General features: G+C 38.0%; 1 protein-coding gene and 1 non-coding gene across 5 annotated transcripts; one reads left to right on the forward strand and one right to left on the reverse strand.

Annotated features, from left to right (window-relative positions):
• The first annotated feature begins 4,380 nt into the window (after positions 1-4,380).
• LOC141613682 (uncharacterized) lies at positions 4,381-24,741 on the forward strand. Of its 4 annotated transcripts, none has more exons than XM_074432437.1 (7): positions 4,381-4,575; positions 5,596-6,634; positions 17,340-18,245; positions 18,663-19,984; positions 20,420-20,857; positions 20,959-22,169; positions 24,214-24,741. In XM_074432437.1, the coding sequence occupies exons 2-7, from the start codon at positions 5,620-5,622 to the stop codon at positions 24,410-24,412; spliced, it is 5,091 nt and encodes a 1,696-aa protein (XP_074288538.1). In that variant the 5' UTR covers positions 4,381-4,575; positions 5,596-5,619; the 3' UTR covers positions 24,413-24,741. The 4 variants fall into 4 exon arrangements, with proteins under 4 accessions (XP_074288538.1, XP_074288532.1, XP_074288535.1 ...); XM_074432431.1 differs by having other exon boundaries at positions 4,392-4,575; positions 5,462-6,634; XM_074432434.1 differs by having other exon boundaries at positions 4,485-4,575; positions 5,599-6,634.
• Positions 24,742-53,322: 28,581 nt separating this feature from the next.
• On the reverse strand, positions 53,323-53,429 carry LOC141620689 (small nucleolar RNA R71). Its single transcript, XR_012532017.1, has one exon. It is a non-coding gene; the product is annotated as a small nucleolar RNA R71 (small nucleolar RNA).
• Between the last annotated feature and the right edge of the window lie 18,660 nt (positions 53,430-72,089).

Below are 72,089 nucleotides of genomic sequence, written 5' to 3' on the forward strand. Positions count from 1 at the left end.
ATTGGATGAATTCTGGATCGTTTTCTCAATTAGGATTGAGGAGTATTTATAGACTTTCACCTTTTGTCACGTAGTGGCCAAGTGGCCAAGTGGCTTAGCAGGTGGAAAGACTGTTCTACCCTCGGCCGAGGGACCCATGGCAGGCCGGCTGGCCTAGTTGACTCCATGCCGAGGGGACTGGATGTGAGTACGCGGATATGCCTCCCAGCTGGCTAGTTGCCTAGCCGAGACCCAAGTGACAGGCCGATAGGCTGTGTCGGTTGGGCTGTCTGATATGTTGACTTGTTGTGGATATCTTTGACCTTGCTCAATATGTTGACTTGGACAGCGGGTGCAGAATATGCCCCATCAGCTGGTAAGAAGATATTGTTACCATTACCTACCTGCCATCTTAACTCTTTTCTAAATAGAGTTTGAAGACTCATAAGTTTACGCCATTTCCAAGAAGAGACTGAATTTGGCTTATGGGCAAAGAGTGAACAATTTCTCAAGTATTTTTTAATTACCACTTTGACTCATATACTTTCCTTATCTATACGAATTTTACATAGAAGTTTCATTTGTAGAGCTTTATTAGCTACTTTAAAAGATTTAATTCCTAGACCGCCAACTGACTTTGGTAAACAAACTTTATGCCAACCAATAGAATTGTATTATTATTTTATCAGACGCGAAAAAAGACAAAAATAAAAACAATAAAGAAAACAGACACACAAATTTATTGAATATTGAGAAGTTTACAAATTTCGAATTTAGATTCAAACTGTTATAATATGTATAACCCGTTAAGGCGATACATAAAGAATTTATATAACAGAGGATGGCCTAGAACAAAACCCTAACCCAATACAGATAACAGATCCCGTTTAGGTTTCGGGGGGGTTGCCCCCAAGCCCCTACCAGGGCGGTTTATTCCTAGATCCTGACTCACGCGCCTGTATAGTCGTTCGAAGTGGTGCACAAATTCAATAATTATGATCCTATATTCCTACCTCTGTAAATTTTCAAAGGCAAATTTAACAAAAATAACCAACGTTTGTTAAGTATTCCGAAAATAACTCAACCTTTTGATTTTAACAAGAATAATTCAACATTTGCTTTTGTGTTACAGAAATGTCTCAACATTTTACTTATATTTCGAAAAATAATAAGGTAATCATATATTAATCAATCCATTAACTTATTGACCATATATTTGCATAAGTAATTATATAAAATTATGGAAAAATTATTTAAGAACAATTTGAAGCATGGAAAAAAAATTGAAAAACTTTATACTACTGTTCAAAATCTCAAAAGGCATAAATGATATGTTTAAAAAATTATTTGTTTCCTCAAATCCTCGGTTTAAAAAATCAAAAGTATTTCTCTCATAACTATTTCCACTAATTTAAAATCTATGTTATTTCTTTTCAAAAAATTATATATTTGTTTTATAATTAATTTTCCATTGACAAACTAAGGAAATTATAATTTTTCCATTTTTTTGATTATGAGTTTTTTTTATATGATATCACAAAATAGACTTTAAAGATTTACGAAACTATTTTACAAATATCATTTATCAATATTTGGTATAAATTTGTTTAGTTGAGATTTCGGGATATTTATGTGACAAAAATACAAAGGTTGGATTATTATTGTTTAAGTTAAAAGGTCGGGATATTTTTGGAAGACTTATCAAAGGTTGGGTTATTTTTGTTAAATTCGCCATTTTCAAATGAATAATATCTTAAGAATTAACAACCATGAATAGAATCGTAAGATCGAGATAATTCAAGCGTCTTTAGTTGGTAAAATCGGAGACTCCTAGGATTGAATCGATTATGAGAACACACCGAATCCCCTATTTACTAAATGAATATATAGGTGAAACTCCCATTTTCCCGCCTAAAAATATTTCCTAAATTGGGCTAAGTATTTGTAGCATATATTATAGGTATGATGAGTTATAAATGGGCATAATTTTTACATGTAAATATTTACAAGATTCACTATATTACATCCTCTACAAATTTATCTTCAGTCTTTTTGTGATATGGAAATTCCCTTTTTTTCTTTAAATAATTTTACGATAAAAATTTATTGACTTTTTTTTTAGGGAAAAAAAATTATTGACATTTTATGATAAGTAATTCGGCTAAAAAATATGTCCATCGGCTCAATTTCAAATCTGTAACGGGGTCTAAACAAACTACATCATTATCTATAACGGGATCTAAACAAACTACCTCATTATAATTTGGACCACAGAAATACACTCGGAGACGATATGGTTACATTCAGTCTATAAAATCTTTTATACACCTATTATTTGGTTTAATTAATCCATTACTAAGTCAAACATATCAATCTAAACACAAAATCACTTTCATTTTGATCAAAATTAAGCTTAATAATTGTCGGGTCATCAATTTAATCGGATCAGTATCGGGTTGGGTCAATATCGGGTCGGGTCTGGGTCGGGTTTGGGTCACTGATAATCGGGTCGTGTCGGGTTACAGGTCGTCATCGGGTCGGGTCGGGTTGGTTTCGGGTCGCAGTATTTTCGGGTTCGGGTCGGGTCGGGTTTGCTCGGGTTCGGGTCGGGTCACTCGGGTCGGGTCAGACTTGCCAGCTCTAATGGTACCCCTTAACTTTTCGACTTTCTACGTGGTAACCCTACACTTTTTAAAACATACATGGTACTCCTAATTGTTGTCATTATGACTAAGTGCACCCTTAAACTTTATTTTCCGTCAATTAAACTTAGTTTTAGGCATTAAATGATGACTTAGACGCGTAACCAAGTTTGTTATTTATTATCCCATGACATATGAACTCTATTAGGCTCCATATCCATCTCGATCCTAATATTTATTGATATATATGGGCTAAAAAATTTCTGACGGAAAATTTATTGATCCCATGTCAAATTATCACGTTCAAAGATGGATATTTGAGCCTAATAGAGTCCTTATGTTATGGGATGATAAATGACAAGCTTGGTTACGCGTCCAAGTAATCACGTAACGCCTAAAATTGAGTTTAATTGACGGAAAATAAAGTTTAGGAATACACTTAGAGCTTGCTTGGGATGAGAGTAATTGACGGAAAATAAAGTTTAGGAATACACTTGAGCTTGCTTGGGATGGGAGTAATTATTAAGGGGGTAATGAGAGCTAAAATATGAAGAAATGAGAGGAGATTGGTGCTTTGTGGTGGTTGTGGAGGGTGCAAAGAGGAGGTGAGGGAGAAACTATTACCTCTATATGGAGGTAATAATTACTTGGAGGGGGAGGTGGGTAACAATTACTTCCCTAATGGAGGGACTATTATACTATATTTCCCTATTTCTATCAATTTCTATATCCAACTCTCATCCATTTCCTCCATTTTTTAGTTCATTTTAGCTATATTATTCCCTTAATAATTACTCCCATTCCAAGCCAGCCGCCCTTAGTCATAATCAATACTATATATTAAATCCAGAAACCAAGGGACTTCAATGTAATTAAAGAAAGTTATACAAATTAATTATACTATATAGTTTTAAATCAATAGCACCGTGTGATGGACCCAATTGAGGGATCTCAATGCAAATATTATATAGTTTGGGTTAAAATTAAATTATATAGAAGCTTGGTAATTTTCCTAAACATGGTCAATTTTCTTAAAATAAAATAATTAATTAAGATGACCAATTTCCTTAAAATAAATTATACTATATTGCATAATTCTTTCGATTTGAATTAATACACATATGTAATATATTTATATAAATATATAATCCCCTTAAAATTGCATGCGTAAGTAGTAAAATTAATTTCGTGAGTAAAGAAAAAAATTGTAGTAACATTGGATATAATTATATGATAGTAATCACTCATTTGAATAGTAAAAGTAACAATATTACCGCGAGATTAGTGAAACTGGTAGAAACAACAACGAGAGTAGCGAAATAATTAATATTAATGCGGCAATAGTGAAAGTAACAATAATTACGGCGGGAGTAGTGAAATTATCAATATTAATGCAGCAGTAGTGACAGTAACAATAATTACGGCGGGAGTAGGGAAAGTAACAATGATTACGGGCAAGTAGTGAAATATTATTACTATTGTTTCATTAATAAGAGTAAAATATTAACAGCGAGAGTAGTGAATTTATCTCAAAATTTATTTCATCATAATTTTAGGATATGTCATAGAAAAATATATTAATGATAAATTTATGGGTTATGCAACTTTAAATAATTTTATTTAATGAAAAAAAAAATTAATGGTAAGTAGAGGTAGCCCGGGCGAAGCCGGGCACCAATACTAGTGACAACAATTAGGGGTACCACGTATGTTTTAAAAAATATAAGGGGTAATAAATACGGTATTTGAGTAACCCTATGTCAATTTATTTTTCATCTTCCAGAACTTACTCCTACAACTTCCATCAAAGGTTTTGCAATGGCTTCTTCAAAAATCTATCCCCAATTTTTGAATTTCAATCTTCAAATCGCTGCAATATTCACGTTGGTTTTGCAATTAATTACTCTCAATCAAAGACGATGACTATGGTGGAGTTAAGCATGATCGCTTTTAGGTAACTCAACTTCTTTTAATTACATATTTCCTTCTTATTTGTATCCATTCTTACCTCCATTATTTACATGCAATTGTTGTCATTATTGAATTGGTAAAGTCAAACAATGCTAATATTGCTCCTCACATCTTCATAATAATGTACTGTCAGTCTGTCATGATAGATCTAGCCTAATTGAAATTAAATTTATAAATGTTGATTATGAAAAAGAATAGTACACCCCCGTCCCAATCGTTTATTTACCTTTTGGTTTTGACACAAAGACCAACTAAAGAAAGAAGGACCCGATTATTTGTTGACAATTGGACTAAATTGACTTCCGAGGATCTAATTGTTCATTAAACGCATACCCAAAATGGAATAGGTAAACAAATGACCTTGACGGAGGGAGTACAAGTAGTAGACAACTGAGCATGATTTTTGCTTCTCCAATATATAAACAAGCGATCGACTCAGAACTAGTTAGTATAAATGCCGTCTTTTTTAATCGTTAGACATTATTGGCACAAATGCAATATATGATTATATATGATTATTTAACTGTTCGTCTCGTTGAATTTTACACAATGCACATGTCTTATGTCTCCAGCTACTACCAAGCACGACAACCAGCTGTTGTGTATCATAAATAAAGTAGACTTAATACTTTAATATTAACAAATGAGTGTTCTGTTCTCCATTTAAATCTCTCAACAATTGTTCAACTTGAAAGAAAGTAAGAAATTAATTGCTTTTGTTTTACTCCTGTGATTCTTGATTTCTTCATTGTTTCTTAGAGGTCGTAAAACACAATCCTTTCTCTTGTTAATTCAAACAAAAAAAAAAAACAAATAGTGTGTGTGTGTTGTGGCCGGGGCGGATCGAACAATGTCTGACCCGATATTAGGTGGTGTCAAAGCTGGGATGGGTTGTTTTGATACATTGGTTGTCAAGAGAATCCAAGAGTATCTCAAGTTCATCGGGAGTTATGATGCTAACATGACTGCTCTGATAAACGAGCTTTACGTTTTATGTGCAAAGAAGCTGGACCTTGATACAAAAGTGATGGAAGAAATGGCTGATCTGCGGAAGATGACAAGAGTGACTGCGAATTGGCGGAATAGTATAATGGAGTTGATCGAGGGGGAAGAAATGAAGAAGCTTATGAAAGAAGAAAGGGTGGCTGAAATTGTGGTGAAAATGATGGAACGACCTCTTTTGAAGAAGTTTTGGGAAGAGGATAGAGAGATCTTTGACATTTTGGTCCGTGTGGTGAAGAAGAAGTGCAATCAAAAGATTGTTGGTGGAGAAGTTGATGCTGAGGAGGATGCTGATTACAAGAAAGTCGCCAAGATAGCTAGCAATGTTTTGAAGGATATTGCTGAAGAGTTTAAGGAGTTCATAAAAAGGGATGACACGACTGTTGCTGTTGCTGTTGCTGTGGTTAAGCTATTGAATGATGATGATCTCGAGAAGCTCAAGAGAGACGGGAACGAGATGGACGAGATGTTGCGTAAAGCAGAGGATATCATTCTAAAGAAGGCTGAGCTTAATGATCATAATGAAGAGGAATTAACACTCCCGAAACATGACAAGGATGTCCAACTAGTTAATGAAAATATCATCAAAGAGAAAGTTGGAGGTTGGCGTAAACGTATGGGAAGCTTGATGAGTTTTCTCGATGACGAGAACTTCAAGAAAGGATTGCCAGAAGGTGCAATGCTAGGGTTGGAGGTCATGGAAGCTTTGAGCAAACGTTCTGGGTTTCAGGAGGTTAAAGAAAATGGCAAGTCACACAGGTACTGTGGCTGTTGTGTCGTTCGACTCAAGGGTTATCGTCATCGTCATGATATGAGTGAATTAGCTGAAATTATGGTGCAGGCTATCAAGCCTATGATTGATGGGTGTCCTCTGGGTTCGGGTCTTTTAACGAGACGTAAAAGACCAGATGAACTCGAAAATATTCCCGGTGACTTCATGGAGGGCTTTGAGTCCAGAGAAGAACTTTTGCGGAAAATATTGATAGATTTAAGAGATGATCAAGTTAACATTGTTGGTGTATATGGCATGGGCGGTTGTGGTAAGTTATATTGTGATTTTTTTTTAAATTATTTTATATGCTTCAAATATGCATTTTCTGCTAATTTTTTTTTTTTTTTTTTTTTTTTTTTTTTTAATATTTATGGGTATGTTAATGGGCTAGGTATATGGTATATCTTAGTCGTAATTTAACGAGTCATTTCAAGTTTGAATCGTCTCGAGCTACAAGTTAAATTTACATTTCATAGCCCTTAAAAAGCCGATCTGTTTCTGTCAGGGTTGGTCATTTTTTGTAAGATCAAGGGGAAACAGAAGATACGCTACAAAGTTGGTCTTATACCCTTATTCCCTTAATAGACCTTGCAATTTCAAATACATTTTGAATTGTTCTTTCGCTAATGAATGTCATACTAGATGGTTTTGGATATCATTAATGACGGGAAGGGAAAGGGAAAGGAGGAGGAAAGAGAGAAGGAAAAGGAAAGGAAGGGGGGAGGGGAGAAGGAATGGTGGATGAATTTTTTTCTCTAAACTAGCTTAATACCCGTGCAAAGATGCACGAGCGTATACAAAATAATACATAAGCTAATATATAAATCAATCTTATAGATTTTATAATTATAATATGATGTTAATTTGAATGGACAAATGCAAAAAAGATACTAATTGTTTAGAAAACTTTCATTTTTTGAATGAAGTTATCCTCCATCACTTTTAATCGCGAAGACTTTCTTACCTGTTTATATGTCATACCATGTTTACACTCATGTCTTATATTTGTAATCTAACATTCAATAGTACCGTGTCTTATTTCATGCTTACAATCGTGTCTCATATCATACCAAAAAAATTCGAGTGCAAGCAAATGATACAAATCAACGAAGTTTTGAAATTGTTTTTATGAAATAAAAGTTGAAAATAAAGGTTAAAGAAGACTAAAATAAAATTTATGAAATCTTATACTATGTAACAGTGATAGTAAAAATTGTTTACGCATAACCACTTTTTATTCATATATATTTTATAATATATTTACGAGTTTGATTGAAAGAGTAACTTTTGTAAAATTACTACGTTACTTGTAATTATTGTTACCGAGCTGGGTAGTTGAACTTATATAATAGCTAAAGTTGTCAAATGTTGCATAATTTTAAGGCAAAATAGTAAAACTATTGTTTAGATTCTATTTAATTTAGAAAAAAATAAATTCGTATCAATTATTTGCAGAATAAATAATAACACAACAATAACAGAACACCATTGTTGAGAAGAATTAGCCTTGGAAAAGGATTTTGGGTTTTCTTGGTTAGATAGATTAGGAAAGAGGATGATGATTGATGGTAAAAAAAATCAAGAACTGTAGTTTGTATTTTGGATTTTCAGGATATATTATTGTAAATGTTTGTGTGTGGGCTTTTTTTTTATTATTATTTTTTTTAATCAAACCCGAAAGAGTTTTACTTCATCAACGATTGATCAAAAGCAATACGGTCCATAGCAATTTGAGGATTGCTACTCTCCCATCGTCGACATCCAATCAGGCTTTTTAGTAGCGGTATCGGTCGCGATCGCAGTCGCGGCAACGGAGTCGCGGAATCATCCCCGACTCGGCCGTCGCGCTCTCGACGCTGTTATCGACGTGATATTTATTTTACAAGCTTTTGTAGATATTTCATCATCTATTGACTATTTCATATAAAGTTAAGATTAATTCTACTTAGGATAATTAATTTGACCAATGCTACACAGTATCTAAGAGCTTTTCATTAAAAAAACTTGGCCGGTACAAGTTATAACTCGTCGGGCCGAGTTGGCCGATACACGTTGTAAATCGGTCGTCTTGGCCGATACTTTCTTGTTTTCAGTTTGCCCGATACATCACGGGATATCTCCTATCGGCGGCCTCCGATATCGATACATCTCGGGCGATACGATACGTATACGTATCGCCGAGATTTAAAACCATGCATCCAACCGACCAAGGAGTAATATGCGCAAGCTCATGGGCAACACTATTAAAGTTTCTACGAGCAAAAGAAAAAACATCATCTTCAAACCAATGTACTACTAGTATCCAAAATTTCATCGTAAATAAGAAAAATACTACTACGTCCTTGCTTACGCTTCTGCAAATCTTTGATAACGTTGAAGCTATTGCCTTCCACCACCACACGCTTAACTCCTCTTTGTTTGGCTTCTCGAACTCCTACTGTCTCCGCTTCAGCAGGCTCTATTATAGCCCCAACACTTGTCCCAACTCCCGCATCCACGTTGATTTTCACCATTCCTTCCCTCGTTCTCACCCATCCTCCATCTCCCTCTTCTTTCGCATCTCCCCTGCCAACAACAGCCCTTTCCCCCCTTCCATCCTTTCCTCCCTCATCTCACTTGATACCGTCGTTTCAGTACCAAAAATAAATACCTAGTACTACTAACAGAAGTCAGCGGTAAGTAGGGTCGATCTCCACGGGGAGGCAGTCACTATCTACTTGTCTATTCTAGTCTGTCCACGGTCACAGTTGGGGGTTTGAAATGTTTGAACTAAGCTAAATGAGATTAAAGTAAGAGAAAGGAATAAGAGGGATTAGCAATAAAGAGAGGAAACTAGGATTGTCGGGTCATCAATGAATATAGTAGATCGGTCGCGTGAATCAGTCTAAGGGGCAACGAATATCTCCTTCCGGTCTCAATTCACCCTAAAACACTATTAACTTAGCTTCCACCCTCACTAAAGCACCCTAATGTTCACTGCAGGTCTCACCCCTTCCAACCTTTCTGACCTAGGTCAGGGCTTACCAAATTAATTAAGCTAAATGCATCGATTCAAGTAGCTAGTTACAGTTCCCTAAATCCTAGCAAGAGATTTAGCTATGCATAAGTATGAATAAAGCAAGAGCAAAAAGCAAAGGAACAATCAACATCGCAAAAGAGAGAGTAAGAAAGAATTACAAAGTAAGATCCGGAAAGAGAAGAACAATCGTCTAACAAAGAGTACAAGAGAAAGAGGAAGAGGAGAAAAAGAGAGAGAGAGCGCTATAACCTAATTACGACTCCCTTATATAGGGGAGTATAAAACTAACAAAATAAATCTATCACGGGCCTAATTAGCCCGTGTAATCTAGTAAATCACTCGATTCAGACCACTCGATCGAGGACTTCTTCAGCAAAACCGCTCGGTCGAGCACTTTAGGCTCTCGATCGAGTAACTCCATAAAAGCACATTTCGATCGAGCATAATAACTACTCGATCAACCTTCAGAGTTTGCCAAACCACTCGAGCTCCAAAACATCTCGATCGAGTGCTTCTTACTGGGATCAGCCTTCAACTCGTCATCTCGTCATGACAGCTTCCTTTGACCTTCCTTCACGCATTCCGAGGTACGATTATTGCTCCAATATCTCCATCTCCTACAATGCATGTTAAACGGGACGAATAATGCACGATTCCGCTACTTTTGGATCCATTTCTGCAATTAAGACAAAACAAACCAAAGTAGCCAATTCGGGACATTTCAAAATACAAAGCGATACAAATGGCATAGAGACTGCGTGCAATAAGAGGCTAAAAAGTCTATATAAATTGCACGTATCATCACTCATAAGGTCTCCCACTCTTTTAATCACCACATCCGGCCACACTTGCTACTCTTCGAACACCCATTTATTACTCACTTCCCATGTCGCCCAACAACTCGTCATAAACACCCCGTGACGAGCCTCACCCCACTCCTCCTTCCACACATTCTCCACCCACTTCCTCACCCGCTCAAACCCACCCACAATCAGGCTCGACTCCGTGCATCTGCCACACAGACATCCTCGCATTACAACGGGGGATTCTAGCAGCAATGTTCCCCCCTTGTAGCAAGAGCATCAAGACAAAATATGCAAAGTAATACATGGAGCTTCCATACCTCATTCCAAAGTCTTTGTTCATCTTCATCGTTCATCTTTTTCATTGGTCTGACCTGTTACATTTTCATTCGCCATGCTCAAAAGACGATAAGCTGATTTTACTGTATAGATGTCGTCCCTCTCCGGTCCCAACACCAAATGTCAACCGGTTTGGTCACGCTTAGTCGTATTTCCACGATTCTCTCATGCTCGAAAGGTAGAAGTAAGGCATGTACCTTTTCCTCGCTCCAACTCATCTCCTCCCCGTTAATAAGTGCGGCCACCCTCATATCCTCCATTTCGTTTCTTCTTGGCGGGATGACCCTCCTAGATTCCCTCCCTCTATCGATGAGTCCAACCAGATCCGAGTGCTCACCCCATCGCCTACTCTTCGTCGAATCCCCAACTGCAAAACATCTCTAGCCTCCCATATTCATGTCTCGGTGTAACTTGGGTTGGTCCCAAGATCCGCTTCTATGAACGGCTTATCCGGGAAATATTTCCCCTTCAAAACCATCGATATAAGGCTCTAGCTCGATACTAGCTCGATACAAGGGACCGCATGTTATTGCAAAAATTAACTGCAAGCTTTAACACACTCATCACTTAAGTAGGGATAAGTAGGGATGGATTGGGGAACGACCTTTATCAGAACCTCCCTACCGGCTTTTGAGAGTAGCATACCCCGCCAACCTTGTAATTTCTTGCTAATTCTATCCCGAATCACCTTAGAAATAACTTCCTTAGAATGACCCACCGTAGTTGGTAATCCGAAATACTTATCTTGCTTCTCAACCACCCGAACTCCAAGGACCTCCGCACCGCAATAGCCTCCCTCGTTCCAATTTTGGTACCCGAACTAAAAGAAGCGATAGTCTTGCCCTGAGGCAACCTCATATTGTTGAAGTATCCCTCTAATATGCACTGCCTCAACAACTTAATGAGAAACACGCTATCACCAGCAAACAAAAGGCGAGTAATGCAAGGAGCTTGCAGAGTTACCCGCACACCATGAATAGAATCCGATTCCATCGACAACCTCCTCGTCATACTCTTGACAACAGGGGAACACAACGAATATACGGAAACAACGGATCGCCTTGCCTAATCCCTCGGTATGGAACAAAGGTGGTCGAAGGACAACCATTAATGGGAACCAAGGGGGTCGAAGGACAACCATTAATGGGAACCGAAAAGGAAACAAACCTGACGCATAACATCTATACTAATATATAAAACAGAACCCTTTAACATGTAACTTTCCCGCTCATCTACTCTAGGCATCTTTTCTCATAGTAAACTGATATTTCCTAAATTTTATCTAATAAAAGGTTCCCTAATAATCGTTTCCTAAATTTGCGATGGCTTATCTCCTTGTGTGGAATCTATTTCTCACCTCTTCCGAGACTGTGGCTTTGCAAAGGCTTTATGGTTTGGTTGTCCTTTAGGACTTAGAATCACGAATGGGGTGGATATTGATGTTAGGGTGTGGGTCATTAACCGGATTACTTACTTCTTAAATGGCCTAGATCCTAACTCCCTCCTTGGCCTATGGGTGCTCTCAATTCTATTCTTGGTGACATTCAATGTATGAATGCGGTTGCGTGCAGTAAAGACGTTAGCCGTCTTCAAGCGCCTTTGTTGGACTTCTCTCCTGAATTTGAATTGGCAAAGAGGATTAGAAACTCCTTGCCCTCTTGGCTTGTTGGTGGACCTGTGTGCGGAAATGTTTGCACTGTCAAGTGTGATGCTGCTTTGAGGGGTGATAGAAGTTCTCAAGTGTGATGCTGCTTCGAGGGCTGATAGAAGTTCTGGCATGGGGTGGTGCTTGTTGGATAGTAATGAGACCTTAAGGAATACTACTCAAGCTCGCTCGTTCGCCTCTTCTGCCGTGCATGCCGAAGGTCATGGTGCTATTATGGCGCTAAAATGGGCCTTGGACGAAGGGTATCTTCATGTTAGATTGTCACAGGTTGTCTTATCTTGGTTATGCAGGTTGCTGGAGCGGAGAAGGCGATTAAGGCGATTGCGTCTATTAATTGTATTATTCAGGATATTAAGTCAATTGTGTCTCGTTTTCATTGTTGCTCTCTTAGCTTTTGTCCTAGGGGAGTGAATAGGATAACTCATAATCTTGCTCAGGAGCTCTTTTGTAAGCTATGCTATTTGTTGTTGTCAACAAAAACATTACCCCAGTGCCTCAATGGCTCCCGCAAATTGCAGGGTAAGGGGGGGTCGGATGTACGCAGCCTTACCCTTGTGTTAGGAACACAAAGAGGCTGTTTCCGAATGACCCAAGATGAAAATTGCGTCGAGAACTGCATCGAAGGACCGCCACTTTACAAAAGAAAGAAGCGCAGCCACTTTAGTGAGCCATTTTGATTTATTCCATTATAATCCATAACCAAAGAATAATGAGTCTTTGGCTCCATTCGAAATAATCCTTTCCTAATGAACACAATTTTTCATAATAAAAATTATCTACTCATTTTTTATAACGTATGCACTATTTCTCCCTCTTCATTGATATTGAACATATGTTTGTTTATAGGGTTTTTTGTCAAACACAACCTTTAAAAAAAAGTTTTTTCCAAACACCACCTTTAAAAAAAAAGTTTGTAAAACACAACCTTTAATAAATTTTTTGTTACCAAACACGACTTTTTGGCCGAAAGACATAACATTTTGCAATAGGGTAACTTTCAATCGACATTTGGGATAGCAAACGATGTCGGTTTAATCTGTTCTTAGACTCGTTGGAAAGGTGGAAATACAACCTTTTCATGGGTTATCAACACGATGGTCAAAGGTAGCCTTATGTGGGATCTATTGCTGTGTAAAGTAAGGCTGGTCGGAGAGATTAGTGGATGGTCGGGGATTTTTAGTAGGTCTTTTAATGAGGTTATGATGCTTTGTTTGGTCTGAAAATTGGTATGTAGGTAGCGGGGAGTGCAAGGCAGGTCTTAGTTGTGTTGTTTGTGGTGGTTGTTGGTTGCAAGTGGTGGTTCGAAGGGAGTTAAATTGGAGTTAAAAAACAATCAAAAGAATGTCAAAGTAGGATTTTGTTTTGTGGGTCAATTCACTCACCTCAAACCACCACTTACAACAAACAACCACCAAAAGCAACACAACTATGACCTACCTTATGCTCCCTTCTATATATATACCAAATTTTAGACCAAATAAAACATCTTAACCCCATTTAAAGACCCACGAAAAACTCTATGACCACTCGCTTTAGAGCTAGCCTCTCCAACCAGCTTTACTTTACACATCCATTGACCCCACATAAGGCCACATTTGACCATCGTATTGATAACCCTTGTAAAGCTTGTATTTCCATCTTTCCAACGAGTCCAAGAACACTTTAAACCGACATCGTTTGCTATCTCAAACGTCGACTGAAAGTTACCTCATTGCAAAATGTTATGTCCTTCGGCCAAAAAGTCGTGTTTGGCAACAAAAAAATTATTAAAGGTTGTGTTTTACAAACTTTTTTTTTGAAGGTGGTGTTTGGAAAGAACTTTTTTTTAAAGGTTGTGTTTGACAAAAAACCCTTGTTTATACAACAATCTTATCTTTATAAATATAGAAACATTTCATGCATTCACATTGATCCATGTCATTTTATGCAGTTTTTTTTTTCTTTTTTGTTTTTTCCCATAAAATAAATCGTGGGCCCCTTTACCAGTTAGTTGAATTAATTTCTTTTTCATTACAGATTTATCGTGTTTATAATCTGATAAGTTAATATGTTTATATAATGATTATTACTTCTTCAATTTTACAATTTACAACTTTAAGAATATTAAGTAAATAATATAAAATATCAATACAATGTTCCCAAAAATTGAACAAATTAAAATTGATAGAGTAAGGGCTAAAGAATTGATAGCTTTAAAAAATTATGGAGTAGTTACAACAATCTTAAATAATTTTTTAAGCATGCAATTACTAGATTTACATATTTTCTTATTCTAAAAAAAATTTACCATTTGGTTCTCATGAAGTATAACTATTACCAAAAAAAATAACATACTATTTTTTTTATGACTAATGAAAAATAATAAAGAATCTCAAAAAATTACTTTAAACGCTAGAAGGAAAAATAATGAATTTCATCAGTACCGCTCAAAACAACAAAATAAAAAAAAAATTATAAATTGGGTAATAGTTAATACACATCAAAAAGTTGTAGACAATTTTAAAAGATTTTTTTTTCGATTTAATAGTATTTTTTTCACCATCGAATGCATCTATACCAAAATGGTAGAACTTCCACCCAGTAATTCTATTCACTATAATCGTATATTACATTAATATTATTTTTAATGTTAATCATTATATCAATGTTCCTAAAAACATACCACTGCAATTTTGCACGGGTTTAAAGGTAATGTAGGAAATTTTATAATACTTGGGAATGATATTAGACCGTTTTAGTTAATTCTATATTTATGTTTCTTGAATTGTATTGTAAACCCTTTTAAATTTTGACAATTGTTTCGATTTTATAGTGATATTTACATTGTTAGCTATTTATTATTTTCCATACATTGCATTTAATATACTCTATATCATGTTTTAACACGGAATTCATGCATTTTTTTTCACGGATTTTAAACATGTGTAAGTTTCAAACCCTTGCACTTTTTGCACGTGTTTTAACCTATTATCATTATAAAAGAAATAGAGTAAAAAATATTCATGTATGCTAATATGTTAATCATTATATCAATGTTCTTAAAAGCATACCCGTGCAATTTTGCACGGGATAAAAACTAGTGATATTATCAATCTGAGCTCCGACAAATCCCATTTTGATCTAGATTCTCTCAAAAAAATCCCACTCCATGCTCCATGCTGTCATAAGCTTTAGCCCTGTCGTGTACTCAAAATTTTCATATAGTGAAAAATTTCAAAAGCTACCAAGATGTTATCCATAATATGTCTAACAGGAGTAAAGCCAACTGGTTCTCTGAAACAATGTCACTCAAAAATAATTTCAATCTGTTGGCGAGAACTTTGGAGACAATTTTATACACCACAATGCATAAGCTACTCCACCTAAAATCTGTCATCTTATCAAGAGTTATCTTCTTTCTTTGGAATTAATACAATATGCGGGTGCAGCACTCCGCAAAATATGTAAAACCGAATTAGTCACCATAGGCCCAATATGCTAAGCTGATAGAATAATGCATTCACAACATCGGGTCCCGGCGCCTTTAGGGGATGCATTTGGTTAATAGCCTCAATAATTTCCTCCTCTCTCTATAATCACACCTCAACAAAGCATTCATCCTCTCCGAAACTCGCCCTTCCACAAAACACTTCACAGAATATCATCAAACTCATGTGGCTACGACGTAAACAACTCCGCAAAATAATCATTGGCCACACCCGCCACCGCTTCATTACCCTCCCTTACTCTATCATCCCTGTCAAGAAGTAGTTTCGAGATATTGTTCTTTTGTTTTCGTTGACTAGCTTTTCGAGGAAAAATTTGTATTCTTATCGCCCTCCTTTAGCCACAAAGCTCTGGAGCGTTGACGAGAGAAGATCTCTTCTTCCTCGAATATGATGAGCAATCTCCTTAATAATATTTTTGCGCTCCTGAATAGCTTTGGCCGTTCTCTCACCTTCATCGAGCCTTTGGAGTCGTTTCCCAATCCCTAACAATTTTCCCGATATTAATGCTTTTTCATTCCATCACTCATCCGCAACAACCAGCTCCCCATCCCCACACTCCCAAATCCGTCGTATGACCCCCTCACAGCCCTCAGCCCTCCTCAGTAACCCACAATTGCTCAAATCTGAATGGCCTCTTCCCTCGCTCGCAATAGCTAGTTCTCCCATCAAGCACGAGTTTCAAAGGAGAATGGTTAGACCACTCTTGTGTCATGTGTTTCACCTTGCATAAGGATATAAATTCATCCAATCCTCCGTTGCCATCACTCTATCAAAACCACATTGCCGCTTCTCGCTTGCCCATTAGCAAAAGTAAAAACACTCCCTTCGAAAAGGACATCTCTCAACCCACAATCATCAACCATCAACCATGTCCCTAAATGCCACTAGGCACCCCCACCCCCTCTAAGTCGAATACAAGATCTCATTAAAATCCGCTAAGCAAACTTAAGCCCGCGAGTCTAATTTTTTTTTTTTAAATTTAAAATCATCATTTAAGTTTTTTTTTTTATTAAATTGTTTAAGAGGTATGGTCTACAATTAAAATTATCACCGATTTTTTATGTCTGTTTTTTTTTTTTTTTTTTTTTTTTTATTTGAGTAATGTTTTTTGTTTACAAAATTTTTAGTTCTTTAATTTCGTAATGTATGTACTCATTATATTCCGTCCAAAAGTGTATGTATTGATTTATTAAATTGAAGCTTAATTGTCAATCACTTTGTATAACATCAATCACATTGTATAAAAATGAAATATATAAAGGATGGTTACATTGTAGAAATTAATTAAAGTGTGTAGAAGTTAAAGTGGAGTCAGTCAGGGTAAAAAATATTTGTTTTTATAAATAGGAGATTTTAGAAAAAAAGTTCAAAAAAATGAGGCTTTAAAATAATAGCTAGAAGAAGTAGCCACCAATAATACCCCGATGTTGTTCCATAATGTTTCCACTTTTGGATATTGTTGTCTAGGTGGAGTTTAAATGTGGGTTTAAGTTCTCATAGATTAAAATCATGGAATTGGTTACTCCCTTGACTTAGTCATATGTTTACTTTTAATTAAAATATTATTTTTAATGACTAGAAAAGTAAACAAACAAATGGGGTGAGAAAATTTAACTATTGTATATCATTCGGAAATAACTTCAGTTACGATGATGCAGGAAAAACAACACTGGCAAAAGAAGTTGCCTACAAAAGAGCTACTGATTTATTCGATACAAGAGTAGTGGTAGAGGTTTCCGAAGTTCCAAATATTAAAGGCATTCAGAATCAAATCGCTGGAGGAATCGGCTTGACATTGGAAGATATGCACACTATAGCTGAACGAGCGCGCATTCTTTATAATCAACTGAAGTCAGAGAAAAAGAAAATACTCATAATCCTTGACAACTTATGGAAGAAACTTAAGTTAGATGAAGTGGGAATTCCTTACAAAACTACTAAAGATTTCTGTTGTAAACTCTTGGTTACAACAAGGGAAAAACGGGTGTGTAGCCTTATGGATGTCCAGGAAGCTAATATATTTGAGATGGGTTTATTGAACGAAAGAGAAGCTTTAAAACTTTTTGAAAATCAAGCTGAAAAGAAAGTAGGTAGTGGAGAATTCAAAGACGTGGCAGATAGATTATTGAGGAAGTGTGGTGGGTTACCTCTAGCAATTACCACGACAGCGAGTGCCTTAAGGGGTAAAAATCTGCGAATGTGGTGTCATTTTGCCGAGACATCCGAAAAGCCTATCTCGAGTCAAATTAGTAGTGAGTATCGTGAGACATACTCAATTCTTGAAACAAGTTACAAGCTTGTTGATATAGAAGAAAAAATGATATTTCTATTTCTTGCTTGTTTATCTCCCCTCGATTTGGCTATAACAGTGGATGACTTGATGAGATATGGTATTGGGTTAGATTTATTTCAACGTGTCGATAGTGTTTCAGAAGCCACCGAGCAAGCAAATACGTGGGCTAACGAACTTATTTCATCGTCATTGTTATTAAAAGGTGATTCTAATGGTGAAGTCAAGATTCATGATCTTGTTCGCGCATCTGCTATCTCATTTATTGACAAAGGTAATGTTACATTGACTAATTACCTTTTTGTACTTAAAAAACGCTGACTAATAAAATAAACTTCCATTTTTATTTACAAAAACGAAAGGTACAAATCATTCCCTTGTTTTTAGGCGTTCTCTTAAGGATCTTCACTTACAAGTTTGGTTAGGGGAGTATGTGATAGATAGGTTATCCCTACTGAAAAAAACGCTGACTAATCCTTCAACTTGGTTTGCACATTTTACTAATTTAGTTATGTTATCCCCAGTAAAATTTCTATTTGGGCGATTCTTGATAAACAACTCTTTAATGTTAGATCTTGTATAACAATTATATAACCCCATGTATTTTTAATTTAATCACTTTAGATCATGTATTATTACGGCTATCATATATTTGATTTGTAATGCACACTCTATTGTTACCCTTTGGCAGGCAAAGAGCGCATGACCTTAGTTGAACGTATCCCTCGATGGATGTGTAAGAAGACGTTTAAGAAGTTCACGGCCATATCATTGATGTCTGGTCATGATTTTTCTCGACTGAGTGGAGTGAAAGCTCCTCTGCTTGAAATTTTGTTATTAAAAGGCGACGTATCCCTAAGAACTCTACCTTCTGATTTCTTCGAAGGAATGAGGAATTTAAAGGTTCTAAGTCTATCAAATGTGAACTTTAATATGGGATTACCAGAATCAATGGGGGAATTGGAGCATCTACAAACATTGCATTTGCACGACTGTATGTTGAAAGACATTAAATTGATTGGTAAGTTGGTGAACCTTCTTGTTTTGAGCTTGCGCGAATCAACTTTGGAAGAATTAGCTGTTGAAATTGGGGAGTTATGCAACCTTCGGATGCTGGATATAGGAAGTTGCAAAGGTATGAAAAGGATCCCGGCTAATATCTTATCCCGTTTATCTAATTTAGAAGGTCTTTACATGCTCAATGGTTTTGACGGTTGGGCATCTACAAATATCGAAGTTAACAATGAAGATGGGTCTTGCCAGGCAAGTGGAAGTGAACTAGACGGGTTGTCTCACCTTAATGTTCTTGAAATGGAGGTTTCTAAAACTGAACAATTGTTGACCGTGAATAATGGTCAGCTGATGGAGCAACTGGGGAAGTTCAAAATACGTGTTCGCAATCCTGACGGAAGTCACGAAGAATTACCTGTGTTCCGTAATGTTATGGAGCTGATTGATATTGTTCCAAGTCCAAACAGTGGGTTAAGAGCGTTGTTAAAAAAAACCGAGTGTTTGGTACTAAGAGATTGTCGTAGGCTCACCAAGAATATTGTCCCTGAGTTGGACGAGGACGGTTTTAAGGACTTAAAGTATTTCAAAGTTGAAAAGTGTAATATGAAATCTCTAATCAGCTCAGATGAACAAAATGAGTCAATGGTCTTTGCAAATCTGGAGATTTTGGAGCTAATAGATATGTACAACTTAGAGATGATATGTGATGGGAAAGTTCCAGCAGGAATATTCTCTAATCTCCGTCGCCTCTATTTATGTGCTTTGCACAAGTTGGAAAGTGGGTTGTCTTTGACTTTCGGTTTGCTTCAGTTGAATGAGGTTTCTGTTAAATCCTGTGGATCATTGAAATTCATTGCTTACAAGGATGCAAAAACAGCAATAAACGAGACAGTAGTTGATATGTTTCCTTGTTTGAAATCACTTCACCTACGTAGGGTTGATAGTCTATCCAGCGTGGTGGGGCAATCAGGAAATGAGGAGTTTGCTCTCTTCAACGCAGAGGTAAGTCAGAGGAATTTAATATGCAAATGATTTTATACCTATAACTTGGTAAAGAGGAGTAAAAAACATATGGTAGCAACTAGCAACTAGCAATGGCATAAACCAAAAAAAATAAATTAATTCTTTTTAAGTGAATTCATTTTACAAAATTTAATTCTTAGAAAGTTGGACTCAAGTTCTTTCAGATCTTTGAAAATAAGTATTTACGACCCTAGCTGTAGTTTTATTGCTACCGTATAGTTAACTGATACTCCGTTCTCCGTTTGTAACAACGAAGAAGATTCCTAAGGATTTTATTACGCTAACTAATGTGATTGCTTAACAATGAAATTACTAGAAAATACCAAAAGTAAATTTCCTTTTAATTGTAGATTCATTGCTTATTAGATCATTATGTAAGATCTAACATGTCACTTTTTAATGTTTGTACCACAGAGCAAATATCCATCTCTTGAGTATATCATATTGTTGGGTGTTGATACAATTCAGACACTCTGGAGTAGAACAAATTACGTTTCCAGCTTTCAAGTTTTGAAGGTTCTACATCTTAATTATTGTTCCGGGTTGCAGAGCTTAGGTTCTCCATCTATGTTTGCTGCACTTATCCAACTTGAAGATCTGCAGATATATAAATGTGTAGATTTGCAAGAAGTCGTAAGCAAAGAGACAGAAGGGGACGGAATTCTTGAAAAAGTCATTAATTTTCCCAAATTGAAATTTCTTGCGTTGACAGATTGTTGGAAAATGGAAAGGTTCTATAGAGGAAGTTATAATCTTAAGTTCCCTAATTTGAAATCACTGCATTTGTTAGACATCTGTCATTTCACCAATTTTGATGGGTCAGAAAACTCAACCACCTTATTCTCTGATAAGGTACTATTCTCATAATTAGTGATATATGAAATATACGGTTGGTCTAGAATATATAACCTCATATCTGGTTAACTAAAAAATTATTTCTTATTAATGTGCAGATTGAATTTCCATGCCTAAAGGAATTGGACGTACAAAAAGTGTCCACGGAAGTTTTGAGTCTATGGAATTGGTCTTCATCATCAGTTGTGCAAGGAGAAAGTGAAAGCGGTAGCATCTCATTAAACCATGTTCCAAACTTGCAAAAATTAAGACTTGGTATGGTCCATGGGTTGGTGTCCATTCCTCACTCCGTGACTCATAAATTGTCCCATTTGGAAGTCAATAAATTTGACAATATCAAATCCCTATTCTCAGTTTCGGCAGTAGGTGGGGAGGCCTTATTTACATATTCACAACTTCCAGGCTTAAAAAAACTTTCTGTTGGTGATGGTGAGTCATTGGAACAATTGTTTGACAGCGAAGAAGATGATGTTATCGTATCGTTCTGTGAATGTCTATTAGAAATAACATTGTATAGTATGCCAAAACTGAAGATTTTACCCCTGCATTTACTCAAAAATATTCGCACCCTCTCTCTTAAATATTTAAGCTGGAAATATGTATTTTCAGCTGATCTATTCATTAAGGGTAAAGAACAACTGCAACTACTCGAAAGTCTGGAGATTGAACACGGTCCAAACATGGATGTAATAATCCATGATGAGGTAGTTGGTGATGAAGAAGAAAGCGTTTATAGTTTTCCTCGCCTTAAGATTCTAAAGTTATTGCATTTGGATATCACCAAGTTTGCCACCAAACCAAACACTGGAATACAATTTCCATCACTTGAAAGTATTGAAATGCGGTTTTGTTCTAATATCGAATCATTTTGGTTAGGATCCTTTATGGCTCCAAAACTAAAAGAAGTGAAGCTAGAGATGTGTAATAATATGCAGTGTTTTCTGCCTGGAAAAAGGAATGAAGTTCGAGAACTGCCATTATTAGAGAGGGTGGAGATTAGTTTTTGTGAAAGGCGGTTGACATTTTCCTCGGAGCCTTTAGTTGCGCCCAAATTGCATCACGTGGTTCTAGAGTATTGCAACGAAATGGAGTGTTTTTTAGGCGGAGATCCAAATAATAATGATATTGTGGAATTGCCGTCCTTGGAGATTGTTTCTATTAGATGCTGCGATGGTATGAAATCCTTCTCATCAGGAGGAATGGTAGCTCCCAAACTATGTGAATTGAAAGTTGACTTCAAGGACTATTCTAAGTGTGCAAATGGGGAGCTGCAATCTATGTTGGCGAACCTGCCCAGCTATTTCGAAAGGTATATCTTATTATTATTATTACTTGTCTAAAAACCAAATTTCAGATATTATTATGTTTCTTTCAAATTAGCCCATGTTTCTCTCTTTTATGTTTAAGACTCAATTATCTCTAGTTACAATAGGTAGAACTCACATTTTTAGTCACATTTGTATCAAGTTGAGTCTTAGGATATATTTCAAAGACGACCCAACTAAAATTCTTTTTACTTTATCCCATGTTTGATGTTAAGGCGGATGCAAAGGTCAATGCAAACAACTTTGGTCTTGGCACTATGTCACGGTCCTGAGCGTATATGGTTGACACGCCTAAAACGTCGCTATTTAAGACGGCCAAATTAACAATTTATATACCACAATACGTACTAATTAATACTAATTCTAAACTAGTAAAGTAGCAAGCAAAAGGATCGAACCCAAGAGAAGGGGGGTTTTGCAATGGTGAGTTTAAAAGAGCAACTAGAACAATTGTGACAAATTAACAAGTATGTAAAAAGGGGGGGGGGGGGGGGTTTGGTTTGGGGTTTCAATTGTAACAAGAGCAAGGCTAAATTCAAACAAGAGTAAGCAACCAGCAATCAAACAAGTGAGTTTTAAGATGAAAATTTATCAAATTTGAGAGAGACTTAATCCGACTCAATTAAGTGAGACACTTTAGTTAATAAAACCACAAGATCAATCCTTTAATTATATTATCACCCTATTGTGAAGATGAATCTTCTAAATCTCCTTAATAATGGCCAAATGACAAGGAAATCACACTTAATCAAATAACCCAACTTTTCAATTCTACCAAGTAGAAATCACATACATTGGTCAAATTAACAAGAAGATAAGAGCACTAGAGATTCAATAGGCGTAATTGGACACAATGAAATCACAATTAATGCCTAATTACAAGTTAATCCTTTACTTGCTAATTAAGCCAAGAAGAAATCACATTCATTAGCATAATAACAAGGTGTTGCAAAGATGAGATTACAAGGAAATCACACTTAATAATCCCAACAACAATAAATTAAGGAACTTGATTAATTAAGCAACAAGGAAATCACACTTAATTACTCAATATAAACAAGATTTCCAAAATTCAAACAATAAACACAAAAGGATTAACAATGATAATGAAAATTAAGGAAAGATTAAGGAGTCTTACAACCAAAGATTACACCTTTGAGCCGGATTAAGAATAGGAGATTAGTTCTCCATAGTAGAGCTAAACCCAAATAAAAAAGATGAATAATTCCCAAATTACAATTTGATTAATTAAAAGTAAGCATAAGATCCCTAAAACCTAATGGTGTTCATCTATTTATAGCCCTAAGATGCGGAAGATTAATGGGCCTTAAGCAAGAAGTAAGACCGTAACAAAATTGCGGAATTACCAGAAAATTCGCATGGTGCGAATTATTGGACTGAAAATTCGCACGTTGCGAGTTGCCTGCTGGACAGCATTTTTTCAAAAGGTCATATCTCTCTCGTTACTTGGCCAAATGAGGCGTGTGACCTGCCGTTGGAAAGCTAAGAACATAAGCTTTCACCTCCACTTGGCCTTGCATCGATATGAGCTCTAGAACTCAAGATATACGGATTTGAAGTCGATCCTTATTCAAACGGAGCTTCAAATCTTCAATTCCTTCATCCTTTCAATTCTTCATGTCTTAGCTAGTCTTCCTTCTTGCTTGTAGATGTTTTGTACCATGTTAGACTTCAAGACATGTCTTTGATTCCGATCGTTGCTCAAAACTCCATTATTATCTCGACACTCGAAAAACGGCAATAGTGACGTAAATCATGTAAAACCGCATCCCAATGTCGCTTTATTGTACTTAAAATATGATAAATAGATAGTAGAAATACGAGCCTATCATTGGTCATGTCATCATCTTGAGTTTAACTACTCATCACATGGATTATAGTCCATAAATTGTTTAAAACTTAATACGAGTACTTCATTAAATTGATTGTTATGACAATTCTTAGAAATTTTGTTTTCAATAAATATGAAGTTAATGTGCATGTTCGTTTGTCTCGTGTCTCAAACAGAGAAGAAGAAGAAGAAGAAGAAGAAGAAGAAGAAGAAGAAGAAGAAGAAGAAGAAGATGAAGAGCTGGAGGAGCTACGCACTGAAGAGCAAGGCAAGGACAAATCCCAAGAAGAACAAAGCATGGAAGGAGATGAAGAACTGGAGGAGCTACGCACTGAAGGTAATGACAAATCCCAAGAAGAACAAAGCATGAAATGACTAAAGGAGATTCATCGTCGAGGGGGTAAAGAAATCCAAGGAAAATAGAAAGAACATTGTGACGACAGTGAATAAATTCAGGAATGGACTCCTAATATTCAAGCAAGAATATACTCTATAATAACTGAAGGAGATTCATAAGTATGACATATTTTTTTTCTGTTCAATTAATTTTACAATATCAAGACAATATTCCTATCAGCATTTTGCTTATGTCAATAGCATAAGGTAAAAGACGATGTTTACAGTTCCAATGGGTAGCACTGATCAGTTTCGACGGGTGGTAGTGGTCAACAATGCTTCAGTTATAACAAACATTTCGCAGAAAATACTGGTACATCTCCTTATAAGAAGCATGAAATCTACTTCTCGTTGGAGAAAAGAGTATTATAGTTTGGGAAAAAATTGTAAAAATTTGTTTCATCTCTATAGAAGTTTGTGTTTGGGAACTGCATTTGATCAAATCAGGAGCGCTTTGAGCAAATCTCACCATCAGAATCCTGCTAGGCGGCTAGAATACGGTGAGAAAGTTTTGTCTGCGTATCCCGATCAAGCCATAAAGTTACCTACACGGGGAAATTTGGTTGGTTTCGGTCTGTTAAGGTGGTTGGGCTATAGTATATCATATGCACCTCGTTGTTTAAATACGAAATGCTCCATAACACCAGGTGACCAAGTATGTGATCCTATCTATGAAGATTTTCCAACATCACGAATAAAAACTAAAATACAAATAAGAGTTTTGCCATTTAATTTGATATGGCTAGAAATCCAAGAATTTCTTTATTATTCCACATTTCTATTAATTAACGACTAAAACGGATATTATACACCCAAAAAAAGAGAGGAAAGAAGAGCACGAAATGCGAAATGCCCTTTTCAAAGTTTGAACACGATATAAGACTTAACATTGTGAATTTGTGATTAAGGTACAGTTCATTATACATTCACACAGTCTTCTTCTAAAACCTTGGTCTTGCTTTACGCTGCAAAAACTCGTTCAAGTTGTCAATCTCAAGCAAAGAATACTTCTTCCAATTATATGTCATATAACTTAGATTGGGAGCCATTAGAGGATTGGATAAGGTGTTGAGACTATTGTATCAGTTGTATCAGTTGAGCTAATGGACTGCATCAGACTCCCATAGGTTCTGGATATCTGCTCCACATCAGCACTGACTAAGCATTGGGAGTTGTTATCATAACCGACTGACATTAGTTTGTTACAAGAGTTTGTTACAGATATTTCCTTACATTGAAGATATTTTACATACTCAAACTTGTATATAAATAGCATACTGTACAGCATTGTAATTTAAGCTTTTGATCAATAAAATCAGAACATTATTTACCTTTGTTGTTCATCAATTTTCTGATCAATTGTTTACATTTCATCACAAAACTACAATTCAATATGGTATCATCGTCACTCGATCCTGGTTAGATGCTTGATTCATCTATTTTCTTGTTATTTCAACATTAAATTCTTGCACATTTGTTGCGTTTTTTGCAGTTTTCTTTCCATTATTCTTCTTTTACTTCGCTTAATTTCGACATTTTCATCAAATTGAGCTTCCGTTGATTTTTCTTTGTCAACAATGGCGACACCTACTCCTTCGTCTATTTACAAAGATCCGCTTCATCTCACTACTGGTGATCAAAGTCTTTTACAGTTACTTCCGCAAGTTTTCACTGGTAAAGGATTTCAGCATTGGTCACGCAACTTGCGCATTGCCTTTGATTTCCAAGAATAAGCTTGGTTTTATCAATGGCACTCTTCCTCAACAACCTACAACAGATGCTCGTCATCATGATTGGATTCGTACCGATTTTACTGTTATGTGCTGGATTTAGTTCTTCTTAGCTGATGAAATCGCTAAGAGTTTCTCCTATGTTACCTCTTGTAAGCAGTTATGGGAGGAGTTGAATGAACGCTTTAATCAGTCAAATGCTCCCTATATTTATCAGCTCCGTCATGATGTCGCTTGGTTTTATCAATGGCACTCTTCCTCAACAACCTGCAATAGATGCTCGTCATCATGATTGGATTCGTACCGATTTTACTGTTATGCGCTGGATTTAGTTCTCCTTAGCTGATGAAATCGCTAAGAGTTTCTCTTATGTTACCTCTAGTAAGCAGTTATGGGAGGAGTTGAATGAACGCTTTAATCAGTCAAATGCTCCCTATATTTATCAGCTCCGTCATGATGTCGCTCAGATTAAGTAGATTGATCTTTCTGTAGCAGAATACTACGCGAAGCATCGCTCAGGGTGGGAGGACATCAGGTCTCTGGATCCCCTGCCTGAATGTGATTGTGGTGCTATATCCACATGTACCTGTAATATTCTCAAGAAGATTGTTCAGAGATAAAACACTCATCACATTTTGGATTTTCTTATGGGATTACATAAGAAGTATGATTCAATTCGCAATCAAATTCTTGCACTTTATCCTCTCCCTAATATTAATCAAGTGTATGCCAAAATTCATCAAGCTAAAGTGCAGATTAGTATTACAACTGCTGCTGATACTGTCATGAACACTGATAGCATTGCTTTGGCTGCTAATTAGACCTATGCTAAGAATGTTTGGCGGCGTGACAATAAGAAGGTCAGGTATGATAAATCTGATGATCAACCTGAAGAACCTGACAAACCAGTCTATTACTGTACACGGTGCAAGAAGCATGGTCACACCTTGGAGTATTGTTGGGTTCATAAGAGAGAGCAGGCAAAGAAAGCTGCTACTCAACAGAAGACTGTTACAACAACTCCTGATATTGGGAAGAAGTTTGCAGGAAATGTTGAGGAAGTGTCAGGGTATGAGCTTGACACTCCATTGGATGATCAAGCATCTCCAGTGATCAATGTTGCTCTTGTTCAAGCAATTGCTAAGGAGGTTTTCAAGTTACAATGTCAAAACACTGCTAGCACCAGTGCCTCTTCTCCTGCTTCAGGTACTCTTCTTGCTGCTAGTGCACATGTTCAGCATACTACCTTAGTTGATACTACTTGGATCATTGATTCTGGTGCTTCTGACCATATGACATACAAATTGGCCAATTCGCATCATGTTCAACACCTAGTTAAACCTTTGTTTGTCACTTTACCTGATGGACATGTTAAAGCCGTTCATTGCATTGGTGATGTACAGCTATCTGACAAACTGATCTTGCATAATGTGCTCTATCTTCTTGATTTTAGGCACAATTTACTTTCACTAGGTAAATTGTTAAATACACCTAGTCTATGTGCTAACTTTTATCCTCATGGATGTTTTATTCAGGATGGTATCACTAAAAAGACCCTTTGCTCCGGCTTGAAGTTAGCTGGCATTTATCATCTTCATAGCATACCTAAGAATCCTAAGAATAAATGTATTCCTTCACTGTCTAGCAATGTTCTTTTTTCTAATCATGTGGCATCTAATGATGTATATCTACTACATGCTAGACTTGGACATAGTGCTTTATCAACTATGAGACATGTAAAGTGTTTGAATACTACACATTTTAATGATAATAGTTTTCATTAATTGTGATACATGTTTGATGGCCAAACATCATAAGAGTCCTTTTCCCCTTAGTACCTCTGTCACCCATGCTCCTTTTGATCTTATTCATGTTGATTTATGGGACGATTATAGGGTTTTGGCATTGAATGGTGCGTCTTATTTTTTTACCATAGTAGATGACTATAGCAGAGTTACTTGGACTATGCTTCTTAAGCATAAAGATTTAGTCTGTCAGACTATGAGCCATTTAATAGCCTATGTCAAGACACAGTTTAATACTACTGTAAAGATCCTCATATCAGATAATGGTACTGAAATCCTTCAACAAGGGTGTGCCAAGCTTTTTGCTGATAATGGGATTATACATCAAACCTCCATCCCTGGGAACCCACAACAGAATGAGCGGGTTGAGAGGAAACATAGGCACCTTTTGGAGGTGGTCAGGGCTCTAAGGCATCAGTCTGGGTTACCTAAGAAGTTCTGGGGAGACATGATCCTAGCAGCTACTCATATCATCAATCTCTTACCTATTTCTGTACTTAAGTGGCATACCCCTCATGAATGTCTCTTTGGTACACCTGCTGATTACACCCATTTGAAAGTAATCGGCTATCTTTGCTATGCTGCTAGACATGATGGGGATAAATTTGAAGATAGAGCTACTAGATGCATCTTTCTTGGTTATCCTATGGGCAAGAAAGGATATAGATTGTATACCTTGGATAGTCATAAGGTGATTTATAGTAGGGATGTTGTTTTCAGAGAAAGAATTTTTCCTTTTCTCCAACCTGACACCCTAGATCAAGGATAAACCCATTTCACTAATCATCAAAATTTATCCCATTTAGAAGATGATCCACCTGCTAATGGCAATATTACTGCTGACAATACAACTCATCCTCATACAAATCCTATTACAGATACTAATGCTAATAATATTAGTTCAGATATTAATACTGACAGTGTTCCACATTCTGACACTGTTACCATGAGAAAATCAACCAGAGCAAGACAATTGTCTACAAGGTTGAATGATTTTATGTGCAAAGGCTTGCCTCTATCCATCACTCCTCTTTTTACCACTACTGAGCCTCTTACTGCCTAAGGTATTCACGCTTCCGCACAACAAGTGGTATTAGAGCCCAAGGTTCAACTTGGGCTAGACACGAGGATGCATCAACAGGCCCAAGACTTGAAATTGTACACTGTAAGTCATGGAACTACTAGCTTGGAGTGAGTCCTTGAGCAAGCCCGGTCCAGGGTTAAATGGATGAAAGGCGTCATAGGTCTTGTGGGGAAAAATACCATTTGTGTACTAGAACTGTTGATTAGGTGGACCCTTATCAGACTGGGTGCCACAGGTCTAGTGGGTCCTTTCCAGATTGGATGCCAGACACCAGATTGGGTGCCATACGTCTGTTGGGTCCTTTCCAGGTTGGATGCCAGATCCCGTTTGTGTTCTAGAACGTTTGACGTGGCGGACCCGGTCCATGGTATATTGGATGTAGAGGATGTTCAATATGCATGTGAAGGAAATTCCCAAGAAGGGTACATGGACATGTAGGCTCAGGAGCATGTGGGGGCACTCACTTGACCATGCGGTTACATGTGGTGCAAGACATGGTTCGTGGTAGCATGGTGTGTTGGCTAAGAGGAGGTTATCATAACTTTTGATGCTTTGGGTGTCTAGAAGTTGGGGCTGTAAAGTGTGGGAATTCTCCATTGAGGTTAAGGTCCGAGTCAAGATGATGTTCCTTGGTTTGAGGGAAGGATTGTTAGGGTGCAAACTCATGTCCCACATCTGTAGAATAAAGATGGAAGAGCATCTTTATAAGTGTCTACAAAATATAATAGTATGAGACTTTTTAGGAAGGGCCCAAGAGTAAATCCGTGAGGGCTTGACCCAAAGCGGACAATATTGTACTATTATGGACAGTGGACACCGGCGCAACAGAGGCCCAATACGAGGTATTCACGCTTCCGCACAACAATTACTATTTCTATTACCTGCTTTCTCACTTTAGCAGTCTTCGTTATCGACTTAATTAACTGGTTTAATATCACTCAAGTTCTTGATTCGCGTAGCTAACCTATAATCTAAGACAAGCTAATATTTAATACTTGATTTCTTTGTGATTCGACTTCGACTACCGTACTATATTAGCTTAGTTGAAATAATTTGTTTGATTGGGGGAGTGCGACAAACCTCACTATTATCGACTCACAACTAGAATGACTCAATAAAGACTGAATGACCTAATCCACCCCTAATGTCTTCAAAAATGCATTTAGTGTAGACCTAACAAAAATAATTAACCCATACTACAAAGAGCAATAGGAATCCACAGTAACACGTTCCCAATATGAACGACAGTAACCAAAAACAACCCTACCTCAAAACGACAGTAACCAAAAACAACCCTACCTCAAAACGACAAGATATAACTAATAACTAGTTTTGTGACTCGTGAAATTCACGGGGTTTTATTTGAATTGTTTCTTATTTCATTATTTTATGTCAAATTTCGCAGTTAGAAAATGATATGTGTCGTACTTATTTGTTTATACATGCTGAGCGTAATGTTTGAAATTAAGGTTTAGGCGGGGTTCAGTTCCCAAATTTCTAGTTCAAAATGGGGTTGAGTCATTCAAAAACAAAATCATTAGGTTGATCACTCTAGAACGTTTTAAAAATTTAGTTGTGTTTGTGTTGGGTATCCCACCGAGTTGTTGCTTGTTTTACGAACTCTTAACATAAAAATACGACATAAAGGCAATCAATAGTATAAACTATTAAACATTTATACCACTCTCGTAATTACAAATTTAATTATTTTTGGATAAAAATGCACTTATAAGATTTTTTGTGGGCCTACTTTTTATCACCGCAACAAATTAAGAACCACAAATTAATCAAGTAATCGAAATAAATCAAAATTGCTAGCCAAAAAAATAATATGTAACTCACATGGTATAACATCCTTCTTACTATTAAACCTGCCTACGAAATAATAGAATTCAAATGACAAGCATCAGTAAAATATCCTTCGCGGAGTCAAATAAGTCAAAAAGCATATGAAATCCAAATAAAGACAACCATATTTCAGCAATTATAAATCTATAATAGTATGACTAAATCAATAGAAAATAAATAAATCTTACAACAAAAGGCAAGATAAAATAGAGGGGAGATGACTTACAAAGAAGGAGGAAAATCATGAAATGATGGTCATCTTATATGAAAAATAAAAGATGAAAACTCATTTAATTATTATCAGTGGTACATGAATGGTCGACTTCAATTGAGAGTATTCATATCTCCATAAGTAAGCATTAAACTTCAATATAATTAAATGGATTTAAGAAGATCAAGCAACATAAGGTTATCAATGCGATGAATATAATAATTATCAAAACTTGCATAGTAATTAAACTATGTTTTTTATCTTTCAATAATAATAATCTTGTATGAATTGATGGATTATAAAAAATGTCATGTGAAATAAAACTAAACGGTTTAGGTAGGTTTTTAAGAATATCAAGCAACATAGTATCAATGCATGCAATAAATGTAATAATTATTAAAAGTTGCATGGTAATTAAATTATGTTTAAGTTTACCTTTTAATAATAATAACTAGTTTTGTGACCCGTGAAAATCATGGGTTTGACTTTTTTTTTGTTGTTTTGTTTTTGGTGTATTGTTCGTGAAAGTGTTTTTCGGCTTTTTCTGTACTTTCTTTTTTACTTGGAGATATATTATAATTAGGGTATTTTGAAATTTTGTGATATGAGTCAAAACTATGTAATGAGGAATGACACCAAAACTCCTAAATCTGTATGATGGTTTGATTTGTCTTAATGACAACCCCTAAGTTAGTATTCCATTTTAATATTCGAGCATTGTAACCACTAAATTAAACTTACTTAAGCGAAACAAAAATACTTGGTATATGTGAAATAAAAGTAAAAAAAATAAAATATTAATTGTTTATACCTCGACATTTCACGTTTAGATCCTTGGTAAGTAACTCTGAAAATAAACAAAAATAAATTAGAATCCAATTAAATAGAGTGTAAAAGACTAAACAAAAGTATGCAAATAAAAAATTATTGGTGAATGGAAGTCCCCCGTCTTTTTGTGGTCTTATATATAATCTTGGATTATAAGACTTTTATTGATATATCTCTTGAGAGTTATCGGTTATAATTGATCTAAATAAACCCTCCTAGTGCTAATGATAATGAGAGTTATTGAAATTAAACTTTAATGAATTATAATGAGTTGATGTAAACATCATTTTAATGAGTTAATTTAACCAATTTTTATTTTTGGTCTTTTTAGTTGTCAAGATCATTAACGATAATGGAGTAATGAACAATTTAATGCATATTTTCTTAGAGAGTTTTTTAAGGTTCTTACATAGTCATTTATTTAACCAATTTTTATATTTTGTCTTTATAGTTACCAAAATCATTACTCATGTAGTTATGAAAAATTTAGTGCATATTTATCTTTTTTATTTTTTTTTTGTCTTTTTAGTTACATTAGTGGTTATGAAAAATTTAGTGTATATTTATGTTAGAAAATTTATAAAGGTTCTTAAATGATCACTTAGTTAGAGTAAGATGATGTCACTTGATACTTAAGGAATTGCTCAAAATATCATTTTTATGTTATTGTATAGATAATAATAATAATAATAATAATAATAATAATAATAATAATAATAATAATAATAATAATAATAATAATAATAATAATAGTAAGTAGTAATAATAATAGTAATAGTAAAAAAAATAGTAATAATAATAGTAATAATAAGGATAATAATTTATGAATGAATGGATTATAAAAATGTCATGTGAATTAAAATTAAATGATTTAGGTAGCCTTTTGATTGTATATTCGTTTTGTTACCTGTGCAATGCATAGGATAAATATAAGTTTTCTTACTAAAATTTAGATGTGCTTCTTAATACTCAAAAGTGAATAATAATGTTTAATTAAACTAAATGTACAATAAATTCTTGCACAAATCAAGATATAGTAGTATAGTAGTACAAGACAATAATTACACATTGTGTTTGAAACATAAATAGTTTGATCTACGAAATTAAATATGAGAAAGTGAAAAAAACATACCCTAATATGAACAAAATAGTTATACAAAATCTGTTATACAAACTTTACAACTTATTGTCATTTGACACAAAGTACATTTTTTTGTCTTTATCTACTAATAAAACGATACATCAATGATTTATTAGTTTATACCTTAAGTTTTATCTTTAGTTTTCGCCTTAGTCTTGTGCCTTTTGATTATCTTCTTTCTTCAAACTACTTGCATGAGGCTCTACCATATCTACATTCACGTGCCTTTGATGATGCTGTAGAGTTGATACACATGTTTTATTGATCAAAGAGAAAACATCAACATGACGAAGATTTAACAAAAGAATCGAAATATTCTCACATGTAGGCCATTTAAATTAATCCAGATGAAAAGTATAAATTCCAATATAAAGTAAACGATTCATAAGAACGAATAACATAAAAAATTAAAATACTTCATACTACAAAACAACAACAATAACAATTTCATATAAGAGATGTTAATTCATTTTTATATACCATACGTTCATACTCACCATAATCAAATATAATATTCAACAATGAAATATAGTATGTAATTTGAAAATTTATGATCAATGAATATTAAACGGAGGATTAGTGAATGGAAACTGTTAATTTTATATACATTATACAACCATTAGCTTTAAACTTTTCATTTTACTTTTCATTTATTTTGTGAGTTATGAGTATTATTAAATAAGATTATACAACCATTGATTCTCATTTTTCATATTCCTTTTCATTTATTTTGTGAGTTATGAGTATTAATAAATAAGATAATTGACTATGAGGACCTTAAGAGGTAAATTAATTAGGAAAAAGGTTAATGAAAATTGTGGGTGTTCAATTGCCTTGTTTTTAGACGCGTGATAGTTTTTCACATAATAAGTAAATTGGACTAATGTGAAAAATGTCATAGTTTTTCAATTGCCTTGTTTTTAAATAGTAGTTGAAGTAAAATGTCATACTTTTACTTTTAGGAATGTTATTAAACTACAACATTATTTTTATTTTTAATTAAAAAGGTTTTAATTTTAGGAAACTAAAGTATAACAATTTATAAAAAAAAAATACAACACTTCCAACAAACACTTAATCAAATTTATAAATTAAAAAAATAAGTATGAAGAACTTTTAATCAATTCATTAACAAGTTTTATTACAAAAACTTTAATTAAAATGTTAAATTTTATTTGTGAATTTGTATAGATTTCATTACTTTTGAATTTTTTTTAACTCATGAAATATTTAGTGTATAAAATTAATTTAAGAATAATGCTAATATCCTTCGATTTGGTTTAGCTTATATGTTACAATTATGAAATTTGTAAGTGAATTTGTATGAATCACATCACTTTTGAAATTTTTTTAACTCAAGAAATATTTAATGTATACAATTAATTTAAGAATAATGATAATATCCCTTTATTTATTTTAACTTATATGTTACAAAATATATGATGACACTTTTGTGAGAATTTTTTGTAAATTTAATAATCAATGCAAGTTTAAAAATTATAAAAATGCAACATAGATTGAAATTTAATGATTATGTCACATGGAATTAAATTTAATGCTTTTAAAAATATTTTACTTTGATTTACTTTAACTTATATGTTACAAAATATATGATGTCACTTTTGTAAGAAATTTTAGTAAATTTATTAATCAATACAAATTTAAAAATTATGAAAATGCAACATAGAATAAAATTTAATGAGTATACCACATGGAATTAAATGTAATGCTTTTAGAAGCCTTTTAACAATATTGTATAATAATGTGGAGTTTTGTTATTCCAGCCCTGCCCGCCTTTTTTATGGGGAGCATTGCTTGTGGTCTTGTCAGGGAGTCCAGCAGGGTGATCCTTTGGGTCCGTTGCTTTTCGCTTTGGTTTTGCATCCCTTAGTATGCAAAATCCGGGACACTTTTGACCTCACTATGCAGGCATGGTACTTGGATGATGGCACCATTGTGGGGGATACTTTGGAGGTGGGGAAGGTCTTGGATTTGATCATGGCGGAGGGCCCCCGTTTTGGACTGCACCTTAATGTCTCCAAGACGGAGGTCTATTGGCCTGTTGAGGATCCTCAGAGTCGGCTCCCTGGGGTTTTCCCCCACTCCATTGCTCGGCCCACGAGAGGTGTTACTGTTTTAGGTGGACCTGTCAGTGCTTGCCCTGGGTTCAGCAGTGAGGTTGTGGCGAAGAGAGTAACTAAGACCATTGAGCTAATGGACTTGGTTGCGAGGATTGAGGACCCGCAATCTGAGTTGCTTCTACTACGAGCTTGTACTGGTATTTCTAAGCTTTATTTCTCCTTTCGTACTTGCTCCCCTAGTGTCTTCGGGTCCGTCCATCTTCCTTTTGATGCTGCTTTTCGTTCCAGCTTGGAACGTATCGTCACCGCGTCTGGCCCGGGTTTTGGGGATTGGCAGTGGCGCCTTGCTACTTTCCCTTTTCATCTTGGTGGGCTTGGTGTCTATGAGGCGGGGGATGTTTTACATTATGCTTTTGTTGCGTCCCGATTGCAGTCTGCTGATTTGCAGGCTAAGCTCCTCGGCCCCTCCGGTATTGTAGCTGCTGGCCCTGCTCTTGATGATGCCGCGCGAGGTTTTTTCTGCGACTACGAGGCTCGCTATCTTAGGTAACCCTAGTGAAATTGCGCCCCCAAACTTATGAAGAAATTGGCGGACATTTATTTCGCAACGTTCTTTCGCCGCTTCAGTGGTCTGTTTTCTCCTTGACACCTCGCCGGCTTGCTCGTGCGCGATCTCGGCAGGTTCCCACTCTTCTGATTGGCTGCGTGCGGTTCCTATCTCGGGGTTGGGTCAGACTATGAACGGGAGGACGTACCGCAGTGTGCTTGGGTATCGTCTGGGTGTTCCGTTTTTCAGGGGCTCTCGGCTCTGTCCGGCTTGCTCTCGGGATTTTTCTGATGATGTCTTTGGTGACCACACTGTTTCTTGTACTGGTGCTGTGGGTGTTAAGCATCGGCATAACCTCGTCCGTGACACTCTGTTCGACATCTGCTATAGATCGGGTATTTCTGCGGGAAAGGAGGTTGATGTTGGTTTGGTTGACGGGCATGGGGGTTCTCTTCGTCCTGCGGATTTGCTACTTTATTCTTGGGATAGGGGGCGAGATGTGTGCGTCGACTTGACCGGGTCTTCTCCTTTGACTCAGACTGGGATGACGAATTTTGTGCCTGGCCGGGTCGTTGCTGATGCTGCCCTGCGGAAGTGTGCTAAGTACGGGGATTTGTGCAAGGCTGCGGGTTATGGTTTCCTTCCTTTCTCTTTCTCATCACTTGGGGAGTTGGGGTCGGATGCTGTTGACTTGCTCAAGCGGATCCAGAAATTCTCGGTATCTCAGGATGCGGGGGCTCGGGTGGCCGCTTACATTTTTACTAGACTTAGCTTTGCTGTTGCTAAGGGTGTGGGAGCCCAGCTTGTTTCTCGGCTCCCCACCAACTTCATGTAAACCTTTACTTTTATTCTAATGAAAGCTTCGTGCATTTTTATAATAATAAAAAAAAAAAAAAAAAAAAATAATAATAATAATAATAATAATAATAAATGTTATGTGGGAGCCCAGATTGTCTCTCGGCTCCCCACCAATTTTAGGTAAACTTTTATGTTTGTCCAACATGTCTTGAAGACTACACTGAAGAGAACCCAAAGATAGTGACTAAGTGCTCTCATCATTTTCATTTAGGATGCATCTATGAATGGATGGAGCGAAGTGAGAACTGCCCGGTATGTGGAAAGACGATGGCTTTCGACGAGTCTCATTGAGCTACGACATCATGACATCATTGCGAAGTGGTATTTGAAGGCATGCAGGAGGGGAGGGATTGTGTACTTGTGAATATTGCAGTGTTTGTCTTGGTCATTTATATACCTTTATAATTATTGTGAATTATTGTAACGGGGATTTTAACCAGAGATAAACAAGTAGAAGCATAAGAGGCTCCGCTAAAAAAATTGAATTTTTCATCTGCTAAATATAAATCCTAGCTCTGCCCAAACTGTAAGAAAAATCAAGTCTCTAACTCGTCTTTATCCAAGTTAAGAACGAGATAATCATATTTCTACACCCTAAGCGTAACAAATCGACTTTCTTTAGCAATGCCATGAGACAGCTAAAGAAGTCGGGGTTACTTGATATTTTTCCCAATTAAATAAGATTTTTTTAATGTTTTTCCTGTTTAAATGAGCGCATCATATCACGGGCAAGAATCGAATTCTCAACCTCACGGTTGAAATAAGAGAGTTCTTACCACTTAAGTTAACTCAAAAAAAATAAGTTAACTCGTGTTTTTATAAGAATTTTTCATGTAAGAATTATCTCTCTCATCATCCAAAGTTCTTGTAAGTGCGCCACATCGGATATAAAATGGGAGAAAGTCAAAATATTGACTTTGTCGAATATTTGGTGTGTAAAATTATTTTAGTTGGTTTGGATGAAATTTGATTAAATTAATCCATTTTAATTAAGTTAAATGAACTCGTTTATCAAAGTGGTAAAGCCCGATAAAATGGGTCAAATCCACCTATATAGGTCAAGTACACTAAAACGATCTGAAATAACTACCAAGTCAAAGTCCACCAGATATTCATCTTCCTATAAATAGAAGGTCCCTCCATCATTATCGAAAGACCATCTTTCACCAAGTTAAATTTATCAAAAGAGATCAATCAAGTCAAACGACCCTCTTTCATCAAATTAATCATTCTTCAAGTCCTGACGTCAAGCACCCAAAACTGTGCCGTAAGAGTGAAGAAAACATCCGCCCGCCAAAGAGGTGAACCAAGTCATTGAGACCCTCCAACATTGTCATTGAAGCCACGTGAAGATCGAGTCGGCGGATTACATTAGAGATTGTACCTGAATTCCAAATCTAATAAAAATATTCTTTAATTTGATGCTATTTTTGTGTGTTAATAAACCAAATAACAACAGGACGTTTCAGAGGCGTGCGAAAAGCGAAAAGCGAAAAGCAAAAAGCATAAATAAGAAGAGTGCGATTCCACGTCTTTGTTTGCTCAGCTCGCCATCTCCGGCCGCCTGAATACAGGTGGTGTGCCAACATGAGAGACGCCTAATCAGAGATACGTGACTCTGAGTTTGATTTCCAAGCTAATGGCAAGGAAGTCAAATCTCCAACGTCAACGGATGTTAAGAGGAAGGAGCATCCCTGCTGCTCCGTCGTCCTCGTCACAAGAGCAGGAGAATGATTGTGAGATTCAAGGACCAACAAATGATGTAGGTGAGGGAGGAAAGTCCAAATCTATGACTGAAATAATGGGTATTCCAGAACTGGAGATTGAATCGGAGGATGAGGGAGACATTGATGAAGAAGCTGAAGACTCTGAAGAAGACGAAGCAGAAGCTGAAGCCTCCGAGGAAGTTAGAGCAGATGTAGAGGATGAAGACTCTGAAGACTCTGAAGAAGATGAAGCAGAAACTGAAGCCTCTGAGGAAGTTATCGCAGATGGAGAGGACTCTATGGTCCCTGAGACGCAGGACAAGCCTGAGCTTGGACCGAGTGCAGAAACAGAGGAAAACGACCAGAGACGGGGACGAAAGGAGACTGAAATGCTGCAGTTACAAGTTGAGGATGTAGAGGAAGAGATAGATTACTGGAGTCAAGCTGTAGTATGTTTCATACTTGGAGCTAACCCTCCCTGGGAGATCATAGAGGGTTTTGTCAGACGCATTTGGACGAAGTTCAATATAGACAAGATTTCTTTCATGCCAAATGGGATCTTTTTGGTTAGATTTAAAACCATGGAAATGAAGGACAAGGTTCTACAGTCAGGTTTCTATATGTTTGATAATAAGCCACTGATAGTAAAGGAATGGGTAAAAGATATGGAGATGAAGAAGGATGATGTGAGGTCTGTACCGGCTTGGGTAAGGCTTCACAGTCTTCCCTTGAAATTCTGGGGGAAGGGGCTGCCTAAGATTGCCAGTCTAGTCGGGAAATATGTCAAGAGTGATATGGCTACAGAGGAGAGAACAAGGTTGGGATACGCTAGAGTTATGGTGGAAATGGAGGTGGATCAAAAACTGCCAGGGCATATAGAATTTAAAGATGAGAAGGGGGTAGTGAATAGAGTTGCAGTGGAGTATGAGTGGAAACCAATTAGTTGCACTAAATGCAAGGGCATGGGACATGGCAAGGAACAATGTAAAAAAGGAGAAGTTAAGAAGCAGGTGAATCAAGGTGTCAAAGGGTGGCGGCCTGTGGTGAATAAGCCTGCAGCGCCTGTAACCAGGACTGTGGTTATAGAGCAAGTGAAGTCAACTGAAATCCCTGATATCAGGGAGGAAGAGCGCATCCTTACTCCTACCAAAAGACTGGTCAAGATGCAAAGGCAGGAAAGGAGTGTTGATGGAATTAGTACTGAAAATTTTGGAGCTTTTTCTTATAAAAAGATTGTTACATCGCCGTCAAAGAAGATTGATTTAGCTCAAAGGCACTCTACTCCTCCCATTCGTTCCACTTCTGGACGCTGATAGATGACAAGAAGAGGAGGATAAAAGAACGGGACAAGAGGAGGTTGAATTCACAGGAGTTAGATTGGATAGGCCTTTAAAAGTTTATGTAATCCTTGAAAGAGTTTAGGCCGTTTTTCTTGCTTGTAACTGAAACTCATTTTTTATTTATATTACACTCACATTTTACCAAAAAAAAAAATATTTTTGTGTGTTATTTATTTTACAGATTCGCAAATTTGTCTATATACACCTCCATCGACAAAATCCTACAATCGCAGCCTTGTATTGTGTATTATCTTGTGACTTATATGTAGAGGCGGCAATTATTGACACGACCCGAAAACACGACACGAACCCGACACGAAGTTAGCGGGTTAGGGTCAAGACGTTGTGACCCATTTAAGTAATTGGGTTGACACGGACACGACACGAAACTTAAATGAGTCGGGTTAGGGTTGAGCTCTTGTGACACGAACCCGACACGAATAACCCATTTACTTAAAAGTATCGTAACATATTTGGTTTAAGTCAATAATTCAACAAAAGAACCTAAAAATAAGCATTTTCATTCACCACCTTTGGGATAATAGGGTTATAAAGGTAGTTTTTTTTATTAGTTTATTGGGTTAAACGGGTTAAAAATGACCCGCTTAAAGATAAATGGGTTAGATAGGTCGGGTTGGGTTATAGAAAAATTAAATGGGTCGGGTTAGGGTTGAGATAAATGACCCGTTTATGTAATTGGGTCGGGTTAGGGTTGGGGTAGTGATGACCCATTTAAAGTTGACACGAACACGAACACGACACGACCTGATCTGTTTGCCAGGTCTACTTATATGGTACCAAAATAACTATATATATAGGTGCTAGCACATCATCATTAATTGCTAATAAGGATTAACCACAATCATCTGTTGATTATCGCTTTAGTAAATAATGGATGACTTGTTTTTTTTTTTTTGCGATCCCTTGTTATTTATTTTACAGATTCGCAAATTTGTGTATTCCAAAGCTTTTATTGCCAAAAGATTATTGTTTTGCGATCCCTTGTTTTTTTAGTTTCAACTAGTTCTTTTACCCGTAAAATTCACGGGGTCGTTTCTTTTACCCGTAAAGTTCATGAGGTCGTTTCTGTTGTACAATGAGAAAATTCATGGGATCGTTTGTATACAATTCTTATCGGATGAAAAAGTCAATGACAAGAAATCATTTGTCGTCTCTATCAGTTTGCTTGCTCTAAGTAACAACACCATTAACATCAGATAGCATGCAAGGGGCGCTAACCAATATGCTGAACTAAACTAAGCGGTCTCTTTTGTTGTTTATTCCACATTTGCAGTGGGTTTTGTGAGTACTTTGTCAAATATCTCTTCAAGTATTCGGCAATATCCTCCGATATACTCCATTTTGATAGTCCCATGAACAATAATAACCTGAAATGTAAAGAAAGAGTATATAAAAAAAAGTTACCAACCATACGATATGTCTAAAAGTTGTATACTTAAGGGTTTTGTTCCATGGAAATATAAAAGTAAGCATGAAACATTAGACGATATGCAAGAATGAAATTGCAAGACAAGCCTATTTGGCCCTACAAGATAATTGTTCGCACGTGCTTTTTCCGTGTCTTGCTTTTATCCTTTGTTAATATTGAGTAATTAGTCAAAATATTGGCGTAATCTGGGTTTTTCGTCACACATAAGCATAGTGTTAATTAGTTTCTTTAATGTCCCATAGACTTTTCGCCTTAATTTGGGTGATGTTGCTATGTCATGTACATTATGCTTTTATCTAATTCTTATAATCCTCCCGAAGACTTGTATTATGTTCTTCACTAAATGCTATTCACCGTAATTCCAAACAATAAACTACCCGGGTAAAAATCTTACATATGGTAATAGTAATGAAAATATAATTAGTACCCGGTAAACCGTTAAACTATGATAAAAAGATGACTTTTTAAAACCTCAGTGTATTAACAATATATACATAGTGACGTATAAGCCATAATCAAACACCGAGAAGAACGTCAATAAGAAAGCACAAGTCAGCTGTAATAGCTTATCAATAATATCCTACAATTAGCAATCAAACATTACCGCAAGAATTTGAGAAGAGCGATCTCCGAGCTATTTGAATGTGATTGAACCTCGTAGTAGTAGTAGTAATACTATGTAACTTCAATTAAAAGATCACTTTACCAATCTATATCAATATAATAACATAAAAAGGCTTCTTGAGCCTCTATTAAAGTGACACGTCAACTTATTCACTATTTTTCACATATCACTACTAGCCTACGCAACACGATGTCTATTTTGAGAAAGAAAATAAAAAGATAATAAAAGAAAAAGAAAAAAAAGCCACAAATATGTACTCCTCAATCCTCATCTTCCAGTCTCTTTATGTACCTCCCCATAGCAAATTCAGTGTTCACAATAATTACTCTTCGTTAATGCTAATAAACAAAAACGCATCAATTCCTCTCCATTAATTAATCACCATTACTCTTCATTAATGTTCCATTCTAGATTCTCACCTTTTGTATTAGGTCATTTTCCACTACTCTTCCATGTCCATAAAAAGGCTTTTTGAACCTCTATTGAAGTGACACGTCAGCTTATTCACTATTTGCCACCTATCACTACTAGCCTACACAACATGATGTCTATTTGAGAAAAAAAAAGAAAAAGGTAATAAAAAAAAAGCCACAAATATGTACTCCTCAATCCTCATCTTCGAGTCTCTTTGTGTACCTCCCCATAACAAATTCAGTGTTCACAATAATTACTCTTTGTTAATGCTCATAAACGAAAACGCATCAATTCCTCTCCATTAATTAATCACCATTACTCTTCATTAATGTTCCATTCTAGATTCTCACCTTTTGTATTCAGTCATTTTTCACTACTCTTCCATGTCCAATCTATATAATAACATAAAAAGGCTTTTTGAGCCTCTATTGAAGTGACACGTCAGCTTATTCACTATTTGCCACCTATCACTACTAGCCTACACAACATGATGTCTATTTGAGAAAAAAAAAAAAAAAAGGTAATAAAAAAAAGCTATAAATATGTACTCCTCAATCCTCATCTTCCAGTCTCTTTGTGTACCTCCCCATAGCAAATTCAGTGTTCACAATAATTACTCTTCGTTAATGCTCATAAACAAAAACGCATCAATTCCTCTCTATTAATTAATCACCATTACTCTTCATTAATGTTCCTGATAAGTCCATTTTATATACATTTTTGACCCCCTACTTTGGCTCAAATATATATGTAATTTGCATGAGCTAATATTGTGTTCTAATTGTTTTTGCATGGTTTGTCACATTTTGTAGGAACTTGAGCTTTTAGGAGCTTATTTCTAACAAATTTGCAAGAGCTAGTATACAAGGCTAAGTGTGGAGCATGAGTTGGACCAACATTGAAGTGTTACATGGATTTTCATGCATAAAGATATGGATTAAAATGCAAAATGCAAAATAAAGTCTTATGCAAAGTCAAGCCCAAGAAATCAAGTCCACCTAGGTGGGAGCTTAGGATGCTAGAATGCATTAGATGCCATGTTTTAAGATCATTATCGGATACTATGTGCATTAACTAGAAGAATTAAGAAGACGGAGCCAAATCACCACGACCACGATTGGGGTTACCTCCCTCTTAATTGCTTATGTTTCATCATTCACCCCTATATAAAGAGTGTTGATCCGGGACCTAAAGGATATCTCTTACACATCTCTCTTACACCTTCTACACCACTTTCATACTCTTATTTTTGTTCTTGGTTTAGTTTAGATTAGGTTTCCCTTTATCATTTCCTTTATGTTATAAACAATTTCTTTAAGCATTACAATTTATATTACAAGTTCATTTACAATTTTCATTTGTTCTATCTTGTTCTACATTTCCAAGTTCATTCCCAATTGTTAAGGTAATCTTATTGTAATACTCCGTATTTATGAGTCTTTGGGTACTCTATCGAGTAGGCCTTACTCTGTCGAGTAAGGGTAAGTTGCGTTTTAAAATAGTTTCTGACCTATTGGGTACTCGATCGAGTAACTAGGATACTCGATCGAGTAAGGGGTACTCGATCGAGTACCTTAGATACTCGATCGAGTAGCCGGTTTACGGGGAGTTTTTCTCGGGTTTTGTTAATTATGCGATTAAGGTATATAACCTTTTTCCGTCATCATTCTAAACACTTTTTCAAAACCTAATTTACTGTCAAAGAGAGAAAGCAAGTACGTTCATCATCTTAATCGCATTGTTAGCAAATCCCGGAGTTTGGAAGGTCGGTTTTCATCGTTTGTTATACCGTTGAGATCCTTGCGTCGAGGGTAAGATCTATGTACCCTTTTTATTGTCTTTCCTTTAAGTTGGTTAAACCCTAATATGGGATTTGGGAGTTTTTGAGTAGTTTGTGATTTGGTAGCGTTTGTATGTTGTATGATAGGAGGAGGTTTTGTAGAAGAAGCTTTTGATACTGACTTTAGAGACCGTCGATAGTTGTGCTTTCCGGTAGGATTTCTACTCGGTATTAGTCCCATAATGGGATGATTGTTGATGTGTTGAGATTGATTGTTTGATATAGTAATTGTATTGTGACGGCTGTGATTGTGATTGTGATTGATTGTTCTCTGGTTCTCGAGATGCGTTCTCGGCTGAGTGGAGTCACTTGCGGGAGTGGCTTCACGCCCTAGTTTCGCCCTTCGTGGAACCCGCCACGGAAGGGGATGTGCACATTAATGAGCAGGGTTATCGCTCGGTATGATGAGCGGGGCTTAGGTGGGAACGGTTGCGGTCCCCCATCAGCGTGGTCGGGTCCGGTGGACGATCGGTGATTGAGATTGTTGGGATTGGTGTGATTGTGTGTGTGTGTGTGTGACGGTTAAGCTGTCTGTTTATCTTATTGTTGATATATTGAGTTGTGTGATTAGTACTGACCCCGTTTAAATGTTTTAAAAACCGTGGTGATCCATTCGGGGGTGGTGAGCGATTATTGAGCAGGTATGATATGATGCGTATGGGATAGCTGGGATGAGTCATCACGTGGCAGTTAGAAGTCTTCCGCTGTGTCAGACGATGTTTTATAGCTTTGATAGTTTTAGCAGTAGACCGTCTGAGAATCTTGTATTTCTTTTTATCAGTTTGGCATTGCTATGTAATCACTTTAAACTTTATTTACTTTTAAAGTTGTTTCGTTATTGTCTTATGAATATCATGCCTCGGGTAACCGAGATGGTGGCATCCTTATACCTGAGTGGTCCTGGTAAGGCACTTGGAGTGTGGGGGTGTTACAAATGGTATCAGAGCGACGATCCTGAAATCTGTAACCAATGAATTTAATGAATATAGAGAGTCAATTAAAATGAACCCGGGGTAAGGTTGTAGGAGCTAATGCAAAGGCTTGGGAGACGTCCTAAAGTCGCGAACTCGCCCTACAATTTTGAACCGGTCACTATGGGATATGAGTCGGGATCGTTATGTGTTTACCTTGTGTATTGTGTACCTATGTAGTGATGTGTGGCATGAATCAGTGGATGTATGTATGTTGAGAATGGGGAATGTGTAGAAAAGATGGTGATGATGTGATTTCGTAGGTTATTGATTGAAAGTATGATAGTTGTTTTACGATATGGCATTATAGAAATACGGAAAGAAAATTTGTTTGATTGGAGTTATACATAGAGTTATGTATACATATATGTTGTTGGTAGTGTTGTACGAGTTTATATAATTGAAAGTTTGAGTAAGAGCATGAATAATTGGTGGAAAAAGATGATAATTGTTGCATGATAATATGATTTTTTTTTTTTTTTTTTTTTATATAACGCAGGTTGTATGATGGAAGAGATTTTATAAGGTTGTTATGCTAGTAACATGTGAATATGATACTTGATGTCATATAATTGTGATTTTGTTTACGTAAAGTTATATAATAAAAACATGTGGGTAATATGTGATTGGTAAGTTGAATGATATATGTGCATCGAGTTATTTGTTGCTTGGCTTTTGAAGTTAGTAACATGTGGTTAGGGATACTGGTTTTATGAGCATCGAGTTGTTTTTGTTTACCATGTTGTCGTTTAAGTTGTTGGGAAGTAAAACCAAGTAGTTGTGTTTTCGATTATAGGGAGGTTGTCTTTAAACTGTTATAACTTGAGATGCATAAATGATTTTAATGTGATCTTCACCTACTCGATCGAGTAAGTCACTTACTCGATCGAGTGTCCTGTACTCGATCTAGTGACCCCTGTTTTGGGTCATATGCTTATCTTTTGAATTCGTTGCATATTATGTTTAATTCAAAGTTGTTATTTTGCTTCTTTATGCATTGTTTTACATGCACGTTGGTCTTGACGCGTAAGTTACCCAATCTTGTGGTGTAGTGAGTGGCACCTGTGGTGAGTATGAGTTCGGTGGGAGGACATGAGTTATACGTGGTTGTGATAGATAGTGGAAAAAGAAAAGGAAGATCGTTATGGTTTATTGAGACATAGAGCATGTTTTGTGAGATGAGATGAGCGATATGTTTGTACGTTGAGTAATGCAAAAGTAATTAAATGGGGGCAGGGGATGATGTGAGTTTATGGAACGTGAGAATGAAAAGATTGAAATGAGGGACGCAAATGGTGGCATCTTGAGATGTGTAAAGAATCATAGAGGGGGATGGTTAGGAGTCGTGTGGGTTAAGAATATACGTAGTGAAAGTTCGTTTTAAAAGGGTTGAGAAGAGTAGTATATAGTGAACTTTGTGGAGACATGTTGCGAGGTGGATTTGTAGACAGTGAGTGAGTTTGGGAGATTTGGTTTATTAAGAGGTGAAACTACGTGTGATTTCTTTGGGCATTTAACGGCATGAAATGAAGTTGTTTAAACAGTGAACGTTGATTTTATGGATAGGTTAGTGACAAGTGTGAGCGATAGCATAATAAGAGAAGATCCATGGTAAGAAAGAGTGAGATGATATCGACATGAAATAATGGGATTTGAGCTTTGGCGGAATGAGAAGGTAACCGGAGCACTAAAGAATTAGATAGAAGTAATAAGGAGTTGAGCTATTAAATGGTATTGTTGAATGTGAAGAGAAAAGAAGAGTAAAAAGTAAGCTAAGGAAAATTTTCACCGGAGTTATATGATACAAAGGTAAGGAATCATCGGAATGTGTGATATTATCATGAGGATGTTAGTTAATGGTTATAGAGGAGTTTCGGGACAACATGATTAGTCTTGAGTTTTGAGGAATTCAGGAAAGTAAGAAGTTGGTAAAATATCTGCATGATATGAGATTTTAGTGGAGATTTAGATGATGATACAGTTAAGAATGGTATTGGGAAGAATGTTGAAGTAATTTTGTTGATGGATTTGATGTTTGTTATTTGGGATGTTAACCAAAGATAGGAAAGAAATCGTGATATTTAGAGATGAGTGTAAGGATTTGATGTCCAGACAGTGGTAGTGTTATGGTTTGTGACTAGTGGCTAAGGGTGATGGTATATTAGAAAGGTAACAATTCTGAAGCGGTTGATTTTGCAGAGACCAGGTTGATATGTATGGTTGTGAGAGAGTGTAAGATGTGGTTATATGAGGCGGTTGTTAGTAGTTGAGTATTAATAGTATGGTTACATTTGGCAGGGGGTGATGGATATGCGAATGGGAGAATATGTTACGAGGGGCATATGAATTAAGCTCGGGCGACAGGTAACCTTTGTTGAGTGGTAACTTACGTGATCAGGATTGACTAGGTGGATGTGATTACGGGTCTATGATACGTGTAAATGTTTGTGTGAGGTTCTGACCTCACAAGAAGTGGTATGGTGTGATAATTATAAAGTTGTTATATGATTGTTTTGTAATTTATGTTGGGTACGGTATACTAATGGAATGAGGTTCAAAAGGTAATAATGTGATTGATCTGGCATGGATAGTTAAAATTGTATGTGTATGGATGATACTTGTTTATTCCGTGAAATGGTAAGGATGATGTTCATGAGATTATTATCTGTTTAATTCATATAACATGTTGCATTGTGATTTAGTAAAGTGGATTTGAGTAAGTTTTTCTTGTCCGAGAAGTTATGTCGGGTCAGTGTTTATGGGGTTGTGTCTGTTGTGATGTCTATCGGTGTAGTTGTGGTGCCTCGGGTGATGATCCGGGCACGGTACCTAGTGTTGTGATGCGGGTATTTTCGCACTGCGGTGCGGTTGTTGGTGACGGTGTTGTGATGCCGTCACCGGTTGTGATGGAGTAGGCGGGATGATTATGATATGAGTTTTCGAAAGTGCATACCAGTTATACATAGATTGTTGTTTTGTTTGCTGTTGTTCTTTGTGAGTTTTGGTTGAACATGTAGACTGTTGTTTTGTTTGTTGATGTTTCTTACCAGTTTCAACTTGGGTGTGAGGGTAGAGTATGATATGGGAGAAAGTTGTGTATGTTTTATTGTTGTGATGGTATAGTGATTTTCTGTTGATAGGGCACAGTTGTAAGAGGTTGTACAGAACATTTGACCTTGTTGTAGATGAGACATCGGTGCACATAGTCATGGCAAGTGATTCGTAGAACATGTGTGGTAATGATCGAAAGCTGCGGGTGGTTTTAATCTTTCGTTGGGCGGTGAGGGAAGGGTGTTTGGATTTAGTGTCTTGTTAAGTCATGTATGAGTTTTGCAGTGAGGAAAGAAAAGAACTTGAGGATCTTGTGTGAGTGTACGTAACACGTGTGGATCGTGAGTTATGCTTTTGGCGATAGAAGTTTTATATAGTCTATATAGAGAGGTATGTCATGTTGCGGTAATGTGGAAGAGTTGGAGTATTGGTTATGCTAAGGGTTTTGCGGTATTAGTTAGATGGAGTGCAGAGTGAATTGAAGTATGAGAACTGTTTAAGTAAGAAAGCCTTGGAGATAGGAAAGGTTATAGAAATGAGGTTATAGGCGGTTATCTTTGACATGTGGTGGTGATGAGGATGATGAGATGATTTAACTAAGGATTTAGTATTAGTGAGTTACGAGGACGTAACATTTGTCTTAAGAGGAGTAGGATGCGATAAAAGTGAGTTTCATGGTTGTGCATGTTGTAAAATTATTGGAAGTAGAGTATTAGCATAGCGTAAAGGAGGGATTTGTTTTGTGGTTGATGTTGTTAAAAGGCCATGGCCGTGCTTGTGGTAGTGTGATGTTTAGGAGTTCGAGAGTTTTGATAGTGGCATGATGATGTTTATGAGTGTAAGTAAACTTCGAGGACGAAGTTCCTTTTAAGGGTGGTAGAATGTAATATTCCGTTTGATGTTAGGGGTATTTTGATATTGGATTGGCTCTGGATAATGTATTACGGAGCTAGTTGGTAGTGTATGGAATTATTGTTGAGAGAGATATAATGGAGTCGATACGATATCGTGAGCCATGTTGTGGAGGTAGGAATAGTTAGTGGAGTTGGTGTTACGAGTTCATGTTTGGGTTGGAGTTTTGTTTTGAGTTCTTAGTCACGTTGTTGTGTCTTGATCAAGTTAGTATGTTTGTTTTTGAGTATGGGTTGAACTTCGGGGACGAAGTTCTTTTTAAGGAGGGAAGACTGTAATACTCCGTATTTATGAGTCTTTGGGTACTCTATCGAGTAGGCCTTACTCTGTCGAGTAAGGGTAAGTTGCGTTTTAAAATAGTTTCTGACCTGTTGGGTACTCAATCGAGTAACTAGGATACTCGATCGAGTAAGGGGGTACTCGATCGAGTACCTTAGATACTCGATCGAGTAGCCGGTTTACGGGGAGTTTTTCTCGGGTTTTGTTAATTATGCGATTAAGGTATATAACCTTTTTCCGTCATCATTCTAAACACTTTTTCAAAACCTAATTTCTTGTCACAAAGAGAGAGAAAGCAAGTACGTTCATCATCTTAATCGCATTGTTAGCAAATTCTGGAGTTTGGAAGGTCGGTTTTCATCGTTTGTTATACCGTTGAGATCCTTGCGTCGAGGGTAAGATCTATGTACCCTTTTTATCGTCTTTCCTTTAAGTTGGTTAAACCCTAATATGGGATTTGGGGGTTTTTGAGTAGTTTGTGATTTGGTAGCGTTTGTATGTTGTATGATAGGAGGAGGTTTTGTAGAAGAAGCTTTTTGATACGACTTTAGAGACCGTCGATAGTTGTGCTTTCCGGGTAGGATTTCTACTCGGTATTAGTCCCATAATGGGATGATTGTTGATGTGTTGAGATTGATTGTTTGATATAGTAATTGTATTGTGACGGTTTGTTGATTGTGATTGTGATTGATTGTTCTCTGGTTCTCGAGATGCGTTCTCGGCTGAGTGGAGTCACTTGCGGGAGTGGCTTCACGCCCTAGTTTCGCCCTTCGTGGAACCCGCCACGGAAGGGGATGTGCACATTAATGAGCAGGGTTATCGCTCGGTATGATGAGCGGGGCTTAGGTGGGAACGGCTGCGGTCCCCCACTGGCAGGGCTGGTCCAGTGGACAGTCGGTGATTGAGATTGTTGGGATTGGTGTGATTGTGTGTGTGTGTGTGACGGTTAAGCTGTCTTTTTATCTTATTGTTGATATATTGAGTTTTGTGATTAGTACTGACCCCGTTTAAATGTTTTAAAAACTGTGGTGATCCATTCGGGGGTGGTGAGCAGTTATTGAGCAGGTATGATATGATGCGTATGGGATAGCTGGGATGAGTCATCACGTGGCAGTTAGAAGTCTTCCGCTGTGTTAGATGATGTTTTATAGCTTTGATAGTTTTAGCAGTAGACCGTCTGAGAATCTTGTATTTCTTTTTATCAGTTTGGAATTGCTATGTAATCACTTTAAACTTTATTTACTTTTAAAGTTATTTCGTTATTGTCTTATGAATATCATGCCTCGGGTAACCGAGATGGTGGCATCCTTATACCTGAGTGGTCTTGGTAAGGCACTTGGAGTGTGGGGGTGTTACACTTATTTCCAATATTGTTTTGTTATTCATTTATCATTTACATCACTAGTTAGTATGTTTATCTTTATCATTTCATATGTTTTGATTAGTTTTCATTATGCATAAGTAATTCAATCGTCTAGGGAATAAGAGAAATCATGCATAAGTAGTTCTTGCAATTGTTGAACTAGGATGTTTTAATATCGTTTCATTATTTCTTTAACATGTTTGCATTCTATTGTTAGTCTTTGATAATTGATCACTATCTTAGATTAAATTTGTTAATTCATTCTATAAGTCGATAGGTGATATAGGATTCATTTGAACCATCTTCCTCCTCTATTTTCATACTTTTCGACTCAATTTGAGTCGGTTTTATATGTCCTTGCTTGCATTTTATGCCCCGATTCCCGTGACTATGACATTATGCCTCCCTTGCAGGAATTGAGGCGGGAACGGGAGAAGTGAAGTAAAGAAGACGGTTTGATAAGACTAAGTATGGAAGAAGGAGGAAGAAGAGCTGAGTTGTACTCCCAGCCGGTAGGCCGGCAGCCGGTCAGCCGGCTGGGACTCCCATTTGTATACAACTCGGCTCAATTCGGAAGAAGTTACAGCGAACTCCCAGCCGGTCATAAGACCGGTCATAAGACCGGCACCCGGCTGAGAGAACAAGGGTATGAAGGAAATCAAGGAAGTTACGGAGAACTCCCAGCCGGTCATAAGACCGACAGTCGGCCACCCGGCTGTGAGCACACAAAGGAGCTTGGAAGTCAACAAGAAGAAGAGGAAGTCAATGCACTCCCAGCCGGTGGACCTCCGGCAGCCGGCCAGCCGGCTGAGGCCACCTGATGACTTTGGAAATCAATTATTCTTCCAGGAAACTCCCAGCCGGTCATAAGCCGGGCAGCCGATTGCCCGGCTAGGAGTACATCTTCGCATTTTGAAGCCCACTTGTAATCTCACCCTAATTATGGTGCAACCTATAAATACCCCCTCTCTTAGTCAATTGTACACAATACCCTAGATCTGATATTACTCTCTTAATCATATGCAAACCCTTAATCAAAACTTCAATCTTTCCTTAATAAATCTTTAGTTACTTGTTACTATAGTCTAGAATTAGTTTAGTTGGATTGTTTACATTTGAGTATTGGGTTGTAACTTGGAGATTGGTGAAGATTGTTCTTCCATTAATCAAAGATTGAAACTTTGTCTTCATATTTGGTATAATTCTTCCCTTATTGTTGTTTACCTTTCATTTGTTTACATATTCAAGTTATTTAGTTGTTTTATCTTCATGTTATGCCTCTTCTTGGTTGTTATATGTCAAAGCATCAATCTTTTGTGTTTGTTATCATGACCATGTGTGAGTAGTACTCTACTAGGATGGAGGGGGATCTCATATGGATTCATGAGGGTAGATTATAGCATGAAATGATTATAATTCTTGAGTTTAAGCCTTCAATTTTATTATGCATGCTATGTGTTTGTGTTAATGCTTGAATGAGGATTTAAGTGCTTTAACTATATATCTTTGCTTGTTAAGTGAGAACTTGGCTAGTAAGTAGGATTAGCATGATAAAATTGTGGTTGAGTTGATTAGGTGAAGACTTAATCGATCTTAGCTTAGGGATTAGTCTTATATCGAGAGATAGAGTCTTTTCTATGCTTTTGCTCTTGAGTTTATCATCCTATGCTTGTCTTCCCTTAACCATATGAGTGAACCCAATATCCTAGTTTCTTAACTATTATTAATCACCATCCATAGCATTTGTCCAATTTTTCCTTGTTTGGTAATTCTCTTTAGTTAGTTAAATCTCTCATTTCTTTTTTGGTTGATTAAACTAGTAGTTAAATAGCCAATCCTAGTGCCATAGATACCGTCTCTTGGGTTCGACCCTCACATACTCGCGACACCCTTGTGCACTTGTGAGGCAAATAAAATAAATAACAAGTTTTTGGCGCCGTTGCCGGGGACGGTAACATTGGATATGATTGTTTGTTTACATCTAGGCTTAGTTCTTTTATTTTGTTGCTTGTTTGTTTTCTCCCCTTGTCCTAGTGCAACTCTTGCATTAGGACTATTTGATCTTTTGTTGAGTGCATGAATAGGTGCTACATTGGACCTCTTTACCCACTTGATCAAGAGATCGAGAAAACATTCCGGGCAAGAAGAAGATTAAGAAGATTGGCTCTCTCGACAATTCGAGGATCTCCACCCCTTCTTAACCCACCAATTACCCAAATTTCCACAATTGATAACTTAGACCAACCACCCTCTTCTTCCACCCTATCACCCCTTCACATTCCACACAATTCTCCACCACATAACTCTCCACCACATAATTCTCCACCTCATAACTCTCCCATTGATTCACCACAAAATTCACCAACTCACTCACAACATTCTGACCACACAAACGAACACGAATCTCCACGAATCAATTTCATAAACGAAGACATGGCGGACCAACCTATGGGATATTTCAATAGACCGGACCCCAACCGAGCATGTTCGGCTATTAACTATGGAGCCTTTGCTCCCAACAAATTTGAACTCCGGCACCATGTGATCAACTACATGCAACAAGACACTTTCCATGGCATGAAGAATGAGGATGCACACCAACATCTCACTTCCTTCAAAGAGAAAGCGGATTCCATCAAACATAAAGGTGTGACGGAGGAGCAAATGCTCTTGATGCTCTTCCCCATCACATTGAAAGACAATGCTAAGAAATGGTTGAACTCCCATGAACCGGGCACGTTCACTACTTGGGAAGCTCTATCTAAGGCCTTCATCAACAAGTTCTACCCACCTTCTAAGACCGCAAGGATTCGTCATGAGATTCAAACCTTTAAACAAAGACTAATGGAGACTTTAAGTGAAGCTTGGGAGCGCTTTAGGGACCTTCTAGCATCGTGTCCACATCATGGCATCCCAAAATGGATGACCACCCAAACCTTTTTCCAAACTCTTGAGCAAAGGTTCCGGGACATGATTGTGCCGGTATCGGGTGGAAATTTTGATGGAATGAACAATGCTCAAATCACGAAAATGATTCAAAACATTTCCGAGATGGAGAGTAGTTATGCTAGGGATGTTGATTACAAAAGTGAAGGACCTTCCAAAGTAGAGTTGGAGTATAAGGCAAAGTTGGATAACTTGACAAAGGAATTTAAAGAGTTCAAGTTGGCTAAGAAGCAAGGAGAAGCAAGGCGTGCTAATGAAGGTGGACCTAGCCACTCCAAGGTATATTATGTCCAAGAACCAAGGTCTCCACCTACGCACTACCCTCCTCAAATGATTTGTGACTATTGCGGTGGTATGGACCATACCATTGACTATTGTTCATCTATCTCTCAAGAAGACCAACAAGAGTGCTTTGCTCTTTAAGGGCAAGGTGCACCTAGGGTCTCCTACCAACGTCATGAGACCCTCTACCGTGCCTTACCTGATAAAGACCCAAAGTTCTCATATGCGGGACAACCCTTGAATTCCAAATATCAACAACCTCAATATATGCCTCCACCCAAACCCGATCACTCTAGGCAATATCATCAAAACCAAGGCCAAGGTTCTAACTACCAAGGTCAATATTCTAACTACCAAGGCCAAGGCTCCAATTACCGAGGCCAAAGACACTATGACAATCCAAACTACATCCCACCACATCAAAGAGACAACTTCCGACATCAAAATCAAAACCCTTCATACCAACATCAAAACTACCACTCAAACCAACAATCTCATCAACCATACAACCAACAACAAGGATACCAACAACAAGGGTATCAACAACAACAAAATCTCAACCAACCACCTCAAAACCAACAATACATAGACCCACCAAATCCCAACTCTTCCCTTGAGAAATTGCTAAGGGATATGGATGCCAAAGTGGATAATCAATTCAAAGCCTTGAAAACCGAGTTATCAAATGTCCAAGCACATTAAAGGACATTTGATTCTTATATGGCAAACCAAAACCCTTCTTCTTCTCAAAGAGCTCCTCACTCATTGCCTCCTCAAGGCTCCTATCCTAGGGATGGACCACCACCACACCAACAAGCCCATGTGGTGACTTTGAGGAGCCGCAAAGACTTGGAGGATCCTTACAAGGACTATGAATCTAAGAGGAAGAGAGATGTAATGAGAGATGGTGAGGAAAATCCACCTCCCTCACCATCAATTCGGGTTGATCAAACCAAAAAAGGGAAGGTGAGTGACTATGTTGAGGACGATGATAATTTTGTGTTGGAAGAGATAGTGGTTGAAAGAAACCAAGAGGAAGTGGTTGAAAGAAACCAAGAGAAAGGTAAAGAAGTAAGTGAGGTAGCTAACACCAAGCAAGTCTCACCTCCCAAAAAGACCATTAACCCTCCAATCCCATTTCCTAATAGAGGTAGAGCCATGAATGAGGAGAGGAAGTTCTCCAAATTCTTGGACATGTTGAAGAAGCTTGAAGTTTCATTGCCTTTCACCGAGGCAGTGACACAAATGCCGCTCTACACAAAATTCTTGAAGGATGTGTTGACCAAGAAGGGAAGCATTGGAGGATATGGACTTGTCTCTCTTACAGGAGAATGTAGTGCAATATTACTCAATCCCATGCCGGAAAAATTACAAGATCCGGGTAGTTTTTCCATCCCATGCACGGTGGGCAGTGTGAGTATCAAAAGGGCACTTTGTGATCTTGGTGCTAGTGTTAGCATTCTACCTCTTCCCATTGCAAAGAAAATTGGGTTAAATGACATGATTCCCACCTCTATGACATTACAACTCGCGGATAGATGGGTACAAAGACCGATAGGTGTGATTGAGGATGTACCGGTCAAGGTTGACAACTTCTATATCCCGGCGGATTTTGTTGTACTTGATATTCCGGAGGATCAACAAACACCAATCATCCTAGGAAGGCCTTTCCTAGCAACCGGAGATGTCAACATTAGTGTCAAGGAGGGGAAGCTCGCCTTCAAGGTTGGAGGGAATATTGTTGAATTCTCTTTGACCGGGGCCATGTCACAACCTATGTTTGAGAGTGTCTACTCCATAGACATATTGGAAGAAGCTATTGAAGAAGCTAAAGACAAGTGCTCGGGGGAGCATTTGGAGGAAGATTATGAAATCTTACCACCTATCTTGGATGAAGTTGAGGGTTCGAGCCCTCCTAAGGTAGATCTTAAACCTTTGCCCCCATCCCTTGAATATGCTTATCTTGATGAGGCACACTCCTTCCCCGTGATCATCAATGCGGACCTAACGGCTTCTCAAAAAGAAAAACACTTGAAAGTCCTTAAGGAAAACAGGAAAGCCATTGGGTATAGCCTTGATGTTCTCACGGGAATCGATCCCCGAGTGTGTATGCACCGCATCATGCTTGAGGATAGATTCACACCTTCCGCCCAACCTATGAGAAGGTTAAATGAGAAATTGAAGGAGGTGGTGAGGAAGGAAGTTGATAAGTTGCTTGAGGCCAGAATTATCTACTCCATCTCCGGGAGCGAATGGGTTACCCCGGTTCAAATCGTCCCCAAAAAGGGCAGTATGACCGTGGTTGAGGATGAGGATGTGTAGATACTTCATTTCTGCACCTCCCGCAAACCACCCGGTGATGATTGGGCCGCATGTTTGGTACACGGAACGATTTATGACAATTCATAAGTTTATCGTCAAGTGATAGCTCAAATACTTGTGTCTACCCCTGGTCGTCATCTACGCGCCGTTACGGTCGTTTTGACAATAATTAGAGTACATTTGGAGTCCGGGTCAAAAACCGTCTTCATTTTCTGATAACCGTTTAAAATGCCGAGTCAGAATATTCTGGAATGTTCGGATATTTCTATTCCATATTTCAATCTTTTAATCTTTTGGCAAAGTATTTTCCGATATTATATCTTAAATAATAAGGAAATTAAGATCAACCGCAATTCCATAATAGAAACGCGGAAAATCTTTCTTCCGCAGGAGGAAATCTCTGGGGAAAGGACGCAGCACCTGCCGCGCCTCTTCCAAGAGCCGCAGTGGTTGCTGCGCCTCTTCCCCAGCTCCTTTCTGCGTATCTTAAGATCTTTTCGAGATTTACTTCCAAAGTTTTATCGAAACCCTAATTCCTCCGTGTGATTAGTATAAATAGGGACCTTCGTTCCTCATATTTCTGACGCGAGTGTTCACCCTTCTATTCTCCCTTTGCATTCTAAGACCGTGCTCTTTGCTTATTGGCGTCTACGTGCTTGAACTTTCGACCACGTAAGCTCGGATCCTTCTCAGTACTAGCCTCGTTTTGCATGACCGACCAATTTGACCAACTCCACTCAATCAACTTAATCAACTTAGTTTAATTCCTCTTGCGAGGGCGCTTTCGTCGTACATTCGAGTCGAGCAATCACTAATCGTTAAATTAGTTAATCTCGTTTCGGCAAACATGTAAGTCTGAAGGTGTAAATCCCATCTTTTATTATTGTACTTTATTTTTGTATTAATCATTGTAAGATTTACATCGAAAGTGTAACACCCCCATACTCCAAGTGCCTTACCAGGACCGCTCAGGTATAAGGATACTACCATCTCGGTTACCCGAGGCATGATAATCATAAGACAATAACGAAACAACATTTAATAGTATAACTTTAGTGAAAAGTAGAAATCAAGCCAAATCCCAAAATACGGGTACAAGTTCTCAAACCAACTGTCTAATCAACTAAATGTAAAGTTCATTAAACGACTAAGCTACAGCGGAAGACTTCTATCGTCAGACAGTGGCACATCCCAGCAATCCCATGTGACTCAACTCAAACCTGCTCAATTACTGCTCACCATCCCCGAATGGATCACCGCAGGTTTTACAAACAACAACACGGGGCCAGTACTAATCACACAATCTTTATATATCAACAATACGATAAACAGATATCTCACACCGTCACATACACAATCACATCAGTCCCATCAATCTCAATCATCGATCGTCCCCTTTGGACCCGCCCCGCGATGGGGGACCGCGGCCGTACCCACCAAATCCCCGCTCCTCATAATGAGCGATAACCCTGTCCATTAATGTGCACATCCCCTTCCGTGGCGGGTTCCACGAAGGGCGAAACTAGGGCGTGAAGCCACTCCCGCAAGTGACCCCACTCAGCTGAGGACACGCCTCGAGAACCAGAGACAAACAATCACAATCAACAGACCGTCACAATACAATTACTATATTATTCAATCAACCACAACACATCAACATCACATTATGGGACTAATACTGACTAGGAAATCCTACCTGAAAAGCACAACTATCAGACGGTCTCAACATTTGTATCAAAAAGCCTCTTCTACAAAACCTCCTCCTATCATACAAACACATAAACACTACCAAATCACAATCTACACAAAACCCCCAAATCCCCATATTAGGGTTTAAACAACTTAAAGGAAATACCATAAAAACGGTACATAGGTCTTACCCTCGACGCAAGGATCTCAACGGTATAACGAGCGATGAAATCCGACCTTCCAAACTCCGGGATTTGCTAACAATGCGATTAAAGTGAAGAACGTACTTTGCTTTCTCTCTTGACAATAATTTAGGTTTTGAAAAGTGTTTAGAACAATGACGGAAAAGATTATATACCTTAATCGCATAATTAACAAAACCCGAGAAATAACTCCTCGTAAACCGGCTACTCGATCGAGTAGCTAAGGTACTCGATCGAGTGCACCCTTACTCGATCGAGTATCCTAGTTACTCGATCGAGTACCCAACAGGTCAGAAACTATTTTAAAACGCAACTCACCCTTACTCGACAGAGTAAGGCCTACTCGATAGAGTACCCCAAAGACTCAAAAATACGGAGTATTACAGTCTTCTCTCCTTAAAAGGAACTTCGTCCCCGAAGTTCAAACCACCACAAAACAAAGATACACCCACAACACTCCCGACTCAACAACCAAAACATTCTGTTACTAACCCAAACTCATCCCGACAACCATACCGACACAACATACAAAAGGGTACAAAAACTCTTCGCGATCATCTCCTACCCCCCTAAAAGAAACAAGGTTACGTCCCCGTAACCATACATACCTGATCAAAAAGGAAAGGGTAACACTCTTTCATAGCTTCCTCTGGTTCCCATGTAGCTTCCTCGGTCTCGTGGTTAGACCAAAGGATCTTAAGCAACACTGTCTCACCACTCCTAGTCTTCCTAACCTTTCGGTCAAGAATCTGCTTAGGCACCTCAAGATATGATAAGGACTCATCTAGCTCTAAGCTCTCTGCGTCTAACACATGTGACGGATCACTCACATACTTCCGCAGCTGCGATACATGAAACACATTATGCACTCTCTCTAACGCAGCTGGTAAAGCCAGACGATATGCAACTTCCCCAACTCGCTCTAAGATCTCATAAGGCCCGATAAACTTCTGACTCAGCTTGCCTTTCTTCCCAAATCTCATTACCCCACGCATAGGAGACACTTTCAGAAGAACCTTGTCCCCAACCTGAAACTCTATATCTCGGCGATGTAGATCTGCATAACTCTTTTGCCTATCCTGAGCTGCTCTCATCCGTTCCCTGATCATCTTAATCTGTTCAACCATCTCATGTACCATCTCTGGTCCTAAAACCCTTTGCCTCAAAGACTATCGTCAACAAATCGGACTTCTACATCTCCTCCCATACAAAGCCTCAAACGGTGCCATACCAATACTAGTATGGTAGCTGTTGTTGTAAGAAAACTCTATCAAATCCAACCTCTGTTCCCAGCTACCACCAAAGTCCATCACACAAGCTCGTAACATATCCTCAAGAGTTTTGATTGTTCTCTCGGTCGACCGACCTGTCATCGCAGGATGAAAAGCTGTACTCATCTTCAAAGTCGTTCCCAAAGATTCCTGCAACTCTTTCCAAAACCTTGAGATAAATCTCGCATCTCTGTCAGACACTATGTCCTTAGGGACTCCATGTAACTTAAGCACGTTCTTTCGATAGGCCATAGCCAATTGTGCCTTAGTCCATGTATCTTTCATTGGAACAAAGTGAGCTGACTTTGTCAGTCGATCCACTATTACCCAAATCATGTTGTTACCCTGTTGACTCTTTGGCAAACCCAAGATAAAATCCATAGAAATGGATTCCCACTTCCACTCAGGTACCTCTAAAGACTGAATCTTACCTTGTGGTCGTCGCTGTTCCCCTTTAACTCTCTGGCATGTCAAACAACGGGCCACAAACTCTGCTGTTTCTTTCTTCATCCCAGGGCACCAAAATGTGTTCTTCAAATCCTTGTATAGCTTGTCACCACCTGGATGTACTGAATATGGTGTACAATGTGCCTCTGTCATGATTGTCTTTTTCAGCTCCTCATCATTAGGGACACACCACCTACCATCGAACCTCAAACTACCATCTGTGTGAATGAAGAATCGAGACACTGTCCCTTTCTCTACTCCAGCTCTCCACTCAACCATCTTAGGATCCAAAGCCTGTTTACCACGAATATCCTCATAAAGATCATTTGTCTTGTCAAATCTCCCACAAAGATCTCTCTCTCGCATCATATGTATACCAAACTTCGCTACCTCATCTCTCAACCTCATCAAAGATAGAGCTGTACACAAAGAATGTACACTCTTCCTACTCAAAGCATCTGCAACAACATTGGCCTTCCCTTCATGGTAGATAATTTCCATGTCATAGTCGCCAATCAGCTCCATCCACCTCCTCTGTCTCATGTTCAACTCCTTTTGAGTGAAAATGTACTTGAGACTCTTGTGATCAGAAAATACCTTAAAGATTGCTCCATAAAGGTAATGTCTCCATATCTTGAGAGCAAACACCACTGCACCCAACTCCAGATCATGAGTAGGGTAGTTCTCCTCATAAGGCTTCAATTGCCTAGAAGCATAGGCAATCACTTTACCGTTCTACATCAACACACATCCCAACCCATTCTTTGAGGCATCTGTATAAACCTCAAAGTTCTCGATCCCTTCAGGCAATGCTAAGATAGGAGCTGTGGTCAAACGCTCCTTTAATGTTTGGAACGCCGTCTCACAACTCTCATCCCAACGAAACCTGTTCTCTTTTCTCATCAACGCTGTCATAGGTCTAGCTATCTTGGAGAAATCTTTCACAAACCGTCTATAGTACCCAGCTAAACCCAGAAAACTCCTGATCTCAGCAACATTCTTTGGTGCTTCCCACTTTGTCACTGCCTCAATCTTCGCCGGATCCACAGCTACTCCCTCCTTAGAGATCACATGCCCCAGAAAAGCAACTTTCTCTAACCAGAACTCGCACTTGGACAGCTTAGCATACAACTCATGCTCCCTCAAAGTCTGCAACACAATCCTCAGATGCTCCTCATGCTCCTCCTTAGTCTTGGAGTAGACTAATATGTCATCGATAAACACCACCACAAACTTATCCAAAAACTGTCTGAAGATCCTATTCATCAAATCCATAAACACTGCCGGTGCATTAGATAACCCAAACGGCATCACCACATACTCATAATGTCCATACCTCGACGTGAAAGTTGTCTTTGGTATGTCCACCTCTCTAATCTTCACCTGATGGTACCCTGATCTCAAATCAATCTTGGAAAAGACTGATGCACCACTCAACTGATCAAACAAGTTATCTATCCTTGGCAAAGGATACTTGTTCTTCACTGTCACTCGGTTCAGCTCTCTATAGTCTATGCACAACCTCAAACTCCCATCTTTCTTCTTCACAAAAAGGACTGGTGCTCCGCACGGCGATACACTTGGTCTAATGTATCCCTTCTCTATCGGATCATCTAATCGCTTCCTAAGCTCCTCCATCTCCTTAGGACCCATCCGGTACGGTGCCTTAGAGACTGGCCCCGTCCCCGGTTTCAATTCAACTGTGAAATCTATCTCTCTCTTCGGTGGCAACCCCGACATCTCCTCCGGAAACACATCCTCAAACTCTCCCACCACTGGTATCTGATCAACCGTCGAACTCTCTATCCGGTCATCTCTCACATGGCACAAGATCAAAGGACATCCCTTCCTCAGATAAGACTTCAAAGTAACAGCTGTAATCAACTTAACTTTGGGTTTGACCAGAAACCCACGATAAGACACACTAACACCCTTAGGACCTCTTAAGGACACTTTCTTTTGATGACAGTCTATCTTAGCTTTATACTTTCCCAACCAATCCATCCCAACTATCATCTCAAAACCGCTAAAAGGAAACTCTAGCAAGTCTACAGGTAGATCAACTTGCCCAACTATCATAGGTACATCCCTATATAACCTCCCACATGTTACAGACTCACCCGAAGGTATAAAAACTTCCTCACTAACAGACTCATATACCCTCAAACCCAACCGTTTAACATGACTGGAAGATACAAACGACTGAGACGCCCCCGAATCAAACAAAACAAAGGTATGAATACCGTTAACAAGAAAAGTACCAGTGATAACGTGTGCATCATCTTCAGCTGCTTTCTACTCCATCATGAATAGCTTTCTACTGGTCTTCTGTCCACCTTCCTGGACAGTGCTGGCTGATGTGGTCGGCTTAGCACCCGACCCTTGATTGTTGTTGTTGTTCGTCGGTGGTTTCTGATAAGAATTACCGCCGTTGCGGTTACCTTCACTCTGATAGCTCTGACTTCCCCGGTTTGCCCATGATCCAGTCGGTCTATTGCTCGCATAGCTCTGCGTGTTGGGGTTAGTGTCCTTAACAGTTAGTGCAAGGACTTATAAACCTCTAAAAGGATCAAAGGGTATACTTTGTATTATAATCAGTTGATCCACGTTTATCAATAACGGTTGGCTTGCTAGATAAGTTTGACGTTATTGTCATACAGATGGCGGTGATCAACTGGTCCCTAAAAGTCACACCTATAGGATACGTCTTGAGTGATGTGACGGTATGAAAATACAGTCATGTAGATGCCAAATTTGACTAACCAGTTAGTCTGAGTTATTTGACTGATAATTAGTCAAAATGTGATGGTGAGATATTATATTTAATACGGATTAAATATCATGAGCTAAAGGCGAATTAACCAGTTAATTCGTAAATTCAAATATAAGCGTTTTATATTTAAATTAAATGTGTATTGAATATAATTATACAATACTGTTTTGTCGGACATGCATTAAGAATTCAACTGACCCGTGTTATTAATTGATGCCTTAATTTCCGATAACCGATAATGATTTATAATGAAACCGCGTCATATACACTTAGCGAATTATGGACCGGACCACGAGTTTAAGTGAAGAGAAAATGAAAAGCCCATATGGGCTCCCTCTCCACGGTTTGGCCGAATTAGAGAGACCATAAGGAGAGCTTTCTCCCTTCACTAAAAACCTAATTGTTCATTTGCTAAACAAAATTAGGGTTTTGGGAATTGTGCCTCCCGAAATTCGGATCTCACATCCAACACAATTCACAAAAACTATCCTCTCAATATTGCTAAGGCAATTAGAGGAATTGATCTAGCACAAGGGCATTACTCGGACTATCTTGGGTGCATCGTTTAGGAGGAGATTTACTTTAATCTCTCATTGCCTTTTGCACTAGGACCGAAGGTTATTTCTACATCTTTATCGCTTTCATCTTGTTTTTCGTTTTATGACTATAAACTACATATAAATTTTACGTTATAATCCTTAATTCGATGGGTAGTATACGGATATTAACCTACAAGTGGTATCAGAGCGAGGCCACGTATATTTTTATATGTGTTTTTCATTAAACGATTTTGAAAACGATGAATTTTGTTCAAAAATTGGTCTCGGCTGCCAGTTTTTTGTCACGGCATTTTTGAAGAAAAATTTGCTGCGTTTTTTTTTTGTGTTGGGATCCGTGTCTAGTTTACACGGATGTGTTTTTGTCTTGTTTTAATTTTTGATCTTTGCATATTGTCTATGTAATCGATATTCATCGCTATATGTTAAAGATCGGTTAAAATCATTGCATCAAATTTTGTGTGGCAAATTTTTTTCCTCGAAATTTCTGGAAAACCGTGCCTCATGTATCACGGCCTGTTTTTTTTTTTTTTCAGTTTTTGCATTAATTTGCGTGCCACACAATTTTGTTAGATCGTTCGATCTCTTGTTTTGTGTTGTTCTTAGCGAATTGTTGTTTTAATCGATAATTACAACAAGATGTGAAGAACATGTCAATTGTACTTTTGTTTTGATCCGGATTAGAATAAATTGCAATTGAGGTTTTACAAATCGTTTTGTTGTTTGATCACTTGTTTGATCACGTTTTAGCCGTGTAAAATTTTCTTTTTTGGCTAAAAGACCCTCTCGGCATTTCTGCCGGTTTTAAAAAAAAAAAAATTTTTTTTTGGCCCCTGGTACTGTTCACGTGAACAGTACAGAAGAAAAATTTTTCTGGTTTTTTTTTTTTTTTTTTTTTTTTTTTTTTTTTTTTTTTTTTTTTCTTTCGGCCTTTTTAATGCATAAAACGGTTTTTTATGCTCTCGCTTGATTAGTGAAACGGTTCACCCACGAAAAATAAAGTTACATTAACATGATTTATTGTAACGGATTATCTCGGATTAAAATTAACTTGACTGAAGCGGTTTTGTCATGTAATTTTAATTATCTTTGGTGGTTTGGATAAAAATTAAACATAATTACGGAATTATGTCACGAATAATTTTATTTTTAGTTGATGCATTTTATTTATCGTTATTGTTTATTTGAATGTTTTGAATGCCTTTTAATTACGTATTTAATTATTTTGCAAACAGTTGTAACTTAGTGTGGCCTTAGTAGAACGTGTTACCGTAATGATGGAACACGGTCTTGGTTGTATTTTGAGATCTCGTATCTCCATTTTATTTCTTTTAATTACAGTTTTTTATTTAGAATGTAAATAGGTTTATATTTGTAAATTTTAAATTGTAATTCTTGAGAAGACTAAAGATGGAGACCGGATGCTCACTCCCGCTACTTGGACAAAGATGGAACATCAAGACAAGCTTTTAGGGTCCAACGGTGGATTCCAAAGTTGTATTTTGTTCTTTTTACTAGGATAGGCCACACTAGGAATTTTATTTACGTATCGCATTCAATTTATTTATTTTATTGTAACGATAGCTTGCATCATATTCCGCCTAAAACCAAACCACCTAATTATTGCATGAAAACTGACACATATAGAGGTCACGAGTTAGTTTTCATTGACATTCGTATGTCACACGATCATGCTAAGCCATCACCTAAATTGATTCATTCACGCAGACGCTAGTTTTTCGTTCACTTAAAATGAATTATAATTAAGTTGATGGGATCTTCCTCGTATAAACTAAAATTGAGAACGGTCTTTATGGGTCAAACTCCAAGGACTCCCTTCTTCGTCGGTAGGCATACTATGACCCCTTCTACGTTGGGTAAATTGGAACCGATTGACTTATTTTATCTCAACACTATGGTCACTCGTACGATCCTGTGACTATGGTGGACTATAGATAGGATTTACGGAAATCTATCGACCAAGAGTTCTTCCGGAAGAATTAGCTAAACAAGTTGGCTTATCGGTTTACGTAAATTGAGTCTTGGGATCACTTGTATCATTCTTGAGGGAGATCAATTATGCAAGTGGGAGAGTCTACATGTTTAAAATGAATTTTAAAATAGACTTAAATCACCTCGATGAGTTGCTTATTTCGTTTTGTTTTTCTTTCTTTTTCGAGTGTAGATCACGTTTTTAAACCGCTAAACTACAAATGGTGGTTCTACCGATAACCCAATGCCAAGTGCCACATTGGACCGTGAGTCCTGGCTTCGGATCTTCATGAATCGGATGAATCAGTCTACTCGATCGAAGAATGATGGATCCAACTTCGCGGATCGGGAGGCGGCATTACGGAATCTGCCGCTGGCGACGGGAAGCTCAAATATCTATTAGAGCCACTCCCGGCAAACCCAGGTCCCACGGCTAGAGTTCTTTGAAATCACCAAGTTTAATGATTTACGTATGGAAGCGGGTGCGATTAAAAACGTACTCATTTTTGCAATGGAATCCAATTTGCAGAAACGCTTCATAGCCCATGGTGCAAACAAGATTTTCACCACGCTCACTAAGGAATTCTCGAAAGCACCGAGAATCGTGACCTATGAGCATACCACTCGCTTCTTTGATGCGAGACTCCAGAAGGGCCAACCGGTTAGCCCACACATTCTCAGCATGATTGAGAATGTCGAGAAACGGAGACCTTTAATCGTAACATCGCGAGAATATTGTTATCGACCGTATTCTTCACTCACTCCACGATGGTTATTCGCAATTCAGAGCGAATTACTATATGAATGATTTGAAGAAAACTCCCCATGAATTGCACTCCCTCCTCGTACAGACCGAGAAGGACATGAAGTTCAGTGGGAGCTCGAAACAGGATGTTCTCGTTGTGTCAAACAAAGGGAAAGGTAAGGGCAAAGCTCCGGCAAACCTAACAGTAGGCAAGGCGAAGTTCAAGAAGTCGGGTCCTGGTAAGAGTGGGCCTGGTGAGCCGAGCAACTCATCAGGCACGACAAAGAGCAAGAGTGAAAACATGGAATGCCATCATTGCCACAAGACTGGGCATTGGAGACGCACATGTCCTGTTTATCATGAGGACTTAAAGGCAGGTCGTGTTAAACCTGTTGGTATGTCTTCTCTCTCTTCTACTTTTATTCATATGATTGAGATTAACCACGCAAGTTACGGAACTTGGGTACTTGATACTGGTTGTGGTTCTCATCTGTGTAATCATGTGCAGGGGCTCCGAAACATCGAACCCCTCGTAAAGGGTGAGGTGGACCTGCGTGTTGGGAATGGAGCAAGAGTAGCTGCCATCTCCAAGGGGACATATGTGATCCAGCTTCCTAGCGGATTCGAGTTGTCATTATATGACTGTTATTATGTTCCTAGTCTTTCGAAAAACATTATTTGGTTTCGCACTTGATAAACTTGGTTTTTCATTTGTAATAGAAAATAATTCTTGCATTTTCTCATTACACGATATGATTTACTGCAAGGCAGTCTCCATGAACGGAATTTATGTTTTAGATCGGACCACCGAAATATTACACGTAATGAATAAAAAGTTAAAGGTTGGTGACAAAGATCAAACGTATCTATGGCACTGCCGTATGGGACACATTAATGAGAAACGCGTAAAACAGCTCATCAAACATGGAGCTATCTCGGCCTTTGATTTTCAATCATTTGGCACGTGTGAATCATGTCTCATCGGCAAGATGACTCGTATTTCCTTCAAAGGTGTTGGAATGCGCGCTGCTGACCTATTAGGACTCATACACACGGATGTATGTGGTCCTATGTCAATCACCGCACGAGAAGGCTATAGGTATTTCATCACTTTCACGGACGATTTGAGTAGATATGGCTATGTCTACTTAATGAAGCACAAAAGTGAATCCTTTGAGAAATTCAAGGAATACCGAGAATAGGGTACTGAACCTATTGGGTAGAAAGATAAAAACACTGCGTTCGGATCGTGGTGGCGAGTATCTTTCTCACGAGTTTGATCAACACCTAAAGGACTGTGGGATTGCCCTACAGTTAACTCCACCTGGAACACCTCAATTGAATGGTGTGTCCGAACGGAGAAATCGAACACTACTTGATATGGTTCGATCCATGATGAGTCACACGGTTTTACATGATTCATTATGGGGTTATGCTCTTTTGTCAGCCGCTCTAATACTTAACCGAAGTCCGTCTAAAGCTGTTGACAAGACTCCATATGAACTATGGAAGGGAACGGTCCCTAACTTGTCCTTTATACGGGTTTGGGGCTGCGAGGCTTATGTCAAGTGGAGACCGGAAGATAAGCTCGGCCCGCGATCGGTCAAGACATACTTTATAGGTTATCCTAAAGGATCACGTGGTCATTACTTCTATTCGCCAACCGAACAACGTGTTTTTGTTGCGGCTAGTGCGACATTCTTAGAGAAGGAATTTCTCGAGAATGCAAAGAGTGATAGAACCTTCGACCTGTCGGAGATTCCAGAACCAAATACCGAGCAACTATTGGAGGAACCTATTCCTTCAATCCCGGTTGCGGTTAACATTCCTGAGGAACCTAGGAGGTCGGGAAGAGTCTCTATTCCTCCAGACAGATACATTGGTATGGTCGAGGAACATGACATAGATGACGTTCTACTCCTTACGAGTAGTGAACCCGCAACCTATAAAGGTGCCGTGACCGATTCGACTCGAAACTATGGCTTGAGGCCATGAAATCCGAGATGGACTCTATGTATGAGAACAACGTATGGGATCTTGTTGACTTACTCGCTAAGGTTCGTCCCCTTCAATGCAAATGGCTTTACAAGATAAAGCATTCAGTGGAAGGTCAACAAGATATCTACAAAGCACGACTAGTTGCAAAAGGTTTCACCCAAGTGCCAGGTTTGCACTACGATGAGATTTTTGCACCCGTAGTCATGTTGCGTTCCATCCGGATTATCTTAGCGATAGCCGCTTTTCATGACTATGAAATTTGGCAAATGGACGTAAAAACCGCCTTCTTAAACGGCTTTTTGGAGGAAGAGTTGTACATGGTACAACCCGAAGGTTTTATCGATCCCGCACATCCTAAGAAAGTGTGCAAGCTTAAGCGTTCCATTTATGGACTTAAGCAAGCATCAAGGAGTTGGAATCATCGCTTCGACCAAGTGATAAAAGAAAATGGATTCACTCGATCAGTCGAGGAACCATGTTTATATATCAAGTCGAGTGGGAGCAAGATTGTCTTCTTAATATTGTATGTTGACGACATACTCCTGATTGGGAATGACATACCTCTCTTAACTTCGGTGAAAGTATGGTTGAAAAACCATTTCCAGATGAAAGATCTGGGAGAGGCACAAAGAATTCTAGGCATCCGTATCTATCGAGATAGATCACGACGGATGCTATCTCTCAGTCAGGAGTCTTACATAGACAAAGTCCTAGAGAGATTCAGCATGACTAACTCCAAGAAGGGGTTCCTTCCTATGTCTCCAGGGGTGCATTTGAGCAAGTCTCAGGCACCAGAGACACCGGAAGAGAAAGAGCGCATGTCACGGATACCTTATGCTTCGGCAATAGGATCTATCATGTATGCCATGATATGCACACGTCCCGACGTGGCATATGCATTGAGTATGACAAGTCGATTCCAACAGCATCCAGGTGAATCACATTGGTTGGCTGTCAAGAACATTCTTAAGTACCTACGGAGGACTAAAGATTGGGCATTGACTTATGGAGGCGAACAAAAGCTATGCGCAACCGGTTACGCAGATGCTAGCTTCCAAACGGATCGTGATGACTCGAAATCTCGACCTGGATTCGTTTTTACTCTTAATGGCGCTGATCATTTGGAAGAGTTCGAAACAAACTGTTACAGCAGATTCTACGACTGAGTCCGAGTACTATGCCGCGTCTGAAGCTACAAAGGAAGCGATATGGATGCGTCAATTCTTACATGGGCTATCTGTAGTGCCTAGTTCGAATGACCCGATCACCATCTATTGCGACAATAGTGGTGCCATCTTCCAAGCTAAGGAGCCAAAGTCTAGCAACAAGTCTAGACATGTACAACGGAAAGCTCATCTAATCCGGGATTACGTGGAGCAAAAGACAATAGTGATAGAAAAGATTGCTGAGATGACAACATAGCGAGATCCTCTCACTAAAGCATTACGACAAGATAAGCATGAAGGGCACGTTAATTCCATGGGAATTAAACGTGTTCCTAAGTTGTAGTACTCTTTTATGGATTAGATTCATTCGCTTTTGTACTCTATACAACCTCATCGTTTTGATAATTTATTTATATATTTTGTTTTTCATGTGGATTTGTACGACAAATTTTGAACACCACAAAGTGAACTGCAAAAACATTATATTCTTTTAGTCCTTGATTGCCCACATGAGCTGATAACTCTGGCAATTATTTTGTGACGTTGGTTGATGGTGGGTTCAACTAACCATAAGTCAACATGTTGACTGACCAATCACAGAGGCGTTTTATACGGATATTACGTAGGACACAATTGTGACATCGACATGGAGTCCTAAATGTTTTCCAACATTCGGTGCCCGGTCGTGGATAGGACATCCATAATGATCCTAAGAGTCGATTCTTTTGACTATCATTTGTCTCTTGAGACTAAGGCGATTTTGGGTGACTTTGGTTTCTTTCTCACGGTCATCCGTAACAGGGGGCCAAGTAGATTTTTTTCTGGGTCATTTCATGTTGTGCTTAGATCGGAAGGAGTCGAGTTGAAGGAAATATTCAGCCTTTATCGGGTACTCGATATTTCTCAGGGCCACTCGAGGAGTCAGAATCGAAATGCATGGCCATGCTCGGATACGGATTCGTTTTATCAGTTAAGTTACTCTCTAGTCGGGGAAACCACTCTAGATACAGATCGATTGTAAAATACGACCTTTGTGGATCCAGATCTGCAAATTGTTTTACATTGAGTGGGAGAAATTTTAAATGAATATGAGAATCGGTTATCGCACATACACTTGTACGGACAAGTGGGAGTTTGTTGGAGCTTGTGTCCTCCAGTTAGTGCGGATAACGTCATTGCACATACACTTGTACGGACAAGTGGGAGCTTGTTGGGGTTAGTGTCCTTAACAGTTAGTGCAAGGACTTATAAACCTCTAAAAGGATCAAAGGGTATACTTTGTATTATAATCAGTTGATCCACGTTTATCAATAACGGTTGGCTTGCTAGATAAGTTTGACGTTATTGTCATACAGATGGCGGTGATCAACTGGTCCCTAAAAGTCACACCTATAGGATACGTCTTGAGTGATGTGACGGTATGAAAATACAGTCATGTAGATGCCAAATTTGACTAACCAGTTAGTCTGAGTTATTTGACTGATAATTAGTCAAAATGTGATGGTGAGATATTATATTTAATACGGATTAAATATCATGAGCTAAAGGCGAATTAACCAGTTAATTCGTAAATTCAAATATAAGCGTTTTATATTTAAATTAAATGTGTATTGAATATAATTATACAATACTGTTTTGTCGGACATGCATTAAGAATTCAACTGACCCGTGTTATTAATTGATGCCTTAATTTCCGATAACCGATAACAGTTTATAATGAAACCGCGTCATATACACTTAGCGAATTATGGACCGGACCACGAGTTTAAGTGAAGAGAAAATGAAAAGCCCATATGGGCTCCCTCTCCACGGTTTGGCCGAATTAGAGAGACCATAAGGAGAGCTTTCTCCCTTCACTAAAAACCTAATTGTTCATTTGCTAAACAAAATTAGGGTTTTGGGAATTGTGCCTCCCGAAATTCGGATCTCACATCCAACACAATTCACAAAAACTATCCTCTCAATATTGCTAAGGCAATTAGAGGAATTGATCTAGCACAAGGGCATTACTCGGACTATCTTGGGTGCATCGTTTAGGAGGAGATTTACTTTAATCTCTCATTGCCTTTTGCACTAGGACCGAAGGTTATTTCTACATCTTTATCGCTTTCATCTTGTTTTTCGTTTTATGACTATAAACTACATATAAATTTTACGTTATAATCCTTAATTCGATGGGTAGTATACGGATATTAACCTACACTGCGCAGGTCTCTGGAAAGTTCCAGGTGCACTTGTGCACTCATGTCTCTTGTGGCCTACACCACCACAACTATAGCAGGTCACTCCCCAACTACCACTAACACTTCCACGGCCACGCCCAAAGGAAGCTCCAAAGATTGAATCGACCCGAGAAGAAAACCCCTTAGCTTGATTGTGGTTGCCTTTCTTGTGACTAGATTGGCCTCCACCCTCACTCTCAGCCTTTCTTTTCTCACTCACTCTCTCCTGAGCCATCTCCACCAACCTCTCAGCTCTCCCAGCCCTCTCATAAGCTTCCTTAACATCAGTAAGGACTCCCACGGGTAACTTGTCCATGATCTTAGGGGTCAACCCCCTCTCAAACCTCGAGAGCAGATTCTCCTCACTCAAACCCATATCCTCAAAGCATACCTAGACTTCTCATTAAACCGCTCGTAGTACTCGGCCACGAGACATGTCGGATGTCATCTTAAACCCATCGAACTCCTCTCTCAACTTACTCCTCACATGCTCCGGTACGAACTCTTTTCTCATAGCCTTACGAAACTCTTCCCAAGGTATAGCAGGTAAACCTTGGTTCGCATACAACTCCTTAGCACTCACCTTCACCGTATCCCACCACTTGCCACATTTGCCTCCCTCGGGTAGAACGCAGCTTGTTCTACTCTTATCTCATCGGGACGGTGAACCAAATCTAGTATGTTCTCCATCTCTCTATGCCAGTTATCAAGAAGGTTAGGCTCCCCAACCCCCTTGTACTCTTTCGGGTTAAACCTCGCTATATAGAGGCTGATTTTAGAGTGATCAACCTCCTTCTCCTTCTCCTTATCCTTATCCTTTCCCACAGTCTTTAAAGCCTCCGTAAGAGCATCCTGATGCTCCAACATCTTAACGATATCATCTATGTTCATAAGCTCAGCTCTCGCATACAAAGCATTCTTCTTGGGCGGCATCTTGAAACTATATCAGAAAAGGGGTG

The sequence above is a fragment of the Silene latifolia genome, chromosome 1 (genome assembly GCF_048544455.1).
Source record: "Silene latifolia isolate original U9 population chromosome 1, ASM4854445v1, whole genome shotgun sequence".
Taxonomy (NCBI): domain Eukaryota; kingdom Viridiplantae; phylum Streptophyta; class Magnoliopsida; order Caryophyllales; family Caryophyllaceae; genus Silene; species Silene latifolia.

Excerpts from the sequence above, each read along its gene's own strand:
- LOC141613682 (XM_074432425.1), top strand. The coding sequence starts at position 5,443 with ATGTCTGACCCGATATTAGGTGGTGTCAAAGCTGGGATGGGTTGTTTT. Across the intron at positions 6,635-17,339 it reads ATATGGCATGGGCGGTTGTG|GAAAAACAACACTGGCAAAA; the intron begins GTAAGTTATATT and ends ACGATGATGCAG. Across the intron at positions 19,985-20,419 it reads TTGCTCTCTTCAACGCAGAG|AGCAAATATCCATCTCTTGA; the intron begins GTAAGTCAGAGG and ends TTTGTACCACAG.